We start from the raw sequence: 72089 nt of genomic DNA, 5'->3' as shown, positions 1-72089 counted from the left end.
GACCCCAGGAATGTGTCAATAAAGTTTTCCCTTCCTGGGACAATGAATTCACGGTGTTCTTATTTCAATTTCCAGGAGTGTAGAACACTCGCGAGTATGTTCACACCCATTTGCCACCAAACACTTCTGACAAGCATGTACTATTGCGATCCAGGGAGCTGGGTCGTGTTACGAACAGAAGGCCGAGCGCGGATGTGGGTGAGTGTTGCCGTTCACGCCCAGAAGCGGTAGTGACACAGTGATATCTGCAATAACATTTATTTATCATGCAGAGTTCGAGTATACAGAGTCATTAGTGTCTTCAGAGCGGCAGTCGGCGGCCGGCCGCAGATGCGTGTACCATGTAGAAGTTCTGTTGCTCTGTTGCCTCGTCAATGAGACGCGACGTCATGTCAGTGCCATGTACTGGTGGCAGCGGGAGGACATAGGAGCGTGAAATTCCCCAGCGCAGTCCAGCTTCAACCTCAGAGCGCTTGAAGACAGCCCGTCGTTCGCTCAGATGGAAACTGCTGACGGTGGTCCAGGATGTCTGTTATCGTGAAGACTAGACCTTGGTCATCCACCAGGAATGGACCACGAATTGGCCGGAAACCCGTGCAAAAGCGCCATGCCTGGTCGCCATGGCGATGGAAGCCTGCAGATCATCCGTCATAACCCGCAGCATAGGAGAGATAGCCGCACGCCAGTCTTCTCGTACATGATGACCCAGCAGACAGCAATGGGAGACCATGGCTGTAGTATGCATCAGAATGGCTGCGTCTCGGTGTTGAAGTCAGCACGCATGTAGCTGGCTGCCGCCACTAATAAGCGTCTCAAGGTTCCACTGAAACTCAGGTTTTAGCGACATGGACTGAATGGCAACACGACTGAATTTGTCTATGAGCTCAGAGAGTTTCGTTATTTAAAGGATCTAGCATGTGGTGGCACTGGGTATATGAGCGTATTCCCCCCCCCCCTCCCCCTCATAGTAGACCCATCAGCGTCCTTGCCTCACTTTGGTAATTCAATAATTCTTCTTGATCGCCGAGCTCGGTTCTTTCTGCCTATGTTTGACTTTGTAGAGGCTCTCACGTGTTGAAGTTACGCAGTGTTACCTCACACTGCTTTATAATGTTGCATGGCACCGTTTCGTTTCTGTCTGTCTTGATTTGAGGTTGTGTAACAACGCTCGCCTCTTGGCCTGACATCTGTTAGAGTGTAAGTAGGTTTACTTCATATTCCCATTGGCACACTAGCCTACAGCTAACCGTCTCCTTTCTCAGCTCTGCTGGTAGAACTTGGGAAAAATTTAAGGATGTAGAATAAAATTTTTCTGTTGCACAACGGTGTATAAACACTGTTCACTCTAGTCCTAATGTAACAAAAGTCGCAGAGTTTAGGTGGCGCCATCTTATTCATGAGGAATGATATTTTCCTGGAAAACATCAGCGTTTTTGCACAGTGGCACATTTATTATTTTAATAATTATTTTATCTTTTGTCTTCGTTAAATTCAAAACATTTCGCAAAACGGACTACTTACTTTGTCAGGAGCGCGAATACAAACTTTGTGCGAAAAGAACGAGAGTAAAGGCTATTTATTTATTTGATTCCATGTATAGGAGGCAGTGTAATAAGGACTACCGCTAAACGATCATGGAATGGTTCCATTCACAAGGAATCACCACTCATGTGAAGAGATATATCCGACTGGGAGTCGAGGCGATAATTCCTGTTTCGTAGAATGCAGTCGGCCGCTGATGGATTCACAACCACACCTATTCTTGCACTTCCTTGTCCGAATGAAACCGACGCCCACTCGTGTCTTTCTTCAGGTCGCCAGAGATGTGAAAAACATGCAATGAAAGATCCGAGATGTATGGAGGATGTTGTTGCGTTTCCCAACCGAGTCACCGAAGTGAAGCCTTCATCCGATTGTCAGTGTGGAGGTGAGAATCATCGTGCAACAGAATGATTCAGTCTGACAGCATTCCTGGGCTTTCTAATTTTGTAGTGTGGCACAGTCTCTGCAAAGCGTCTTCATAGCACTGCACATTCATTGTGGTTCAATGCTCGCCGAACTCGATGTGCGAGGGCCCCTGCAGTCGAAAAAGGCGGTCTTAGTGGCCTTATGGGTACTTGCACGAATGACTTTGGATATCTTTGGCCATGGAGCTGAGGGATATATCCACTGTTGGCTTTTCCGTTTGCTCTCGGCCTGTTGGAATGCTGTGGGACGGAATCATCCTGTAGAGCCGTAACGCCCCCCACAACATTGCCAATTGGACGAGGAAGATTTGGTTGGGAACCACTGCAACACCCTTTATACAGTCCGTCTCATTCACCATGTGTTTTTCCCACATTTTGCGACCTGAAGAAAAACATGCGTGGAAGTCGATTTCAGTCGGACGAGGAAGAACCAGAGTGAGTGGAGTTGTTGATTCGTCAGCAGCTGAATGCGCGCTGCGAAACAGGAGTTCATCTTCTTGACTCCTAATGGGATAAATGTCTTCATGCATGTGGTGATTACTTCTGAATGGAACCATTCCACATTGTAGTGGGTGTTCGGTTTTTATCTGATTGTCCCTCATATGTTCAGCAAAAAGTCACGAAAATATTGAACGGGAAGTGCGATGATTTCTGTACCTGTAAGTAGAGGGACAACGCCGACGTCATGCTGCATTGCTGCCAAATTTAACCAAGAAGGCGGATCCAAGATGACAGCCATAGATGTGGCAACATCGCAGTGACATCAACATGGGAAGTTCAAATTTTGGCAGAAAAATAGGTTATCTGAGATACCTCCACTAATCTAACACCCTCCCCTCCCCACCCCTCCCCCATCAGGAAAGTAGCGCAAAAAGAACTCAGTTTGGGCTCGGCTGCCAGATAGGATGGATGTATCTTTATTTTGTAACTTTGTTTATTTAAACAATTTGAGTTGTCATAGACAGTAGCTTCATCCAGTGTGCTCATCATTAGGTCTGGAGTCCAACTGACCTAGTTCTCTACACCAACACCAACCTCTTTATCTCAGTGTAGCACTTTCGACCTATGTCCTCAATTATTTGCTGCATATATTCCAATCTCTGTCTTCCTCTACAGGTTTTGCCCTCTACAGCTCCCTCTAGTACCATGGAAGTCATTCCCTCATGTCTTAACAGGTCATCCTGTCCCTTCTTCTTATCAGTGTTTTCCACATGTTCCTTTCCTCTCTGATTCTGCGCAGAACGTCCTCATTCCTTACCTTATCAGTCCACCTAACTTTCAACATTCGTCTGTAGCACCACATGTCAAATGCTTCGATTCTCTTCTGTTTCGGTTTTCCCACAGTCCATGTTTCAGTACCATACAATGCTGTACTCCAGACGTACATTCTCATAAATTTCTTCCTCAATTTAAGACCGATATTTGATGTTAGTAGACTCCTCTTGGCCAGGAATGCTCTTTTTGCCATTGCTAGTCTGCTTTTGATATCTTTCTTGCTCTGTCCGTCATTGGTTATTTTACTGTCTAGGTAGCAGAATTCCTTAACTATCCATCCTGATGTTAACTTTCTCTCTGTTCTGATTTCTACTACATCTCATTACCTTCATCTTCCTTCGATTTACTCTCAATCCATACTCTGTACTCATTAGACTGTTCATTCCGTTCAGCACATCATGTAACTCTTTTTCACTTTCACTCAAGATAGCAGTGTCATCGACGAATCGTATCATTGAAATCCATACACCCTGAATTTTACTTCCACTCCTAAACCTTTTTTTTATTTCCGTCATTGCTTCCTCGATGTACAGATCGAACAGTAGGGTGAAAGGCCACATCCTTGTCTTACAACCTTTTCAATACGAGGCTGTTGTACATATTGTATATGACCCGTCTCTCTCTACAGCTTACCCCTACTTTTTTCAGAGTTTCGAATATCTTTCATCATTTGACATTGTCAAACGCTTTTTTCCAGGTCGACAAATGCTATGAACGTATCTTACAGACGAGAAAGATGGTTGGAATTTTCCGTAGATTTTCGATGTCCTAAAGATGCTCTGAAGTCACAATGACTGATGAGGGACAGCATCGCGCCAGCCTTAACCAGAAGAGGATGCTCTGCTTAGAAGTGTCTCTGAATACTCAAACGTAGAAGACATCACAGACTCTCAGACGTCACTGAAACTTTCTGTAGATTCTTTGCCCCCCTCTTGTTCGCACCAGTCAGTAGGGGCTCCTGTGCCCCACACAACAGATGTCTTGTGACTCTGTACATCAGGCAATTTCTTGTGAATGGAGCATTCTGACTGGTCGTTAACTGAGTTTACCCGCCAAACTGCTGTTGCTGTTGTTGTGGGAGCACTGCTCGCCATTTTCTGCAGACAGATAAATTACGATAGTTTCAGCGGCAAAACTATTTTGTACAGATCGAAAAAATAAAACAAAAACACATACAGCAATCATATTGCACTGATAGTTAAACCCTGCAAAAGTGGTATACACATCATAAAATACAGAAACTATCGCCAAAGACACTTCCTCAATTAGACTGCTCTGCTACTGTTCAGGAAAGCTTGAATTTTTCAGTGTGAATCCGATCTCCAGCCGGGAAATATCACCAATACCATACCAATGTGGTAAAAACAATTTCTATCCTGGACCATACAAAATCATCACTTCTACATCCTGCATGTAGCTATCGACCATCGGCCACCAGACACTCGTGCATATACTGCGAAGACAGGCAGATCCCCCCACCACCACAAAAAAGCACATGCACCTTTCGTAGTCCTCACAGCACTAGATATTTCCCGCGAGGTCGGTCGATCATTCACTGCCCCTGATGTGCGATCAGAGTGGCCTCAGTGGACTGTGGTCACTCTCTGAACTGGTGTGCAAAGGCTGGGGTGGTTCCCCTCAGCACAAAGGCGTTACTGTTTCTGGCGCCGACCTGCTTGCTAGGTTGCTGCCATGCTTTATACAGCAACCTCCATACACAAGGATTCCAAGAACATATATATTTCCACATAGTTCGCCAGAATATCACACCATTTACATGATAGGTTTCGATATCAAGCACACAGCAGTATTGCTTGCGTAGTAGTATCGCTTGCACAGTATAATTCTGAAGATAAACAGTGGAAATGATGTCTCTAGAAACCCGCAACTTTAGCGAGGTACAGCAAGGTGGAACGTGCTGTGAACCACTGAGCAACTAGAAACTTATCTCGTCTGCAAAGATCTTTACGTGAAAATTCAAATATAGAGGAAATTGGTAATTTGATTCGTATTTTTTAACGGATACCGATGATATAAAAGATTCCAAAACATTGTTCTACTTCACAAAGTCAACTAAGGTGTTTCTTATGTGTAGAGAATCAGTAAACGTATCTTCCACCTGTCTTTCACAATTTAGATGCATACAACACACATCACAATCGATGTACTCTGAATCAAATAATGACAGGGAATGTGTAGAAGCGGTCAACTGAACAATCTGCATGGGAGACAGAGGGAATAATTGTCCGGCGAAAACACACGCCCATGTTGAATCTTCTCAAATTTGCGTGGGGAACACATGCAATCACGAAGACTACCCAACACATAACGAGGTTTAGTTCGCTATTCACTCGCCTAGAGGGAGACACAGTTAGGTCAGCTACATTCCTGTAGCTCAGCAAGCTTCTCCAGTTACTGTGTTATAGGTGAGGGAGGATTATTGTTGACTGAGAATGGTCACATACAGTAGATGCTGTGCTATGCGACGAATCAGTTTTAAAAGATGCAACGCTATACTGATGTCATAAAAAATGTACAGAATCCTATGACCAATACAGTGGCTTTTCAGATCTATCGTTTTACCCTTTCTGGTAGAAATGTCGTCCGCGATTTGGAATCAAGTCTTTCCATTCAACCACATATCTGCACTGGATCCTATGGAGATGTCTTTTAATGATTACAGCCACTAGTGAATCATATTCATGGCACTCTCGTATCTTGAAACCAGTCACCTTTCTCGACCCTATCTGCTAAAGCGAAACTCCAATCTGGATTTAGACAGTGCCTATGCATCTTGTAACTGTTCTTCAGTCTTTACACCTTTCTCCATGTGATCACTCCAATGTAAGTCGGAACTCAGCAAAAGTTAGAGAGCGCTTTATCTACCACCTTCTGCAATCCGTGTAGAGACAGGGCGAACTGAGTTAATGCGACAAGATCGTGTTTTGACCACTTGGTGGAAAATGGGAACATGTTGTCGTAGCTCCACCAAACGTGTACAATGCATATGGTCAGTGCCAGATGGAACTTTCTCCTGCAACACGAGGTAGTAGTAGAAAAAGACAGTGAGAAGCCGTACAGGAACTGGGAGAAGGATGAGAATTTTGCTACTGCTTTGTGGTAGGTCTCCAAACTACATACAAGTACTGCAGTCCAAAGGGGACCTGCATCTTTCAGGGAGCATTCACGCCTGTCATCCAAACATTCTTTGTATTATCCTTGTTTTGGACCATCCAACAGAGAATAAAAAAGTACGAAATATAAAAACTCCACTAACGAGGTCTGCTAGAGAACTCGATAAGATATTACCGTGTCCCTGTCTTCCTATATATACATCAAAAACAAATACCGTCTGCATGCTGTCTTCTAGCATATGCTCCAACCCCATTAAATAAATACGTGTTGATCCACTCAATGATCAAAGTCGCTTCTACAGATCAGTGTAATGTGTTATCGGCTGTACTGTAGGAGGACCATATCTCACAGATATGCTTCCTGTGTCCCTGTGTAATAAATTGCTTTTTTTGCTGTAATAAGTTCAATCTTTGTACCCCGCCATACATTTTGTTTTCTTCCGCCACGACTCTGAGGTCTGTGTCAGGTTCTAAACTGACATTAACATGTTTTGATCCATTAGCTCTGACTGTAAGCTGGACATTGCACGGTGTAAATTATGTTACTGCTGCTCCCACAACAAACAAACACACACACACACACACACACACACACACACAACAAGAGACAGTCATAGCATATGGAAACTGGAAGGGTTGCGACGATGTGGAGCGTTTCCAAGAGCTGCCCGAAAGTGAATGACTACTTCTACTTTCAGACTCATGTTTCACAGTGGCGGGATAGCTGATGGCTCGGCGCTGCATTTCGAATGATTCCAGATTCCTCAAATTGCAGTCATGTACGCGATCACTGTTTTAGTGCTAGCCATTCCCGGAAGGTGCTGCCCCTCCACCAAGACTCATCCTCCATCTCAAACAAGCGAAGTCAGGCAATTATTATGTGGTAATCAACAGTGCACCAGTGGACGTATGGGATAGAAAAGACACCATCGATGTACTCTAACAAGCATCACAGTTTATAGTGTGATCAATTTCAGAAATTTTTCCAAGATAGCGTCCTACATATTTCTAGTACTTCAATCATTTACAATTACGACTGCCCATCTTTCCCAATGTGGATGGGAGTTACAGAGCATTCTCGCATTTTTAGGATAAAGTTAGAGACTGAAAGAGATCTTCGCACTGTCTTTGACCAACCCTCCCTGCAACACTGTCACTGATTTAATCTGCAGCTGACCAGAAGTGACCGCTACATTCCATGACTTGTGAAGGAGCACAGCGAGCCTAGTCCGTAACTGCTGTTCTGCACCAATCTTACTCACTGCACACATCCAAGAGCACGAAACTCTCCAGATGCGCATAAGTCGAGGAGGTTAGCACTCTTTATCGGTGTATTGTAGATACAAAAGTGTTGTGTTGATAGAGTAGATGGTTAAGAAGAGGAAGAAATGTATGGTTTTTACGCATTATGGAGCTCTGGACGGACGGAGTTTGAAGCATTTTACGTAAATCAATTGCGCTATCAATCTTTAAGTATCGTTCTAGTGTCTGGGGTCAGTACGGAGAAGGTATTGGCAAGACAGACATAAACACATGCATTTCTAAGGCTGCACGGTTCTGCACTTAAAACACACTACAATGTTAGAGCGGTGTGGTTTCCGACCTATTAGTCATGTGGAATGCAACTATTAATATTCCAATGTAAGAAATTTTTTTCCAGAGCATGACATACATTCTCCTTGCGAGTTTCTCTACGATAAACTATGGTGATAAACCGCAAAATGAAACAACTACAGCCTTAAAGATGGTTCAAATGGCTCTAAGCACTATGGGACTTAACATCTGAGGTCATCAGGACATAGAACTACTTAAACCTAACTAACCTAAGGACATCACACACATCCATTCCCGAGGCGGGATTCGAACCTGCGACCATGGCAGCAGCGAGGTTCCAGACTGAAGCGCCTAGAACCGCTCGGTCACAGCGGCCGGCTATCCTTAAAGACATAGAGTCTTTGTGATACATGCACAACAGAGCTTTCCACAGGTGTACAGAACCCACTGTTCACATCCGATCATGCTTCAGAAATTATATTGTGCTCGCATCAGTCCTATAAAATGATCGTTGGGAAAGAGACATACGCATATATACCACAGAAGCTCTAACATGGCATTGGGATAGAATGTGTTACAAATGCGGAAGAAGTATCTAACGACGGAATGAAGGAGTTGCAAATACTGGCTTCATACCACGTTCGTTAGCTGACTCACAATCTAAATTCGGTGATTTTATTAGGAACTTACACCGCCGGCGACTTTATGTACTACGAAAAAGAAAAGTAGAAACATCTGAAGATTCCGGTCACCATTCAGCCGCAAAAACATCATCAGATGTACAGGCAGAGCCTAGCACTTCGTCCAAAACTTCCACAATAAAGTAAATCGACTGATTGCTTTAACTGACAATTATTTGGAGACATTAGTGTCAGGAAATATTAGTGAAGATATAAAACACAAGCTTCTCACAGCTCCAAGGAAATCTGAAAAAGGTTATATCTTTCCTACTTCCGAGTACAACAAGAGAGGAAGTGTTGAACGCAGCAAGTGCACGATAATCACTTTGAACAGTATCCATGGCTCGTGTTCTCACAAGTTAAAAAGGGACTTCTTTGCATTAACTATTTAATTTTTTTGAATAATAAAATGGTTGGAGGAAAGAAATCCATTATCGCCAAGAAACTCGTGACTGAACCACTAACAAAGTTTACCAAATTTACTGGTAAAGATTGTAACCTTGTGACCCAATCTCAGCTCAAGTATCACGTTGAAGTGTCAAGAAATGAAAAATTATTTTTGGCGATACGAGACAACCGCGAACTTGAGGTCATAAATCAATTGTCCGCGTCTTGTACCTACAATAAAAACAATCATATTTCATGGAAAGCAAAATATTCCTCTGCGGGGGCATAGAGATATGTGAGTCTATTAGAAAACGAAAATTAAAGTGAAAGTATAGTGAGTAACGAGGGAAACTTCAGAGCTCTTCTACGATTTAGAACTGATCCTGGAGACTTGCAACTAAAACCACCTTGAGACCACTAAAGCGAACACCACTTACGTAAGTAAAACAACGTGTAACGAACTTATTTCATGCTGTGAAACAGTGATGTTATAGAGAATACAGGAAGAAATCAAAGATTCTCGTTATTACAGCATAATCGTCGATGAGACTACGGACATAGCGCACATCGCCCAGCTGAATTTAGCTGCAAGATATGTTGATGGTGACAGCAAATTAACGAAAGATTTTTGGGTTTCTTTGACATCCATAAAGACAATGATTGTAGTGGAAACATTGACGATGAACCTCAAGAGAGTCAAGATGAAGAACGTAGCGTTACTGGTGAAGTATTAGGTACTACGATTCTAAGGAGAATGGAAAGCCTTTCTCTGTCACTGGAGAACTGTGTGGGTATAGGCTGTGATGGTTGCTCAGTTAATATGTCAGAATTGAAAGTAGCTGTCGCTACAATAAAAACTCACCGTGTCGAAATCATCAGCTCAACCTCGGTGTCTCTCACAGTTGCAAAGTTACAAGTGTGAGAAACTCACTTGGTACTATTAAAGAAGTAGTATCGTTCTTTACAGCGTCTAGTAAGCGGTTCGCAACATTGAAGAGCCACCTAAAACACTCGCTGCAGTCACATTGTCAAACGAGATGGGTCGAGTGACATGATGCTGACATTCAGTTCGCAGTCGATCTCGGAAGTTTCCAAAGTTCTTAAAGAAATACAGTGTTGGAGGTATAGAACAACGCCAAAGCCAATATTTTCCTTTGAGCTTTCTCTAAATGCGAATTTATTATCACACTGTTTACACAGAATGACATTATGAGCATTACATATCCAGTCAGCAAAATCTTACAGGACCCTAGCTTGGACGTCGCGATGGCAAAAGCAAAATTATATTCGACGCTCAAGGTGTACGACGGCATGAGAGCTAATACTGATAGCCACTTTGCTCCTATTTTTGAAGAGGTGAAGGCAGTTGGAAGAGTTAGACGTGGAGATGAGTGTTCCTCGTCTTACAGGCAGACAAAGACATAGGGAAAACTGCGATCATAATGATGATGCTATTACATATTGGAAAAGAACTGTTTTTATTCCAACACTGGATCATGTTAGGGCTGACGTGAGAGAACGTTTTGCTGAAGAAAATATTTATCATTTAAAATTCAACATACTTTTGCCCTCACAACTACTGACGGTAATGAATAAAAATTGGAAATTTGTGGTAAGGACTATGGGACCAAACTGCTGAGGTCATCGGTCCCTCGGCTTACAATAACTTACTCTAAGGACAACATATACCCGTGCCCGAGGGAGGAATCGAACCTCTGACGGGGGGCAGGGGGGAGAGGGGGGGGAGCCGCGCGAACCGTGACAAGACGCCTTAAACCTCACGGCCTCCCAGGGCGGCGACGGTAATAATCTGGCACATAAATTGGATCAGTGTTTAACTGAACTACCGTTCGTTGAAGAAGAATCACTCTTTGTGATTAAAAGGAGACTAATGGGAGAGATTCTTCAATACAAGCAAACGAGCATAAACGTCCTTTAATGATCGTTATTCTGTTATGCAAGCGTTGTCTGTTTGTCCTAGATCTGACAATCCTACTTTGAACACGCTGTACAAAATATTTTTTTGTCTACCTGCATCTATTGATACAGTTGAGAGAAGTTTTTCAACATTGCGGCGCACAAGGACATGGCTGAGGTCGACAATGAAGGAGGCTCGACCTAATGGCTCAGCCCTGTTGAACACTTACCCTGACATTGATTGTCCTGTTGACAATGTAATTAACCAATTCGCCCGGAAGAATAGGCGCATAGTTTTCATAATTTAAGGAAGAGAACCACGACTGTAATTTTTTTATAGCATAGGATGGCAGTGTCTTGTATATGTGTATAATCAGTTTAAATAAAACTTTCTTAAACTTTGCATGCGACTTGATTATCTTTTATTGCGGTAAACGTAAAGATAGCTCAAGATATCTTAAGTGCTCCCTCCTTGGCGTTTTTCTGTATACGCTACTGGTGAATACGGGGTACATATAATTTACACAGGGCAAGAAGGGACCTGTTTTATATGTACTGAGAGTGGACACCTCTGTACAAATTGCCCATGTCGTTCAAAAATGGCTCTGAACACTATGGGACTCAACTGCTGACATCATCAGTCCCCTAGAACTTAGAACTACTTAAACCTAACTAACCTAAAGACATCACACACATCCATGCCCGAGGCAGGATTCGAACCTGCGACCGTAGCGGTCTCGCGGCTCCAGACTGTAGCGCCTAGAACCGCACGGCCACTCCGGCCGGTGCCCATGTCGTGTATGGTCTTAAAATTCATTAACGAAGTTAGCCTTTTACAAGCTAACTTTAGCGGATCTGGTTACCCAAGTGACAGTCATATTGCCTAATCATGTTTCTGTAGGGCAAGGCGAGCGATTGCGTGATGGTCCTAGCACATTTCCGCCATTAGCCTCGCGTCGGGACTTTGCCACTATAGCTTCGGCGCCGCCACCATCTTCACTTCAAAACAAGCGTAAACGTACACAAGATGGTGAGGAGTCAGACGATTCCCCTTCACTTCTTTACTATACTGAAAAAATTATGGTGGAGAATGCCTCTCCCCTCCGTCAGTTTAGACCTGATGATAACATCTCGGTGGCTATTAAAGATTCAAGAGCGTCCAGATTCCCGTGACCGAGATCTTCTCTTCGGAATCGCATGAGGACAGACCTGTTCCGGAACTCTACGGACTTGCCAGACACCCCTGAATGTGTAACGTATTCCCACCCTTCTTCTGCGCTTCCGTATGGGGAAAGCATGCCACAAGCCGCTGCTAATCGAATCCCGATCGACTCAATTATGCAAAGAAGACGTACCGTCAATTTCCGATTCCGTTTTTTCCCAGGAGGCGCACCACGCAACTGTACCTGATACTGAATTTCCGCAGGACCACCCTCCCCGCTACGTTACGCCAAGCGGCAGTCGCCTTCCCACACAACCGCAACAAACAACGTATTCAACCTCAGCGCGCGGCACCGCAAAAAAAGAAAAAAAAACAGGAAGAGGATGGAAGATAGAGATCCACCTCTTTACATTTAGATCCAACCGCTGACTCGAAAAAAATGGTTCAAATGGCTCTGAGCACTATGGGACTTAACATCGGAGGTCATCAGTCCCCTAGAACTTAGAACTACTTAAACCTAACTAACCTAAGGACACCACACACATTCATGCCCGAGGCAGGATTCGAACCTGCGACCGTAGCGGTCGCGCGGTTCCAGACTGAAGCGCCTAGAACCGCTCGGCCACACCGGCCGGCTCGTTGACTCGGCCTTGGACTGATAACGGTCATTTTTAAGTAATCAGCTGCATAGTTTTGGTAATCGATAGATGTGGGCCTACACCTTTCTTACCTTGACTATGAACGGTATTAGTTCCGAGCTTAGACTTGCGGCGTTGCGACAATTTATTTACGATTCAGGTGCAGGCGAGATATTTTTGCAAGAAGTGTTACTGAGTACAGAGTTATTTTGCAGAAGGGAAATAACAGTGACTGTTTTCGAAGTTCTTGATAACGGCCGAGAACTGGGCTGCAGTTTGTGTGACCTTATTTTGACTGTTCTTTATGTCCCTTCAGAACTGGGTCGTGCCACAGATAGTGCATGTTTTCATAAGGAAGATATAGTTTATTTATTTCGTAAAACTTCGCAGAAATTTCTGTTAAGCGGAGATTTTAATTTGCTTTTCGTCCTCGAGATCAGATCCCTAATTTTGGTTTCAGCACGGAAGTAGACGATTTGGTGCGTTCTTCGAAAATACGAGATGCGTGGATTTGTCAATATCCTACTCTCGTCAGGTAACGCATTTTACAGCTACTTTCTGCAGCCGACTCGACCGCTTTTATCTTTCTGACTCTTTATACCGACAGCTGTTAGCGATAGGCGTGATACCCGCTTGTTTCACTGATCACTGTGCCATAGCTGTAACTCCATCGGCTCCCGTGGATGTTGAACACATCCCTCTTAAAGGATCCTTCCCTCGAGATTATCGTTCGAGAGGTTGGGACCGTTGCTTGCGTTTGGAGGACCGTTATCCATCTTTTATGGAATGGTGGTCGGGGCATGCCAAACCATTCCTCCGGGAAGCGTTAAAACGTTACGGCGCTGAGACGGCGAGAAATCTCCGTCGGACCCAGGAATTTTATTATTCCATCTTGCGTCAACTTTGACGGTGCCAGACAAGCTCCCTTACGGATTATGAATGTCCATCATGTTAGGCGAAACCAGTTAGAGAGGCAATAACTGGAAGGACTCAAGGTACGATCAAAATCCCACTCCTTCCTACAGGATGAACTGACCTCTTTACATCACCTTATCCGGTTGCAGACGCGGCGCAAACGATCATGTATCACGCCCCTTACTCACACCGATGGTCACATCATGACATCCCAATGTGACATTTCCGCAGCGATCTATAATTACTCTACCGGACTTTGTGATGAACCTGCTACTGATGCGATTGTCCCTGATGGGTTTACTCCTCTCCTCGATTGCGTGGTTACTCTCGTATTAAATGATGACTTTTTAAGTGACTTTACTTGCAGTGATATCGAATTATTGTTGATTCACCATCTTAAAAACTTCTGGACTCGACGCTATTCCTACGGAACTTTATATACATTTTTGGTCTCTTATATGTGATAACATTACATCACTGGTAAATAAGGTGATCCGGGGTGTTTGATTCCTGATTCCTTTGAGATTGGTAAAATCGTTCTAATTCCGAAGACGTCCAGACGTTGATCAATTCTGCCCGATCACGCAACTTAATTTCGATTACAATACTGTCAACTAAATTTCGATTACAAAACTGTCGCCCGGGAGGTAAATAGCCGTTTGTCGATACTGCTAGAGAAAATTCTTGCTATCCACTAGTGATGATATATCGTAGCAAATTATTACGAGTTGTCACCTTGCACTGAAAACGTAGCTTGCCGTGGAGCCGGGAGGAGAGGAGATGTTGGTTCTCACGCTCGCACAGCTCACGTCGGCTACTGGGCCGGGCGAGCCGTTTACTTGCTTAACGCTGCGTGCAATACGTTACACATACACTCTATGAATCTGAAGAAGTACTGTTAAATATTAATCCATCTTTTTCATACTTAGTGTACCACATTCTATGAATAACAGAACCATATTGCTGAAATTTCAAATCAATAACTTCACTACCTTCGCAGATATAAATTTTTACCTAAAACGCATAATAAACGTGCTGGCATTGTGAAACCAGTTTGGGAACTGTAATGTATTCATCTATAGAATGAGTTGAAACTATAACCAAGAGGACAGGTTCATATAAGCTAATTTTCTGGGTTTTCTTCAGTTCCGTTGCCGCGGATTTCTGACGTAATTAACAGTACAATGGAAAATTACTATTTCATTGTGTTTTCTTTGTGTGTTTTGGAGAGACTGTGAGAGTGAATGGAGGACACAAGTAAAGTGAGACTGTGATATTTTATAAAAACTATATATATATAAGCGTGAGAAAGTTGTGTAATATGTGAATATGTGACGTATGTCCGAGTGAGTTAGATTTTGTAAAGGGCAGCCAGAAGGGGCATTGAGTATTAAATGTATCAGTAATTTATTTTGTGGAAAGGAATAGCATTTTGTTTTCAATAAATTTTATCTAGTTTCGGAATTACGAAATTTCTAGTCTAAATTACGTGTGGTAATTTTATTGACTGACATTAGTAATAACGCCAGTATAAAAGTGCTCGAGATAATCTGATTGGCTGCTTAACATACTAGCCAATAGGAATTCAGCATTTCCCGCGCGTTTTCCTTTAAGACAATAAAACAGCTCCTTTAAGACAACAAAACAGCTCACAGAAAAGTTTAGACATTTTTAACACGAGTCATGCAAAACTCCGAACGCCCGCTAGTTTAACCTACTTTCAGCTATTGCCGATTGACTGGAGTTCTGTGGGCTTTGTGTGGTAGGTATTTATCTGACTCTTCATCTACGATGCTTTTATCGGCTAAACCAGTATCTACCATCGTAGAGTGAAGGGGCAGACAACTGAAACCTATCCAGGTAGGAGGACTGATTGTTTGAAGGATAGCGAGGGAGCAACCCTCCCAGCTACACTGCGTGCTTGTTCGCTCGATTGAATTCTATCGTCGAATGCCGCGACGTTGTCTCGATTGCTGCAGCGATTTCTGTCTCTTGAGCCTTGCTTTTTATTGATTTTAATAAGGTATTTGATCGGGTCAGTCACGGTTTCTTGATGCAGATTCCCAAAGCAACCGGTTTCAATCATACTGCTTTTCAGGTATTATCCAGTATTTTTAGTGGTATTCAAGTATTTGTGGTAGTGAATGGACGGGGCTTACTGCACGGGAGGCCCCCTCTCCAAGTCGTTTTTTGTCTTGTACTTAGAACCCCTGCTTCGCTGTATTGCTGTTCAGTGGCTGGAAGATATTGGAAGAAAGTTTCTCGGTACAAGCGTATGCAGATGATGTTACGGTGTTGCTACGTCATGTCGATGAAATAGTGTTGCTCCTATTGCTCCCTCTCTGGGCCCCGCATTAATGAACGGAAATGTATCCTAGTATCACTGCAGTGTTTTCAACACGTTATCTTTCCTTGGGCAAAATCGCCACAAATCGTTGAGAATTCCTTAGATCGCCACCCGATGACAATGGCTGCACTGAAATGGCGGGAGGTGACGAATCGAATTCAAGCGGCAATTCGTTAACAGACACCCCTCCTTCAGTCTTCTTCACAAAGTGCGAATCTCAGAATCCTACATTTTCAGCAAAGTGTACTATGTTGCATAAATATTCCTGCCGTCACGATGACGGCGAGCAAATTAATGCAGATGTCCGGTTGTTTCTTTTGGAAAAAATCATATTTTTAGACTTTAGATATGAAGTGGTTGCAAGTACCCGTCCGCTTGGAAGGTTGAGACTCCCCAAAACATAAAAAAATTAAAAATTAAATAGAATAAAATACACAAAGTGAAATAAAAAACCACCCTATTACCATGTCCATGTGAGGGACAAGTACACTGACAGGCGGGTGGAGGCCTCGGGTTTCGACCTCTGCCCATCTTGTTTCCATCCTGCCTGAAGCTAACTGTTCAAATGGCTCTGAGCACTATGGGACTTAATTGCTGAGGTCATCAGTCCCCTAGAACTTAGAACTACTTAAACCTAACTAACCTAAGGACATCGCACACATCCATGCCCGAGGCAGGATTCGAACCTGAGACCGTAGCGGTCGCGCGGTTTCAGACTGTCCAGACTGCAGCGCCTAGACCCGCTCGGCCACTCCGGCCGGCAAGCTAAGTGTATCCGTTCACTACTGTAGATAAAAAAAAGTAGAAAAAAATAGTAGGGCGATAGTTTGCGATACAGAAAAAGGAGGTTAAGGCGACTGCTCACGTCATGTGGAAGATCCGGGTTCGAGTCGCGGCCTGGCACAAATTTTCATTGTCACTAATGCATAAAAGTTTAGCCATATTTGCGAATATGAATCTCGTATCTCCGAGATTTCGTAGGTGGAGTTCGGTTTTACCCTATGTATATTTTTACGATAGTGGTCAAAGCGTTCTACAGCGACCGCTACAGGAATAGCTCTGGTTTTTGCACCTCATTGGCGACTTATTCAAATTTTGTTTTAATCATGGAGTTAGCTATCGCAAAATTTATTCAAAATTTGTTTTAACTATGGGGTTAGTTCTTTCAAAATTTTTGAGACACTGTCGTTTCTAGCGATAACCTGCAAAAAGGTAACATGATTTCGATGCAAATCCTACTCAGGATTCATAAACGCTTTCAAAGATTGACGTACTGCCATTTTATAGTATTGAATATGGTACGCTCTGCTAGGAGTAGCTGAAAAAAGGATTTTCATGTAGAAGTAGGAGACCTAACGAGATCCATTACGGACCTCAGCGTGTATAAGACTGGCGAAAGGAACTGTTTTGAGTTTAAAAGAACTTCCACGGCACTGGTCTAAACTGTTGTAAGGAAGCTACAGAAAACGTAAATCACCATTAAGGCAGGGAGAATTAAAACTATGTCCAAAGGATAGAGTCTTAAAATTTTCTTCTTTTAGTTCTCCGAATGAAACAGCCTGTCTTGATACCATCACCTTCGTCAAAAGTGTCGTCTTCTCTGTCACAATTTTCAATTTTTCATTGTGTATGCGGAGTACATACACTATTGCAGAAGTTTGTATCCTGCCGTTTATTCTCCTCTGACCACGCTGGGACTTCCTAGGTGTTTTCTCACACGAAACAAATGGTTCAAATGGCTCTGAGCACTATGGGACTCAACTGTTGTGGTCATCAGTCCCCTAGAACTTAGAACTACTTAAACCTAACTAACCTAAGGACATCACATACACCCATGCCCGAGGCAGGATTCGAACCTGCGACCAGGGCAACAGCGCGGCTCCGGACTGGAGCGCCTAGAACTCACACGAAACAGATGCTATCGGCCACCTTACGTATTCACGCTCTGCTGCTGGCCTTTCGAGATGTGGTCTGATTCCTGTCGACGGCATTAAAATAAGTAGCAAGGTGCAGAAACGAAAACGCAATGAGATGCCTAACCAGATAATTAATTTTCACCTGCTTTCTACTCTGTGGCTTGTGCCTTTGTAGATTAGACCATTTAAAAACAAACTGTATTCAGAATGATGTTGCAGATTCGGATGGAGCTATTCCGACGACATTTATTTCTTTAAACATGCCTTAAATTTTATGCGGAAAGCAGGTAGCCTCTGATAACAGAGTGTATTATAGTTACTCTTTAAGAACTTAGTATATGACGCAGGTTTAACAAAGAACACGACCATGACTAGTCTGTACTGAAATATCTCTTCCTTTTCAACTCTAACGCTCGAAACATAAGAATGGTGCAAGACACATAATGAATCCCGATACTACCGCATATGTTAACTCTTCTGAGGGCGTTTCCAAATATAAAATTATAGTGTTCTGAATCCTGAATTCGTGCCAGCACACACTGATTTCGCAACTTTTGGTAAAGTCGGTGGTCATTTAATGTTACACATTATATCGATATAATACCGTACCGAAGTGGAAATTACTTCATTTTGCTCGGATAAGTACTGGATATAAATGCAAGTTTTTGAGGTTCAAAACATTTCTAGATGCTGATGTGGACTTGGACCATAATTTATTCGTTAGGAGATACAGTCTGCAGATGAACGACTTTCTAAAAGAGAAAAATTTAATTGAAATATTGTTGAGGGCTTCAGAAAGGCCTTAGGCAACGAGTAATTGAAACTGAGGGAAAGAATACAATAGAAGAGGTATGGGTAGCTTTAAAAGAGGAAACAGTTAAGGAAGCAGAGGAAAAAATAAATGAAAAGGACATCCTCAGAAGAAATTGTCGGATAATACACGAATATTAAATTTGATTGACGAAAAGGGAAAATATAAAATGCAGCAAACAAATGGGCAAAACTGAGTACGGGCTCTTAAAAAATGAGATAGAGCTGAAGGGCAAAGTGCTAAAATTGCAATAGCTGGAGATGAAATGATGCTGTACAAGTATGCTTAACTGTAGGAAAGAGAGATGAACACGAAGGAACACTACAGAAACATTAGGCGAAAAGAGAATCATCTGTACGAACATCAAAAGCTAAGATGGCATCATAATTACTAAGACCCTTAGGTGAACTATCCGTGACAAAACTGTTCCAGCTGGTATGTAGCATTTCAGAGTATTTTCAAGAATATTACCGTAAAAATCAGAAAATGTACCTTGCATTTTAATTTCCAACGTTATCTTAAAATAAGTTCTCTCACGCTTGTATACAGTGCTTCAAGTGATTTCCTCTTTGTTGGAGGCACTGCTGGAAATCTGCGGCTTAATCTAAAACAAAATTTGTCGCAATTTCGTTTGAATCTCTTCTATGCAGTCAACAGCCGCCCTTACAACTTCGATTACATATTCGGCAACAGGAAGAAATTACTAAGAGTTAGATCATCCGAATAGGATGGATGGTGAATAGTTGAAATGTCTGTTGTAAGAAATCCGTCACAAGACGAAAATGTGTGCGGGAACATTATCATGATGCAGCAAACAGTCTTTGTTTTCCCATATCTCAGGCCGTTCGCGTCTAACATCTTCTCTCAATCTCCTCAGATCATCTCAGTAGCACTTATCTGTAACTGTTTGATCATATGGAAGAAATTCCTTATGGGATACTCCATGAAAGTAAAAAAAATCATTGGCACTTACTTCATATTACTGCAAACCTGGCGCATTCTTTTGAGTCACGGAGGGGATGATGTCTTCCACTGCAAAGATTTCTGTTCCTTTCTTTTGGGAGTCATAACCATACAACCATGATTTATCGGCAGTTTTAGCTCTGCACAGGAAATATGAATCATCTAAAACTCTTGTTTACAGTTCAGTTCGCATCTGAACCTGATGGCCACGTTGGTTGGCATTCAAAAGAAACAGAACGAACTTTGGTGCAATTCGTCTCATGTCAAATTCATCAGCCAGAATGCGTTGAAATGTACCGTATTCCAGCGATCTCAGAAATATCACGAATTGTCTGTCTACGGTCTTTGTGGATTATTTCACTCACTTTCATGATTGTTGCTGGAGTTGCGTATGAGGACGATCGACCCCACTGTCTGTCATCCTCCACTGGCTACTGATCATCTTTAAATTGCCTAAACCACTCAAATGTTCTTGCTTGGCTCAAAGATTGCTCACCAAAAGTCTCCCTCTGGTTAGGGACATACGAGCAGAGTATTTCCGCAATGGAAGACACACTGCTGTGGGACCAAGAACCAATAGCCCATGCGACAAGCTGTGGAACAATAAGTGGAAGCAAAATACCGTGTCATATTTTGTGCCCCTAAAAATTGTTTTATGTAAATGAAACAAAGCTACAGCTATCTCTATAGTTAGGTTCTCAGTAAAGTTTATGCTTTTTGCATAAAAAATTAAAGACCGCTATTTTTGTATTCACTTATGTTCTTCGCTAAGCAATCTTTACCATTCGATATTTGATAAACTTTACCATAAAAAAACAGATTCTTTCACATCTTCTAGTCTCACATTGCAACTCGGTAATGAAGTCCCTCTTTGTCGCTATTATTCACTGTTACCGGGATACTTCGAAATTAGTTAAAGCATTGCACACATTTTAAAGAGTTTACTGTGAAAAATATAGTCACTGACCAGTTTATGTTTGGTGCATTTTAAGACATGAATTGCTGTGTACGAGATGTAGTAAACATTTTGAAATTGCTTTTGAAGCTGTAATAAGAGGTCATACATAAAATACACTGCCTGACAAAAATGAAGCATTCGTGAGGGTGGAGGAAACGATAGGAAGCTTCACGGGCTAAGAGCGCTTATGGTGTTATTTCAGCGACTACAAAATCGAGTCAAATTTTACAAAGAATTTGGCAGTATGAGCTCACTTATCAGTATGACGTTGCATCCCTTCTGGCCTGGAAGCACCCTCTGATTTGGTTACAAGGATGTCATAAAGCCATTGTATCATCTCATGAGGAAGTTGGCGCACAATTATTGTAACTGACTGTGATACTTGCATTGGGCGGAGCTGACATCTTTGTTGGTCCCACATATGTTCTATCACGGACTGATCTGGGAATCTTGCTGACAAGAGGAGTACCTCAACCTCATGTAGAAAGTTCATAGAGACTCAAGTAATGTATGGACGAGCATTGGGCTGTTGAAAAATGGCACCACGATACTGTTACGTGACAGGTAACATATGAGGATCCAGGATGTCCGTGATGAACATTTATGCTGTCAATGTTCCCTGACTTACTACCAGTCGTGATCTGAAGTCATTCTCGATGGTTCTCCATACCAAGACGACAGGAGTAACACCACTGTGTCGCTCCAAAATATTAGAAGAACGGTACCTCTCCCCAGATCGCTGTCATACTTGCCACCGATGGTCATACAGGGTTGTACAGACCACGATTGATCGCCGGAAACAATACGCTGCCATTAATTCGCATTCCATGCTTCCCATGCACAGCACCACTTCAAACGCAGCTCAAAATCAAATGGCTCCAAGCACTATGGGACTTAATATCTGAGGTCATCAGTCTCCTAGACTTAGAACTAATCAAACCTAACTAACCTAAGGACATCACACACATCCATGCCCGAGGCACGATTCGAACCTTCGACCGTAGCAGCCGCGTTGTTCCGGACTGAAGCGCCTAGAACCGCTCGGCCACAGCGGCCGGCTTCAAACGCAGCCATGTGTGTTGTGGTGTTAACAACAGCTATAAATGGGCCATAATTTCATTGTCCAACTGCTGCTGGTTTCAGTCCAATGACACGGGATGACAAAGAACGTAGCAAGAGTTCATTACTTGTTCTCGGATGGTAGGCGAAAATGTGAAGGGGCTACACTGTGATTGGTGCACAACATGGCGATCCTGTCTTCTAGTGGTCAGAGGTGCTCGACCGCAACATGCCTTCTCTCAGGTTCTCATGCTGTCTAACATCGGGCCATTATCACATCCGAATGCCCGCAACTACGAATATTGCACGACTCGATCAGACAGCCATATGGAACTCCACAAAGAGATTCATTTAAATCTCTGTCAGATGCTGATAACGATGTCTCACACGAGGACCCGGCATCTCCACGTCCTTCACTATGACCACATAGTATCTGACGCTGTGAAGTCTCATATATTTAATAGGCCTGGTAACAGCACTAAACACGAGCAACACTAATTTCCATCTGTCACATAGGACTGTTACTTTAATCATTTACATATCTATGAAATCCGACCATTTCTTCTTGGCGCTTCATTATTTTGTCAGGCAGTGTGTATTGGCAACTGGTTGCCAGGGGCCAAGACACGTCACATCCGAGGCTATGGCCGCGCGCAGTTTGGAGTTATGCCTCGTATTTCTTTGTTATATTTTGTTTATGAAGTCAGCTGCAGTCACACTTTATGTTAACACTGCATCAAAATTGTTTTAATGTTTTTCTTAGTTTTAAAACTAGAGGGACAACCGCAGAGCACATGGCAGAGTTAGCTCTTTACTGTAACTTGTATTCTGTATAATTATGCACGTGAGAGATGGTCTTCAACATGAAAATACATTTACTGTGAAAGAATTTGAGTCTGGCACAAACTGTGATGAAAGGAGAAGAAATGTGTCAGCAATAAGTAACGGAGATGCTAAATTTTTCTAATTGAGGCTGGTCAGTTGCGTTGGAACAACAGCAAAGAAATGGAATGGTACGTAAAGCAGAATATCAGTGGTCGGATGTATTTCTCTCTACACATACATTTTCGTTACTTTGATTTTTCTATCTTGATAGTTATTTTCCGTAGCTGTTCCTATCAATTCGCCTGAAATACTGATGATTGTTTGGGCGCAATATTCAGATTCTCCGAAATTTTGGGAGCGCCTCATATGAGACAGGTGAAATACTATTTGCCTTCAAGAAGGATGTAATAATGCATGGAATTAAAAATAAAACTTAAAATACACTGATTCAAATAAACTACATCCTTCTACGTTTATGATAACGGCTATTACAGTTATTAAAAGCAAGCAAATTTATTGTCGTTACTTCGTTTTTCCAGTAGTTTGCTGCGTACCATTTTTTAAGATATTCGTTATGGTTGCAGCTCTTGTTGCTATTGCAACTTTCCCCGCTTCCCCAGGCGGTTTCGGTTTCTTCAAGAACCAAAAGTCTGTCGAGAAGTCTTCTGAACTTTGGGGGAAGTTTTGTCAGTTCCGAACGCAGGTTTACCAGATATAGCTGAATCATGAGACCCCGAACATTTTCACAATCAGTTGGAAATGTGATTGTATGACCTTGTACTTCTTTGCCTGTTGAAGATGTGCCGAGAAACATTTAATGAACTTACAAATTGTTTATTTTCTTCATTACTGGCCAGGTGTTTCGTCGTGCAGATGTTTTGCAACTGCCTTTCAGCCAACAACAGAAGGACGAGCGGGCGCTCCTTCGCGGGGTGCTACTTAACTCGGTAGTCATGCAAGACAGAGGTTTACATAACGCGAAAATGTGCCACGGCGCGTCTTGCGCTGGCTGCTGGCAGATACTGCAAGCGACAGCTTTTGCAATTATCAGAGGCGCTCGTATCTCCAGGGAACGTGCGTTGTGCTGCTTCCTATGAAAATATGACAACGGTACCAGGACAGAGGAGATTACACGAAGCGTGAATAATCAAATTAAATTACAAAAGGTCGTTGAGAAATTATTACGAAAACGATAATATTGTTTTTTATAATTGGTAATTAGTGACAGGAATTCCTTAGTCATAGGGCAGATAAGATGCTTATAAATCGCAGTACATTTATTGCGTTTTATGTCTCCTTAGGAGGGACTACAAATGTGCTAATCCAGTTCAATAAAGTACTCGTAAAATAATCATGTGTATTGCTTCAGCAACCTGTTCATTATCACGTCATTTTGTAATAACCCATTTATATGCAAATGACCGATTGTTACTGCATTTTGTGAAACTACAGAAACTGCTGCAGCGTTCTCTTAGAGATGTTTGCTAGACAGTTTCTTGTCAGATTTCACGACTGGACGAGAACAGCCTCATTCAAGATATTTTAAGAAAGGCAGATCTCCTCTTGCTGGTGCACTGAACGTCGTTTTCCATTGACGAGCGGAAGGAAAGTAGTGTCGGGCTTGACTCCCTGATCTAATTTCCGCAGCAGACCGGAAATGCCAAAAGTGAAATAAGAAAGTCCGCTACTCATATCTTGTAACAAGTCAGAAACGATATTAAAATCATTGCACTTTCGTTGTCCATTGCGTAGATGTTCGATTTGAAGAAGGAAGTGACAACACCTTCAGATGACCTTTGTGTTGACAATTATTAAAAGCATCGTGGCGAAGAATGTGCGGGTTTACACTGAACTCGTATAATGCAATAAATTACCTTCAGCGTTTTCCATTAGCATTTATGTTCAATAAAAAGTGTGCAGCGAAGTTACAAACGCAGAAATTACTCGTTGGTAATCTCTTCCTCTACAAATACACTACAACAAAAAAGCGGAGAGAGAGAGAGAGAGAGAGAGAGAGAGAGAGAGAGAGAGAGAGGCGGATGGGTAGGTGCTGAAGAGGAAGGGGAGGAGGTGCAGACAACATGGAAAAGGCGAAATGCTTAGTCTATTCCTATGATATTATTATACAATTTATTTCCAATTAATGAGTGAGTCATCACTAAGTGTAAAATATTTCTGGTTTTTATCAACATAATGTATTATCGGGGACAGTTTCTTGCTAAAGCTTGCTATTCGAACATTATTTTTCGACCTGCAACACTTGCTGCTTGAAGGAAGTATATTTCTCCGCTATAGCGTTTTACAACCAAATAAAATCGAGATTTTGAATGACTAGGCGCTGATTAAGATCGGGAGAAACCGTTCCTCTTAAATACGGTACAAACGTCATGACTGTCTTACCATATATGTTCCGTACGGAGAATAGAGGGGTAGACGGTCCATTGTCTTACTTCTACCGACAAGAACAAATTTGTGTCCTTATTCAAGGGCACACAGTGAGTAATGTGGATAAAAGAAGTCAAAGATCCACGTAAGCTTTATATTATTTAAATAATATACTTTATTGATGAAATTTTCTCGGGTTATAAGCCAACTCACGGCATAGCTAAACACCATGGCCGCGCGGAATTAGCCGAGCGGTCTGAGGTGCTGTAGTCATGGACTGTGCGGCTGGTCCCGGCGGAGGTTCGACTCCTCCCTCGGGCATGGGTGTGTGTTTGTCCTTAGGACAGTTTAGGTTAAGTAGTGTGTAAGCTTAGGGACTGATGACCTTAGCAGTTAAGTCCCATAAGATTTCACACACATTTGAACATTTTTTAAACACCATGCAGAGCTACTACAATCTCTTGTGGGTCAGTGTACTCACCACATCAAGTACTAGACCGAGTTTGTGAAAGTGCTTCAAGAGATACGTCTGGACAAAGGTGACCTCCTAGACAGCTTCAATGTCACGTCTCTATTCGCACGGGTACCACTGGAAGATTCTACGTCATTACCAGACAGTCACTTCGATAGCAACACTGCTATTTTCTCTCACGACTCGGCTTTGCCGGAGCACCTTTCACCAACGAAATTCACCTTCACTCCCATATAAGATGCTTTATTCACCTTTAATGACCAACCTCAATCTAATGGTGATTTTCAGCTGTATTTAGCAACATAACTGCACTTCTGGCAGAATACGCAAACAGCATACATTTCATCATATAGACATGTAAATACTAAGTTTTTACTGTGTTGTTTTGTTGTTTCTCTTTTGGGTTACTCACGGCTGTAAGCATTAGGGGTGTGACTTCCTCTGTAGGTATTTCTTCTCGTCCATACACTCATATTTGTCCGTCATTATATTACTCGCATTGCGTACACTTGAAAATGATAAGTTGAACTGGCTAACAGTGGTGGATACTGCATCTGATTCAAATAATATACAACTTCAATGGAATCATTATAGTTTTCACTGAATGACCTTGACAGTGGCGAGATGTAATCATAGTCAAATGATGTTATCACTTCACAAGTGAAGAAAAGAAGGAAGAGAAGTTAGCGGTCCGAAGTCTAGTCGGTCTCGAGGTTATTGTAGACTGTACACTAGATCAGATGGAAAAGGATGTGGAAAAGAAGCATTCATAGCGTGTAGAAGGAGGCATGGGAAATCTAAACCATGATGAGCAGGTGGAGATTTGAATCTTCTTCATCCGAAATCGGTCAGTCCTATCTGTTACTTCCGGAAATTGGTCAGTCCATCTTAGTCCAGGGGTACTACCACTGCTACTGTTTATTTGTTGATGCTCCTCTTCGAATAATGGAAAAAATGGAGTTTCTTTATAGGCGTCTGTGGAGTAGGTTTGAATTTGGAAGTGGTCATAGGATAACGATTCATAAAAAAAATTAGGAGTGATATTTAAAGACAGCTAGGTAATGAAGTTTGCAATAACGTGGCACACTTTTCCAGTAGTACCTGTGTTACACATAGGGAAACAATAAGCAGGCTTGGTTGTCTTCAGTCGACTAAAATATACGCTGAACGATAACTGACTCGCGTGCTACACCTAGTAAGTGTTTATATTGGCCGTTACTTCACAGCACACTAAATAAATCTTAGTTTCATTACTCACATTGAACTGTCCTAGTCTATCCAGGCATTTCTGGCTCCAGTAATGTATGTGCATAATCCAAGTCCGTCCAAGAATTTCTGGGTTTGGTAATGTATGTGCATAACAATCACATTAAAAATAATTATAATTGTAGTATGTGCAGTCTGCTGGCGCATAGCGTCACATAGTTTCTATAGTTCAGAAGAAAACATCAAACCTGACATCTCCTTTTGTTTGTTCATGGATGATAGTGGTGGGGGAGATCGAAGTCGCAAATTGTGCTGAACGCACTTGCCGCCGGCATGTTTGGAAGTATCCTGGATTTGATTGAGCACATTATTTGTGCCAGCCGCAGGGACAATCGAATTCTCCACTTCGTAATGCAGTGTCTTAACCAATGCGAGGTTACATCACCTTTGACAGCTCTAGACATGGAGAAGTAAGGTAACTATTGTTTAGTGCATTTCAAATGTTTTAATTGACCGTAATTATTCGTCGTCATCTCTTACTTATCTTTGGGACGACCTTAAATACACTGACACAAATGGAAAGTGTTATTCCATCTAGGAGATTTGAGGAGATATTCGTCACTTAACGGTATGAAAAGATTAAACTTTTATTTATTATGGAACTGATACCCATCATCATCCCCATGGGTACGAATACAACCTTGTGTTCGTTGGTGCCATGGAGACAAACAGCCTCCAAATATTATCTCGAGGAATTTCTGGCTTTGCCTGGAACACATCCTATTCACTTCATGAAGATTGCTCACTGGAGGCTGGTATGAGAGATTACGTCTTCCTGTCGCTTCCCAGACATGTTCTATGGCTGACACGTAAGGGATCAGACAGGCCTGTTAAGGACCCATACTTTCCTCATTTGTGATGTGAACCGCTGTGTGGTCTCGCATTATCCTGCTGGAGTAAGCCATACGGTATCATGATCATGAAGAGTCTGACAACATGGTTTATTGTTACTGACACTATTATAGAGAATTCCTTTAACAATCGCCAAACCAGTCCTGTTGTTGTATCTAATAGCTTCCAACACCGATTCCAAGAGTTGGAGAGGTATAGGTCTCGAGAATCGCTACTTCCCGTCCATTAGATGGTCTGCGGACACGTGGGAATTAATCTGACCACCAAAAAGAGAAAAGAGACTCATCTCTCTTCACCGTAGAATCACTCAATTTCCCAGTTCGCTCTAACTGTGCCAGGATTCTGCAGTAAACGACGCATCGAGACTACAGATTTCCAATTATCTGTTCTTTACCATTCTTGATGAGACTCTCCTTGTAGCGTCTGCCTGGATTCCAGCTATTATCATCTGTGTATTTTTCGCAGCCAATCGAAACACCCTGCGATTTTTTTCATGGTGTAGTCCTTCTGGGAGGACCTGCGTCTACTCTTCTCGCCAAGGTGTTATTCTTGATGAATCTCGTCACCAATCATTCTACAGTCATTGCAGTACAGCTAACTGTCTGTGTGGACTGTTGGTTTGACGCTCTCATGTCCCCCACGCCAATGACTCGACCTTTCACAGGGTCCTGTAGATAGCGATAGGCAGTTCGTGCACATCCTCTGGGCTTGCTATGCTCTGACCCCCCACTTAAAAAGTTCCAGAAACGTTAGACACACCCTATAACCATCATGCGCATACCCCATTCTTCATCTGTAAAAGCGGTTTTTTTCTGTACTGAAAACATATTAACATAAGGACGAAACTTTAATCACCGTAGCCCAAATACTGGAGTACCTATTTGACTGCGTGCGGTCAAGGTATTAATTGTGTAACACTTCCTATTTCCGTCAGAGTAAGTCATGTAATCCGCGGAGAGAAGCATCTTACAAACTTAAAGACTTCGTTCGAAAGCCCCACCACTTCCTCTTCATCAACTGCAGCAGATAACCGTGATTCCTATTCGAGACGCTCTAGCGAATTGCGGAAGCAACCGACTTTATAGCCCGCCGTTCGAAGTGGAGGCAGTGCAGACGTGAAAGGGAACAAGCGACGTAGTCGCAGCCGCGGCGTGATTTGTATGTGGCTGAAGAGACGGTGTGGTCGGTCGCGAGGTCCGGAGGAGCGGTGGTGCAGTCAGGAAGGGGTGTCGCGGGCCACGGCGGGCGGCGGGAGAGAAAGTGAAGCGCCAGCCGGCAGCCGGCAGCCGGAGAGGCGCTTTTTCCCGGGATCGGGGTCAGCGGTGCCGTGCTTTATAAGAGCCGCGGCCGGCGCGCCCGCGCACTCAGCTCGAGTACTCCCTCACTCGCCGCGCCTCTGACTGCTCCGTCGGCGCAGACACCAAGCAGGTGAGCTTGCCGGACTGCGGCCGCCGCCCCCTCTCTGCGTCTAACTAGCGTACCACAGTGGGAGCTGTCACTCTCAGTGCTACTGCAGATTCAGTGCTTTACACGGCGAAGCGATAAGGATGGAAAAACATTTCAATTTTGTCTTGGTAGATGTTACGCATCAACTGGTGTTACAGTTCAATGTTTGTTTGTATATAAGTACGTTCTACATTTAAAACTGCAATTATAGTAATAATATGACTAGTTCAATCAACTTTTCAAATGTTTCATCGCAGTAGTTGTCACCTGTAGCTTCGATACTGTATGAGTTATTGATAAGGTCGTTTGTACGTATAATACAGATTTGACCCACCTGTGACTTAGTTGTATTCTTGTTGTTGAAGACGAATGTCCTAAATCAGTTCAAAAAATTTCTGCCGTACAAGTCTTCGAGACAGCTGCGAATTTATGATTTCATATGTGTCATGTTTCTTGAACAGAGACTATAAAATGAATATCAAGTTTAGATTACTAAAGCGTCGTAAAATTTACGACTGCACTTGGTATCAATTCGCAGTTCCCTTCAATCTGGTTTGTCAGTATAGGCTCTAAAACAAGACGTTTTATACTTATTTTGTATGTGACCTGCGACTGGCGACCTTAGCATTGTAATTAACTAGCGCAAATTATTACTTCCTTTGAATAAGATACGCAGTAGTAAAATTTACGATGGTTTAGTAACAATGCAACACTTTACCCCTTTTATTCTGGGGTTAACGAAACTAAAACAAGGGTAATGCAGTGTAATCGAGTGAAATCGAGGGATGCGGAAAGGACTAGGTAAGGAAATGAGACACTAAAGGTAGTAGATGAGTAAGGTTATTTGGACAGCATAATAAATTACGACAGCTGACGTTGAAGCGGTATTAATTGCAAAGTGGCTGTAAGAAGAAAATCGAATCTAGTGAAGAAGAATAAGTTAACATCAAATACAAATTTAAATGTCCGAAAGCCGTTTCCGAAGATATTTGCCTGGAGTGTAGCCATGCAAAGAAGTGAAACGTGGACGATAAACAATTCCAATAAGAGAAGAATAGGATCTTTTGAAACGTGGTGCTACAGAAGAATGCCGACGATTATATGGTAAATCGGATTACTCCTGAATGGTTATGAATTGAACTGTGGTAAAAATAACTTCAGTAAGTAGGTTTAAATGGATGTAGGTTGCAATACTGACGGGGAGGTAAGAGGTTCGCACAGGATAGACTAGCGGGCAGAGCTGCATCAAACCGGTCTTAGAACTGAAAACGACGACGAGGACAAGATGTTTCCCTATCTGATGGTAAATGACGCTTTTCCGTGCTTGTCCCTGGACTGAAAATACTACTGTCTTGCACAATATTTCACTGACTGATGAAGCTGTCTTCATCAGCTGTTGTGAGCGACTGTTATACATGCGCACTGTCTACAGTCCGACCAGACTGTGAGCAGTGTTGGCAACTGTATACCTTTACAGTATGATGTGTGGAATAATACTAGAACAGTCTAGGTAACTTACAGGAAACGTAGACTCACCCAACCAAAATGAGCAAGCGAATCAGCTGTCAATGAATACAATCTAGAGTAGATTCGTACTGTTTGAGAAAACAGCACAGTCAAGCTTGTATTTCGATTAATAAATGTCAATGAAACTTCACGTGCACTATTCACATTTTTACACAGAAATGTGCGCCTGAATCTTTTTTCGCACAATTTGTTTGCAAAGATAGGTTCAGAAAAAATTGATGCCAAATAAATTTTATTGAATTTAGTATGAGATTGCAATTGCCAGCATTCAGAGAAGCATTTAGGAATTCCTGGTACCCGCGCAGGGATGATAAAAACGAAGTACATGCGCTGACCACAATACTCATTATTGAAGAAAGCATTCGATACAAAAGTAATTGGGGATCAGCCTAGTGGATGTCTACCAGCTCGGTATGGACGTGGTTCAACAGAGTATTTCATATATCTAAAATGATGTAAAGAAACCATGTGGGCTTTCGAGGATACGTAAGCCTATTAGGGATGAAAAAGAGGAGGCAATATTATAAGTTTCCAGCCGCAAGTTTAATTTGATTCTTCGGACTTCCCTTCGTTACAGATGAATGTGTTCAAATCAGCACATGTGTCCGCAGAAGAACTCTTCACTTTTCTTTCATTTAATGTGAAATATCAAGAAGCAATGAGACGAAATACTCTCTTTTATTAGACATTAACTACAGTTTGACGCGTAGTATGAAAACTGCTGGACGAAAGCGTTTTATTGCGGTAATCCTCGTATAATGTCACAATTGAGAAGCACGTTCGTCGTCTGGCGTATTTTCGTTTCCTCACAGGGGCAATAGCCAAAGCTAAAGTAAGTAATCCGGAGCCCCCTTCTCCCCCCCCCCAAAAAAAAGAATCATAGCATTACTGTAAACGACACACGTCTAAGCACTGCTGGAAAGTAATGGACAAACGGGATAATAGTTATAGTTTTACGTTCCGTCGACGACGAGCGGAAGTTTGGGTTGGTCAACAAGGTGTAATGAAATCTACGGGTTTCTTTAGAAAGGAATCGTCCCGGTATTCGTCTCAAACGATTAAGGTAACCCACGAAAAATCTACAGCATGACTCGTGGACAGAAACTGGAACCCTGCTTCCCTCGAATGCGAGTCCAGTGGCTTAATTGCTGCACTACTTCGCTCGTTGCGTCGTCTGGAAAGGGAGACGAAGGAAGGCAGAAGTTTATCCCCTTTCAACATCAAGGTAGTATGTTTGGCAGGAATTGCCTGTGGGTTTCTTGAAGGAATGATCACGACTTTCACATGAAATGATTTAAGAAAATCAGAAATCAGGACTGATGGATGGTAACTTGCACCTCGCTGTTCTCCAATACAAAGCCAGTTCGTCAACTTCCTCTTTTTCTATGACGATTAAATAATTTAAACCCCATCAATCCTCCATAGTAGGTCAGTTTGTTTTACCAAGGGTACAATATCTGGTAGGTACTTACTAAAATGTTGTTTCAGGGGTTCTTGATATATTTTCGTAATATGTGACTATGCAGTTATCACCTGCATGCAGCCTTAAGTTTCTGTGATTACCTATTTGGATTGTAAGGGTATAAAACGAAACGATTTGCAGCCCTCCCATTACTTTCACTCAAACATATAACAATGTATTATGTATGAGACCTATATTTATGGAAGTGAAACTTGAACCATTATGGTAGCACACATAGAAGCTAGCCCAAGCGCTACAGCATAGCTAGTCGCCGAGTCAGCACATAATATAATGCGTCAGTGTGTGCTTCCTGGGTAGCAGAATTTTTTCACTCCATCTACTTCGTCGTCATCAATTTCGATGTTACATTTATCGTTAATTTTATTTCTGATACTCTTCATTGCTTTCGCCTCTCTTCGGTTTAGCTTCAATCCATATCCTGTACACATCGAACTATTCATTCCAACCCCCGGTCCTATAAGTTTTCTGCACTTTCACCGGGGATAGTGATGCGATCAACGAATCTTATCATTAGATGAGTAAGAGAAACAAAGGCCTCTACGCTACCGGTCAACTGAAAGTCTTATGAAGTGTTTTAATCTTTTTAATCAAATCTGCAATGACAATTCTTGACTAACTTGCAACCTTTCCTGAGAATGTCACTCTTCTCCATTAAATTATATGTTAATTATGTCGTTTCGAAATACGAAAGAAATCTATAAACGATTAAATTGAGTCAACAGTCTCTTAGAGAATATTTGACTAACATGCTCAACATGGACTTTTCTTCCCCCTTTCTTTTCCCTCTTCTTTCTTCCAGGTTATATTATCTTTTTATTGAAGTCACTATATCTGACCACATATTCTTTTTTCTCTTTATGGTTTGATTACTATAGTTTCCTAGAAAACGAATAATGATTGAGCACAGGACACAGCAATGACAATATTATCAAATATATCCAAATACTGTTTCATGAGATTTCAAAGTGCCAGGTTTCAGATGCTATGAGTCGACGAACAGTATCTTCTATTGATTACCCGCGGTACTGTGTAGCGAGAGAGAGAGAGAGAGAGAGAGAGAGAGAGAGAGAAATCAGTATTGAGCGAACAGAAATAATCCCTTTCTTCACCGCTGGTATAGCTCAAACATAGAGTTACACTCTACCAAAATTATAGTTCGGTCATACTGCTACGATACGTAAATGACGTAGTAAATGATAGGAATGCCGGTAGTATTGACAGCATTGGTAGGGAAATACGTATAAATGAAAGCGTGAGAGAGAAACTGCGCGCCTACGACTTCTCTTTGTTCTTCCTTCGCTCATTTGTTTATTTGTTTGCGTTGCACATGATTAGAACTGCACATCGGTCACTGCTAGCCCACTGTGTATTCTACATCCTCATAAAATATAAATTGCATTATATAAGTACTAAAAATTAGTTTGTCGCGTAAATTCTGTACTTTTATGTAATCAAACTACAACTACAGTTCAACTACAGTTCACCTGCACAAATATAAAAACCTATAAAATTATTGTTGTTTTTGTACTCAACTGAACGTTCATCATCATGATCAACGAGAAGAGTTTCCTGTATTTTTGAGAAGTTCAAAATGGTTCAAATGGCTCTGAGCACTATGGGACTTAACTGCTATGGTCATCAGTCCCCTAGAACTTAGAACTACTTAAACCTGTCTAACCTAAGAACATCACACACATCCATGCCCGAGGCAGGATTCAGACCTGCGACCGTAGCGGTCGCGCAGCTCCGGACTGTAGCGCCTAGAACCGCTCGGCCACTACGGCCGGCCTTTGATAAGTGCGACAGTTGTTCATGAATACTGGAAATGTTTTACATAACCTCGACAAAGCATTGAAGCTATTTTCGATATATTTTTGTTTCGCGGTTTTTAATTTTGTATCTTTTTCCGAGAAAATTGCATTTTCTAATTATATATGATAAATCTGTATTTTTTCTTACTTTTACTACATCCCGCTGTTTGACGTCACAAATCCATAATTTTCGAATAAAACCTGAATTAAATACAAATTCTGCTATACTTACGCAGCTCTTCATATACCCTCTCTTAGTTACTAGACGGTTCACCGTTTCCGGCTTCTGGGGAAATGTAGCAAGACACTGACCGCATACGCACACAAAAGGAACAAAATTAGGTAACGTCACAATGGATGTGCAACACACCTAACGAACAGGTAACGCGATTTCTGATCTTAACTGACCATAGGCACTAGGAAAACTACCGTAGTCTACGCTCACTTTTGGCAGCCTACGGCAATTTTACAACTCTGTTGAAACACCATATAGGCGAGTGGTCCAGGCACCCCATAATTCATAAAGATATGTAATTGATTTTGCTTTGATAATCTCTTTTCCAGGAGTGTAGTACTAACAGATAGAAAAAATTCTATGTTTACCACTAACTGAATCGTCATTAATATCTTCTCGGTGTCTTTCCGCGCATTGGTTCGGTGTGCATTGCTGAATCCTAACAGTAGTAGTATCAATCAGCACCCGAAGTAGTACAGCGGAATTAAAAGATTAGGTGTATGTTCAGGAAAAGCTTCCAACAGATGTTGTTTGAGCTCACTGTTATGTGAGACCTTAATGTTACATTGAACATCATTGTCACTGGGTACTGTATTTTACGTGGGCGTACCGCCAACATAATCCATACACAGGGACATATTAAGTTTCCTAGTTTATTTAAGATGCAGGAGGATTTCATAGAAAAGTGTCTCTGATTCGACAGAATTTATGGAATTACAATCGGAGTCACTGCAAAATTATTCTCTCTCACTTAGCCTACTGTCTGTAATCGGAGATGACAGACCACGCAATCAATAAAGTTCCAAAACAATGCCAGATCGTAGCCATATGCTGTTGTGTTTGCAGGCGCGTACCGCCAAAAGTCGCATAGACATACAGCGTACGGCTTGGTAAGACCAAGAACTTCGCACTTAGATGCTGACTTGTGAAGGCGGATTAGACACGGTTCACGTCAGTCTCAGGCATGAGTGTAGGTTTCAAAGTGACCTCATTGTGTGTGCCAAGTCATGTGGTTGGACGGCCACCCCTCATTACAGATGTTCGACGTCGTAGGCTGGGCAGACCAGTGTGTCTGAACGTACAGTGCACCGAACACTCCTAACGATGGGCCTCTGCAGTCGACGACTCACGCATTTGCCAATGTTAACACCACTACATCGGCAACTACGACTGAAACTGGCAGACTGAAATGGGCACTTGATCATCGGCATTAGACGATGGCGCAGTGGCAGAGCGTTGCATGGTCTGATGAATACCGATACCTTCTTCATCATGCCGATGGGAGGGAGTGAATCCGTCGTCTTCCGGGAGAACAGCTCCTTGATACCTGTACTGCGGAGCGGAGACAAGCAGGTGGCGGATGCATTAAGCTCTGGGGAACATACACGTGGGCATCCATGGGTGCGATGGAGTTCGTGCAAGGCACCACGACGGCCAGGAAGTATAGTATACTGGTTGCGGGCAACTTACGCCCCCTAATGACGATCATGTTTCCCGACAGCAGTGGCATTTTTCAACAAGATAATGCGCCACGTCACAAGGCAAGGAGTGTGATGGAGTGGTTAGAGGAACACAGTGACAAATTCCAGTTGGTCTGCTGTCCCCACAACTCGCCAGATCTGAACCAGATCGAACACATCTGGGATGTCATTGAGCGTGGCGTCAGCGTTCATCGGCCCCCACGCCGGAGTTTGTGGAAATAAGGTGGCCTGTGCGTGTAGATGTGGTGCCAACTCCCGCCAGCGACCTATCAAGGCCTCATTGCTTCCATGCCACGACGCTGTTATCCGTGCGAAAGGTGGGCATACCGTCTATTAGGTAGGTGCTTATAATTTCTCGTTGATCAGTGTAATGGCTCCGTTATTTAATGAAAGATGACGTCATTACTATAAGAACCTTCAACTTGCGAAAGAAAAAAGGCTCCATTAGTATTCTATATCTCGCAACATTCAAACCCTTAAAAATATTGGCGTATGTAATAAATGAAGAGTTTTCTCATTTTAGGCATGTCGCAAGCGAGGTGACACTGGTATTACCGGCATTACCATTCATATCCCCACTACGTATCCTTGCCTTTTCCGATTCATCCCTCATCTCTTTCGTGGTCGCACAACGACTGTTTCACCCAGGTTAATATTCAAGAGCGAACTTCAGTGGATGACGGACTTGAGTCTCATATTTAAGAGAAAACACAGTGACAAAGAATGGACATTTCTGAAAACTCGCTAAAAGACAATTTAACTAGAAAACTTCTATTGCTATCGTATCGGCCGTTGAAATTATTGTCGCTGAAGATAATGTTCCTCTGCTACTACGGGCTTTCATTCGACTGGCGTGCGTGTTTGTGTTGCAATGCACATGTTCAGCAGGAAGTAAAAACCTGAGACAGAATGGGCGGTGCATCTGGAAGCGATTATGCAACGGTAATTATGCTGCCCACTCCCTGCAGCGCTACTTTCACTGTAGCTGAGTTCTGCGAAGCAGCACGCAACCAGCCGGTAAGAGGTGGCCCGGTCCTGACGCTTGTTTCATTGATTATCACCACATTTCTGCAATAACAAAGTTTTTAATCATGGTCGACTGAGTAATAAATTTCTTTCATTGTCAACAAATAACCGTCTATGGTACATAATGAAGCATGTGTCTTCCAAAAATTCCACGGAGAGAAAAAGCCAGTATTTGCACATTTCAGTAGTATGCAATACATTGAAAGGATTTTTATAAAGTATTTATTTATTTAAAGTGAACCGCTCAGTTGCATCGAGCCATCTCTTACATCGGACCGGGGTTTCACACACACAGTATCTTATTATGTATCTAATAAATAACAATTTTGATATGACAAATAGTGTTAAAATTATTTGGGAGTCCTTAGTAATAATGTAAGTAAATAATGCCGACTATGAATTAATACAGTTAATACTGGCAGCACTTCCACAACCGCCGCTGCGGCTTCCACTAATAGTGATAATAGTAATAATAATAGTAATATCTGTAGAGATGTTTTGGATTTAACTCAGGACACTCGCGCACAGTTTGATGATCTACAACTATTCAGCGCCACGTCTCTTGCATTTTTCAGACTAATGTAGGCTATAAAACTACGAGCATGTTGTCATAGCATGTGAGCTTTCACGGCACGGTATGTTACGCTACCGAACTACGCAACTGTTATCTCAGTTAACGCCACCTCATGACAAGAGGTCAGCAAAGTCGAATACGGTGGGCGTCTATAATAATTCAAATCTTTTCTTCACTGAAGTTTTAGAAAAAATCCTGGTGAACAAAAATTACAAGTTGAATAATGACTTTTGTGCAACTCGTATTGTTTCTCAGGTATAAGACGTACATCCTTGTCAGCATCAGCACAGTGCAACTATTACTAACAAAGTGTCAACAGAGCTTATAATCCTTTTCGCGCGTTTTGCTGGAGAGCTAATGTGTACCCTTAACCTAACAAGGGACGAAGTTTTCCGCAAGACCAGTTGAAGCTACTAGTGACAGTACAACCCTGCAATGTACGCGTTTAAATGAACATTGCTGGCTGAGAGCGATCGTTTGATCGCCACAATGGGAAGGATTTCTTCCTTCGTCGTATTAGCAGCCTACCTTTACGAAATATGAGTTTTCCTTCAGGTATATTTATTTAGTGTGGATGCCCATGTTGAATGCAAACACTGCTGTTTTTACGTTGTTAATAAGAGGAAGAGAAAACGTCTTTCCCTTGAATATCACCAAGGAGCTCACGACCTTACTATTTCCATCCGACTAGTGAATTATCATCAGGAACACCACAGGCCTGCACTACAAGACACAATGCGGAGAGGCAGTAGATTCAAGCCATGTTAAGAGTGCAGTACAGTCTTGAGGAACTATACGCCTTCACATCTTCTTCCCTTGTGGTCAAAACGACTCCGACGAAAGTTGCTCCCATCAGTGTAGACTAGCGAGAATCAGCAATTGAGACCTGTATTTCTTTGCCTGTTTGTGCACTCACTGCACACTGAGTTCCTAGAGAACAAGCACCAGAAGGTAATTTGGCTTTACTCCCCCGTCACAGGCGAAAGAAGTGGAGGGGATTTCAAATCCCGCTTTTTAAAACCAGATTTAGATTTCTAATTGGAAGTAGCAGTACCAGAAGGAGAATAAAAACATCATCAACAACAGCAACAACAACAACAACAAGTAGAAAGGAGAGGAGGAAGAAAAGTGGCGGTTTGGCGTGTCGAGGTCATTTGATGGGGCGCTAATCCGGTTGCGAGGAAGGTGGCGTCGGCTGTGAAAACTATCCCACAATTTCCCTGAAATGTTTTAGGGGAACCACGGCAAAGCTAAACCTGAATACTCCGCTTCTTTCAGAAACGAGTCTAGTGTATTGATTATTGATTTCTTCCAACGTTTTCAATAGTTTCAGGTGAAACGTGGAATGGTATCTAAAGATCCAATGGCTGCCTTCTCACTGTGTACTCATGACTGAATGTGATTTTTGATGACGAATGAAGACTTTATTACTACTCCAGAGCAATACAACGTCATTCGTTTTAGCAGAAACCAATCTGGGTGCGCCTAACTCGGACGTTGAGCTCTCCCACGCATGCATTTTTGTTGACGTTCGCCTCTGCCATCAATAGGGATTTTCTTCCATTAGTCAACCCGCGATATGCTTTCTTTAGAAATACTGAGCACATTTGCATAAGTCTCGGTGATTATCTCTATTTACAGTTATGATAAATCCTTACTCTCGCATGATATAAAATGACAAAATGTATTTAACCTGTCAGCACCCTTGTAGACCTACTCTGGAAGTGCTCAACATGTGACATATGAGGAGGTGGACATAATAACGAGACTCAGCAATGCGGAAGTTTGCCAGCATATCTTTGCAAAGGTGGAGTTCAAACTATGTCACGTGGAAACTAGACCGATCAGTGAGCAAAGCGTGGACCGCTATATTATAAACTAAGATGTTGAAAATCGATATGTTCGTCCAGAGTAACGCGCAGCGCGCTAGTCTGCCACACAGAAAACTGAGCCTGACTCGGATCGAATCCGCACCGCGGAGTAACCACCGCGGCTTGTGCACAGGAGAGTCTGAGTGTGGTATTTACGAGGTTTCTCAAGCTCGCTTAGGCGAATTCTGGACTGGTCCCCAATTTCCGCCTCAGAGATTACGATACACAAACAGTTAAAATACGATAACATACACAGAACAATGTTTATCCAATTCACAGGCAGGTGGCGCACACAAGTTCCCTCTGTAGTGTGACAAACGACTGTGGAGGCAGAAATGCAACAGCCGGCAAAGTTAGGTAAACTAAATTTGCCAAATATGAGTACAACGGACCGTGTACTAGATGGGATTAACGCTGAGAATATGATGTTAAAAATTCTTGTGTTTTGGTGTACGACATCATTCTTACCCGACTGTATCGTTGCTGATCTCTTCTTCCAGAAACTGGAGCATAGTAAAAAGTGTCCCGGGCCTGCTGACAATCACGTTATAAATTTATTGTGTAACAAGGGCTTGAGCAGAGCTGGAAGTGATAGAAGTGTCCAAGCGCTTAGAAAACATAGAGTATTCGGCGCAGGTCGGGCGAGGCATGAGGCATCTGTGTTACCATAGTTTCCAGGCAGCGTTAAGCGGATACAGTACAGAACAGTAATCCGAGGGTCGAGGGGTAGATCATAATTGATGATTTACACGTCCTGGGGTCATATTCATCTCAGAAATAGGGGATGCAATAATTTTATCAGTATCTGCAAAGAGAAACTATTGTCCGTCTATAGCTGCCGAAGTATGTTCGAAGGTAAAAATTAAACTGACGGAATAACTCATATACCATTTGATTACTATCCCTTGTCGTAAAGTTATGTGGACAGTCCTCGTGTACGCCGTAAGTAGAGTCCTTTCTTGGAAATAGATTTTCGTTCTCAAATTTTCCTTTGCCGTTCCTTTTCATACCTATTATGAAAATGTTAACAAATATAACATATTGAATATTATGTAAGTTTATTTGCAGTGTAAGCAACGCAAAAATTGAAAATAAAAATGTTCCCCAGAGTGATTAGACCCTTTGACCCTTCTATACTCTTTCCACTGCGCTAACCGCTGATGGAAACTACGCTAACATAAATCATTCAAGCTTCACCTCACTCCCGCGAAAAATGCTATTTTTTTGGAAACACCAGGCCATCTACAGCTCCTACTTCTGACACTTTCATTTATGGCCAAACCTTGCATATGCCTTAAATCTGGGCGAAATCGGTGATCACGCTAGGCGCGTCCTCGTTGTAAGATCGACTGTTAAAATTTCGCAAATTTAAGAAAACATTTCCCATTTTTATCACGGTAAATATTCATGATAGGCTATTCAATGGCATTTCTGTGATTTAGGTACCAGTACATATCAGTTAACGGCGTTAAACGCGGGGAATACTTTTCTTAAGTTCGGAAACTTTGACAGTGCGATTTAATACGCAGCGAGTTCCCGGAAGAAGGCTCCAGCAAAAAAGCCGTATCAGAAGATTCTTGCAAAAATTATGCAGTACCAGAACCCAGCAGCTCTTAACTTTACCGACAATGATCGCCAAAGCCTGTACTCTTATGTTTTTATTAAACTGCTTCCTAAGCACCAAGAGCCATATGCGTGATAGTGTGACAGCCCATTCAGCGAGTTCTGCTGTTGCCCATGTTGTACACAGGAATGACAAAAGTCCTGGGATACCTCTTAATAGCGTGTCATATCTCCTTTTGCCCGTCTCAGTGCAGCAACACGGCATGGAATGGACTAAAAAAAGTCGTCTGAAGTTCCCTGCAAAAATGCTCAGCCATGTTGCCTCTATGCCGACCATAATTGCGAAAGTATTGTGGGTGCAGGATTTTGTGCACGAATTTTCTCGATTATGTCGCAAAATTTTCGATGGGTGGCCAAATCTTTCTCTCCAACTGTCCAGAACGCTCTTTAAACAAAACGCGAACAGTTGTGGCCCAGTGACTTGGCGCATTGTCATCCAAAACAATTCCATCGTTGCTTGCGATCAAGAAGTTCATGAATGGCTGCGGATGGTCCCCAAGTAGCCGAAGATAATCATTTTCAGTCAATGATAGATTCAGTTGTACCAGCGCGCCCAATCCATTCCATGTAAACATAGTCTACACCATGTGATTTCGTAGACTTTCCCGGCCTAATAACTTCTGATATTCTTCACGAGTTTGCAGCCGGAGCAGGTCTTCGTCTGGACGAGGACATGAGCCGGCTGCAAACCCGTGAAGAATATCATAGTCTACACCATTATGGAGCCACCACCAGCTTGCACAGTGCCTCTGTAACAACTTGGATCCATGGCTACGTGGGGTTTGCGCCACACTCGGACTCAACCAGCTGAAGTCGGGACCCTCTGACCGGGCCACGGTTCTGCAGTCGTCTAGAGGCCAACCGATAAGATCACTAGTTCAGGAGAGGCGCCAGAGGCGATGTCGTGCTGTTAGCAAAGGCACTCGCATCGATCGCCCGGTGACGTGGTCCATTAACGTCACATTTCGCCGCACTGTCCTAACGGATACGTTCGTGGTACGTCGCACATGAAGTTCGGCGGTTATTTCACGGAGTGTTTCTTGTCTGTTGGCACTAACAACTCTGGGCAAACCCCCTGATCTCGGCCGTTAAGTGAAGACCATCGGCCACTGCGATGTCTGTGGTGAGAGGTAATGCCTGAAATTTGGTATTCTCGGCAAACTCTTGACACTGTGAACCACGAAATACTGAATTCCCTAACGATTTTCGAAATGAAATGGTCTCTGCGTCTGGCTGAAACTATCATTCCGCGTTCAAAGTCTGATAATTCCTGTCGTGCGGTCATAATCATGTTTGGCTCAAATGGCTCTGAGCACTATGGCACTTAACTTCTGAGGTCATCAGCCCCTAGAACTTAGAACTACTTAAACCTAAGTAACCTAAGGACATCACACACATCCATGCCCGAGGCAGGATTCGAACCTGCGACCGTGCGATCGCGCGGTTCCAGACTGTAGCGCCTAGAACCGCTCGGGAACCACGGCCGGCCCCATAATCATGTCGGAAACCTTTTCACATGAATCGTCTGGGAACAAATGACAAATCCGCCAATGTACTGCCCTTTATACCTCGTGTACGCGATACTACCATCATCTGTATATGTGCATATCGCTACCCCACGACCTTTGTCACCTCAGTGTACACTACATCTACATCTACATTTATACTCCGCAAGCCACCCAACGGTGTGTGGCGGAGAGCAGTTTACGTGCCACTGTCATTACCTCCCTTTCCGGTTCCGTTCGCGTATGGTTCGCGGGAAGAGCGACTGCCGGAAAGCCTCGGTGCGCGCTCGAATCTCTCTAATTTTACACTCGTGCTCTCCTCGGGAGGTATAAGTAGGGGGAAGCAATATATTCGATACCGCACCCAAAAACGCACCCTCTCGAAACCTGGACAGCAAGCTACACCGCGATGCAGAGCCGCTCTCTTGCAGAGTCTGCCGCTGGAGTTAGCTAAACTTCTCCGTAACGCTATCACGCTTACCAAATAACCCTGTGACGAAACGCGCCGCTCTTCTTTGGATCTTCTCTATCTTCTCCGTCAACCCGACTCTGTTCATTAGTTGTACGAGTATCTTAGAAGCCGCAGTAATGCGACTGGTTCGTATAGAAACGTGTTCTTATTTGCAGAACGATGAAGGCGACGTTAGCTCTGGCGCTGCTGCTGGCCGCCGCCGCGTGCGGCTCGCCGCAGCACCCGCCGCAGCAGTACCGCCAGCCGTCGCCGCAGCAACAGCCGCAGCAGCAGCCCCAGCAACAGCAGCAGCTGCAGGGGGCCCCCGACGGGTCGAGTGCGCAGGGCAGGGAAGGCTCCGTATTTACCAACGAGGCCATCCGCCAGGCACAGGACACCTATCTCATCCCCAAGGATGCCACTATACAGAAAGTACAAGAAGGTATCGAGCTGGCAGCCTACGAGCACATCCCCGGCGATCAGCGCATCAACCTCTTCGAGATCCTGGGAGCGCACGTGCCCCCAGAGGTAGTCAATAACTTGCAGGCGCAGGTCGATCAAATTGGCAAGCAATAAGCTTCTTCGTCAGAGAACATACTGTTCTTTATTTATTAGTACTTCGGTATCTCACCAGACTGTCGAGAGAAAATGCATAAAGGACCCTGCACGTTTTCACCAAAAAACATTGTATGCTGTGAGTGGACACGAAGACGTTGTGTGAATCTCCTTCGAATCGAGAACTACTCTTCAAGCATACACCACGATTTCATTTACCCTAAAATGAATCTCACTGCTGATTTACAGGACTCACTCCCCTTTGTCATATTTCCAGGTATCCCCTTTCAAAATCCGTACACAGGCGACAAATACGACTGAAACAATGTCTTTAGAAATTCAAAGAAAAACATGATTTGTCAGTCTTCCAGAATTTTACAAGCATCTGAATACAAAATCACTGGGGAAATTTTTAGTAGAAGCTAGTTCATAAGCACAATTCTCTGTTTCAAAATGTACATCTCGGCGAAGAGTTCATCGTCATTTAAAAAATATGTACTGCTTTTTTATAATTTGAAATACATTTTTATACAAAAATATAGTGTCTGCCGAATTGTATTTTCCACTTGAACTCCTCACCTCCAGTAAACGGCCTTCGGGATGACGAGTAGCCAGAAAGAGAAAGTGAGACCTCAACTGGCTGCCCGGCGGGTTTCCTGGCCGTGTGAAAGTGAAAGTGAAGGGTCCGAAGGTCACAGCCCAGCCGTCGGATGCTGCGCACTCCCACCAGTCGAGCACAAACGCAGTATGTGGGACACCAGCAAACGGATATTCATCTCAGCTGCTACACACATACACTAGGAGTTGTTCGAATTGTGAACTGACGACAAAGAAACTCGGCGCTTGTAATAAACGCAGCGTCTAAGTATTTCGCCGCTCAACGACTCAGATGTGCACCAGCTCATCAAGAGCATGCTTCAAGCAAATAAAAGAGCAGCATACGTCAGGATGCATCTAGTACTTAGTAAACACCTCCACTTGATCTCGATTCACTGTCATCAGTTCTTTAAAAGCGATGGAACCCAAAGGGAAATTATGAGCGTCTTCCAAAACACATGATGCCTCATTAATTTTTTTACGAGAACACCGGCACATCATCTTAGTCTAATTATTGGAACTAAATTAATCACTCGGTCGACATCACCGACAAACCGCCTCAGATTTTACGTATAATGTGGAAAATGTCTCAACATACTTGACTTATGAAATTTCGCTGATTAAAAGTATATGGGATAACCTCACTCATCAGCTCACTTATCCGTACTCCCCAGAGGTAAGCGAAATACAGAAACGGATCATAACAAGATAGCAAATAATCCATTATAATCCATCATTCATCATCAGTCCATCATAAACTCATCTACGTTTACATTTATACTCAACAAGGCACCCTGAGGCGTATGGCGGAGGATACTTTTTGTGCCACTGTCACTTTCCCCCTTTTCTGTTCCATTCTCGTGTGGTTCGCTGGAAGAATGATTGGTGCTAAGCCTCTGTGTGGGCTTGAATCTTTATTATTTTATATTGAGGGTCTTTTAGTGAGATACATGTAGGAGGAGGCAACGTATTTGTTGGCTCTTCGAGGAACGTGCGCTCTAGGAAATTTAACAGTAAACCTCGTCGTGATTCACAACCCCTCTCTTGCAGCGCCTGCCCCTGGAGTTGGCTGAGTATTTCCGTCGCGCTTTCACGCTTACTAAATGAAGCAGTAACGAAACGTGGTGTTCTTCTTTGGATCTTCTATATTTCCACTATCAGTCCTATCAGACATGTATCCCATACTGACGGCCAACATTCAAGTATTGTTCGAACGAGTGTTTTGCAAGTGACTTCCTATGTTGGCGCACTACATTTGCTGACGATTCTTCCAATGAATCTGTCTGGGATGTGCCTTACTTGCGATTAATTTTATGCTGCTCCATTTCAAATCGCTCTGTACGCATACTTCTAGATATTTCACGGGAGTATCTGTCCCCAATCATTGTTCTGCATTTGTGTAATCATACAATAATGGGTCTTTCTGCCTATGTATTCACAAAACATCTCTGTTCCTTATGTTGACGGGCAATTGCCGCTCCCTGCACCAAGTGCCGATACTCTTTCTGAAGTTCGTTACAATTTTCTAGCGCCGTGACTTCTCTGTATACAACACCATCATCCGCGAAAAGACTCACGGGATTTCCGACGTTATCTGCTAGGTGATTTAATCACTCTGTAAAAAAAAAAAAAATCGTCCTACAGCCCTCCCAGGGGCAAGGCCGAAGTTATTTTTATATCTGAAGATTTCTCTCTGTCCAGAACGACATGGTGTGTTCTGTTTACTAGAAACTTTTTAATCCATTCACACAGCTGCTATCATATTCCTCACGCTCGTATTTTGTTCACTAGACGGTAGTGCGAAACAGTACCGGAAGTTAAGGAACACAAGATCTACCTGGGCGCCTGTGTCTACTGCTTTCTGGGTCTCGTGGACGAACAGAGTGAACTGGGTTCCGTTGTAAAATGTAAACTTTCACAGGCGGAAAAGTCACAGTTAATAACATGTTCCGGATTATTACGTCGTGGTCGAATCGATTTCACTTTAAAACCCAGCGTTTCGTCCCCATGTGCAGAGAACTTTTCAAGGGGGATCGTAGCTACCTTGAATGTCCGATTCATGCCCTGACTCTCTACTGACTGCAGCAAAATTCCGCTTCCCCGCGGCGTGTGAGCCGTAATGTGAATCGGACATACAATGTAGCTTCGATCCCCCTTGAAAACAGCCTCCGCAGTTGGGGACGAAATGAATTTTAAGGTAAAATCCATTTGACCACGGCATAATAGCCCGGAACATTTTGGCTTCACACGATCGTTGATTCCGGAATCCATGTTGGTTCCTACGGAGATTTTTCGGCCTCCATAAGTGTCATAATACGTGCGCGAAAGACATTCAGGAACTCCACTATTCAGGAACTCCACAGCTGACCGAGGTCTGACTTCCGTGCGTCTGTTCGATGATCCTTTTTAAAAGCAGGAATGATCTGTCTTTTTTCCAATCGTCAGGAACACATCGCTCCTCAAAGACCCACAATACACTGCTCCTAGAAGAGGGGCAATTTCTTCCGCATACTCTGTGTAGAATCGTACTGGTATCCCGTCACGTCCGGTAGTTTTAAAGTCGTCCCTGGATTACGGCTTGGAGTGAAAATGTTACAGAAACTTGGGAATGACGTCGTAAGATACCTGTATTTCTCCAGAATGTAATTTTTTTGGTATCAAACTGTAATTCTCAGCATGACACATTATTGAACGTATTAACAACTGTCAAGGGTGGTAAGCATTTACCGGGTCCAATGACAGTGTCTTGAACCCAACATCCCGAATCTCTAGCGAATTTGCTGGCTTTTCCAGTGGAATATTTACCTGCACTTCATTATGCATAGATTATGAGGGTGTGAAATGCAGTATCAGCCATTACCTGTTCATTGTAAGCATCTGTCCGCTGTTCAAGAAGAAATACCCTGTAAGTTGCAGATGAAGTGCAAATTGGGACTGGAAAAGGTAAGGGCAGGAAGCCGGTACTGATCTTTCAAAGGAACGATCTCGGCATTCTCCTTATTAAAAAAAGTACAAAACTATGGAATAACTAAACCTGGCTGCCCAGAGGAAGATTTGAAATCGGCATGTTTCTTCTAATTTGCTGTTCTTTTGTGCGATCGTACGGCTCGATTCTGCATATGAAACAACAGGTTCCACGTAAGTCCATGAAGAATGTATGCATGTTCAATTTCGTTCTGACGATTAATGGAATGACATACGTCATCCACGTATTTGAACAATGAAAGACGAACTGCAGAGGCTGAAAATTATGTAATGTAAAATTACTAAATTCCGTCCAAAGGCCCTTCAAGCACACTGTTATCGAACGACCGCTGTGTCCTCCTCTACTAAAGGCGTCTTGGATGCAGTACGGAGGGACGTGGGGTCAGCACACTGCTCTCCCGTCCGTTGCAGTTTTCGTGACCCGGAGCCGCTACTACTCGGTAAGTATCCTCTTAATTGGCACTACGAGGACGAGTGGACCCCGCTTCAGTCGTCCCAACAAGGAGAAATCCCTGGAAATACCGGGAATCGAACCCGGGTCAGTCATGCTGGCCACTCAGCTACGGAAGCAGAATCTCATGAAGACGAGGAAAATACCTTAACAGAAGCACGACAGAAGCAGTTTGTCGAATGTCATTATGTGGGTTTGGCGTTATTGATACATCCAGTTTCGCTCAGACAACATGGAGTGCTTCAATAGTTGCCGATGATCTCGACAGCAAAAATTAAAAATACTAGTACAGATTTCTTTGTTCACTGTCAGCGTATCAGTTGGGTACAATATGACTGTTTGCATATCTCTATATGTTTAATTTTGAAAATCTAAGAGGAGATCCATTTTTAGATATAACAGTTACGGTTATGAAAAACGAAGTGGCGACAATACGTATAAATAGGCTTTGGAAGAAATAGGCATCCGAAACAGCTGCGTACGCAAAGAAAGTAATGTTCTCTGTGTTTCGATTATCAGGTAAAGAGTCATCGACAAGAAGAGACAAAAATTCATATGGTCTTGAACAATTAGTGGGAGTTAGTTTGCCTCGTTGAGCTGTTTCGCTTGTTTCACTTCATGTTAGGCTTTCAAAGGAACTCTCTCTCATAGAGTCCTGTAAAATAGAAAACTTTCGGTCATGAAATGCAGTATTAAAAGCCAACTGGTTATCTTTTCGTTTATGAACCGCAGAAGGTTTGTAGACAGAGCATACTGAAGTAGATAAAATGCTGGCATGAGATATGTATATAATAGCGTTCAACATGGAACTGATTACAATTTATACAGAACATTACACAAATAACATTGCATGTAGTCTAAAGAAAGAGCGTAAATTTATTTGTCATGAATGAACAGTTCACTGATAGTGTCATAATGTTACCGGTAATACCAATAATGTCCCTTACGATAACTCACAGAGGAATATTTTTCCATCTATATCGAATAACAACGAGACACTAACCAGCCGATCGGGAGGAGAAGTCTTTCGAAATATTTAAAGCACTTCTTGTTTATCTCTTAGTAAAATATTCATTGTATAATGCAGTTTCGATCCAACGAGAGTACTGTAATAACTGTTATTTAATATTCGATGAAAAAGTTCCCACGCATTTTGGAAATATAAACTGTTTGGTACTACGACAGTATTGAGATGATGTGAAAGGAGAAATTACGTAAAAAACGAAATACAGCTGAGGATCCGTTCATCATAGCGGTAGATTACTTCAATTTACACTCAAGAAACTCAATTCACCTAGCTGTCTTACTCCATTTGAGCCACTCATACTCTTCTATTATTCGTGATGAGATTAGAAATGGCTCTGAGCACTATGGGACTTAACATCTGTGGTCATCAGTCCCCTAGAACTTAGAACTACTTAAACCTAACTAACCTAAGGACATCACACTCATCCATGCCCGAGGCAGGATTCGAACCTGCGACCGTAGCAGTCCCGCGGTTCCGGACTGAGCGCCTAGAACCGCTAGACCACCGCGGCCGGCGATGAGATTAGAGAAAGTTATCAGTTTGTTAATAGTTTGCATCTCTACCAGTAAACGTCCGATTCTTTAAAGAATCGAATTCCCATGTAGAAACCAGTTTCAAACGTCTGAGTTCTTTACAAATGAGTTAAAGTGTCATATATATGACGTTCAGCATGTAAGCGAGAAAAAGTTTAGAAATGGTTCAAAATTGCGGTTAAAGTATGTTGGAAGTAATTAAGCGATCTCATTATCAGTTATTGGATGAGTATAGTGTGGATAATTTGAGCTCTGTTTTAAACAAAAGCTAATTTTTCACGCATCTAATTGTTTATGATGCTATATCTGCTGATCTATGTGTCGTACAATGAAATAATGTTGCTGGCACGTTCAGACATATATGTGGATAGTATCTGCCAAATATGCTGCGAAGAGAGTTAATAGTAAAGAAATAATAATCTAAAGAGTCTTGCTCGATGCTGAAGTTTTTCTGCATAAACAGCGAAACTGTAGTAAGCGAAAAACTTTCTTCCTTTCATCATTTTGCGTGGGGAGTGGTGTCGGGGAGAAAACATTTCTAAAAAGTTTGAAATTATGAGTAAAGTTTATTGGAAATCTCTAAGTGCTCTCATTCGCCAATACTAGATGAATAATTCTGGACAATTTGCGCACCGTGATTTACGTTACCTCCACACATAATACACATTTCCTAACCGTAATACCTGACTGGTCGTGTTAAACCTTTAACATAATATTATAGCTCTTAATGTGTAGATTATAACAGTATTTACGTAATTTCGAATTTCTCAATTTGGTCAGCAGCTGTATGAAATATTGAAAATCAAACTTTTGATTCCCTTAACTAGCCGCCTGCAGCTGGGACCACGTGACTGTGCCCAAGATTAGTCACTTAGTTGTATAGAGACAGAATTTAAAAATAACTTTGGATGTGTACACGTCAACATTGCTTATCGGGCGACGAAAGAACACTGCAATTTTAAGAGTCATCACCACGTGATGCTAATGACATGATGTTTAGAAAGTGAGACGATGCTTGCTGTAACGATAATTTTCGCTTTTAATATCAAGACCTCGTGATGAGCTCGTACAGTAACAGACTTCTTTAAAGAAGTATCCTTACAATGTAAGAAACGTAAAATTTGAACAAAATCGCTAATTTACGTTGCTTTCTAATTTATTGCAGTATGTATACAAAGGAAATAAACTATTCAATTGGTGTTTTTGTCTCGATACCAATATTTATTCTTCTAGAGATCAACGTTTCGTTAACAGTGAGATCACTTCACACAATGAGATTGCTGAATACTAGTATATATTCTGGAAGAAGGGGTACGCTGGTAGTAATTGCACGGCTGAGTGCGAAGTAAACATTGCTGAGCTGTAGACTCCGATTACGTTCGGCAGAGGACGAGCTGTGCTAAAATCTCCCGATCGAGCATAGCCCTGGCGGCGACGCAAGGCGTCTGACACACCGCTGGCCAACGCAGGTCCCTCAGGCTCATGGCACGCGCCACTTTCTCGGCAGCCGCCTAACCTTTCCCTGGCACGTAGCACACGCAACTTACCAGTCGCTGCACTTTCTCCAACTACGTCAGGAACATCGCGGCAGCTCTACTCTCACAGTGACACGCCGATAGACTTCTAAACTGGGCAAGCAGCTGTCTCACTTTTTGATCGCTGACAGTGTAGCAGCGCTTTTAGTGCAGTTTTACTGAGACAGTTGTCTGCCACAACTAATTGTATTTGTTACCGTCGTGGTCATCGTCGACGACGTGAATGGGGGTCGAAGTAACGGGCAGCTGTCACATTCTTGTGTATTTTTCACACCGAATATTGCACCCACCTAGCGACAGCAAAGGCGAGAAGTAAATGGTGGTGGCGTAAAGCGCCTGATCACCAGTCTTGGCGACAGTGTCCTGGTTTTAATTCCAAAACCCTCCTTATTGTCTCATGAAGAGAGGGCTAGTGACACTATCGGTAACGAACCGCCCGTCACACAGGGGCGTTGAGCTCGGCGGCCCCCTTGGTGCTTGTATGCTCGCATTGTGTTTATCCTCTCCCTTCTCTCATCATCTCCAACTCTAATATGACACCACAAAGCAACTAACCCACTGAAGTCACTAGCACTTACCAGGTACAGTAAACACACACAGCTCTCACACGTCACGAAGGAAAGATGCCTGCGCGCGCAAATGATAGGAAAAACCTTTCCAAAGAAGCGGCTGAAGCTGCCCTTCGGGATCTCCCAGCCAATCATGTCCCAACTTTACTTTTTATTAACAGAGTGTTTATCTGTCTGTCTCTCTCTCTCTCTCTTAATATCCTAGCGCTTTCGAAAACTTCCGATTAAAATGACCTCAAAATAGCATATAACGCTACTCCATGCGTGTTATTATTTGTGCTTTTTATTTTGTACATTAGCTGGCTCATCCAACTCTAATTCTATCATCTTCAAAATTTCTATTCTAAACAAGCAAAGCCAATACTATGTTTTGTTTTCCTCTTTCCGTTTGGCCGATGTTGCGAGTTCTAGACAATCCAACTGGCCAGAGAAATTCGACTCTTCAACCGAAAGTCGTGAGCTGTTAGCAGATTGTCTTGTTATACATGTATATATATGCGAGGGTTTGAACTTAAATAGTGGCAACTATTTATTCACAACCGATACAAAAGGGTTACATGTTTGCACCTGTTCAAATAATTTACGGGTTTGCTGCCGAGTGACGTCGTCGACCACCGCCGATATTTCGGCAGGAGCACACCCTGCCATTCTCAAGGCAAACTGCAAGGAGGAAGCAATGTGCAAGGGAGTTTAATACATCGGTTCACAGAGGAGAAACAAGGAAGGTACCACACACAGAACAAGTAACCGCAAGGTCAACACACAACCAAAGATAACCAACATCAGAAATATCGATAGTGACTATTGATCAACATGTGAGGTAGCCCTAATTCTGTTCCTCTGTTTTTTGATGAGAGACAGAGCCGGACTCCAAGCAGCAATTAGACAAAATCCACCATCTCTGTTTATAAGTTTGCTCGATAGTTTGATTTCAACAGCTTCCTTAATGACACTATCCCAATAGTTGGACGTGCAAGGCAGAGTCTCCGTGTTGTTGTATTCCATAGGATGACCGGTGTCAAGGCAATGTTCTGCAGTAGCGGATTTGCTCGGCTGCTGTAAGCGTGTGTGACGCTTATGTTCAATACACCAGTCTTCCACAGTCCTGATTGTCTGACCAATATATGTCTATCGTATTCCTTGCAGCTGTGACATGTCATGGCACAGTTTGTGACTCAAGATATTGTTTATACAATAAGAACAACGATATATGGTAGCAAATTATTTAGTTAATTGCCCGCATCTCGTGGTCGTGCGGTAGCGTTCTCGCTTCCCACGCTCGGGTTCCCGGGTTCGATTCCCGGCGGGGTCAGGGATTTTCTCTGCCTTGTGATGGCTGGGTGTTGTGTGCTGTCCTTAGGTTAGTTAGGTTTAAGTAGTTCTAAGTTCTAGGGGACTGATGACCATAGATGTTAAGTCCCATAGTGCTCAGAGCCATTTGAACCATTTAGTTAATGACTTCATGGTTCAATATACGGTCTTCTTTATATATACATTTTTATGCAACTTTTCCATGAAAGTCTTACTAGATGTAAATGTTCCTTTTTTTCAGATGATATTGCACTTTTTTACAGTGTCTGCTGCGAAAGAAATATATACACTGAAGCGCCAAAGAATCTGATATAGGTGTGCGTATTCAAATACGTAAATAGGCTGAGTCTTCGTTGGTCCCGTTCATGCAAGATCTTCGGCACTTCAGTGTATGTATGTATGTATGTAAGTATAATTATAGATCTTTTTGAAGACTATGTAAATTTATTTTAATACTTAGTCTATATTCGGAGAATGTCTAGCAACTCCATTGACATCACTGACATACACACACTTTCGACACGTTACCAAGTCTGACAACAGCTCAAGAAAACGGGTCACGAGGATGAAGAGTATTCTCTAAATGGTGATTATTTATTAAAATTAATTTACAGTGGGCTTTTAAAAAGTTACAGACTGGACTGAAAAGCCACGCAACTCGCTATTAGCCCATAAATACAAGTTGCACTGACCAAAAGAATATACAAATAGCGCACTTTTTGGTCGCAATAACATAACAAGGACAGTGCCCTTTGTCCAGTTTTCATTTGACAGAGCTCATATATTTTCTCATGCAGGAGGTGGTATAAATAGCCATACAAGAGTGTTGGTTGCACTGGACAAATTTTGTATATTTTTCACTTGAAGTGTGGTCTATAACATCAAACCTTTTTCAGACATCATTCTTCCTCTAATGGAGGATATTCGCAACTGTATACACTATATCACTTAATTTTCGTCTTACACTCTCCACTGGCTCACAAAACCATATGATCCCGACAACTGATCATTTCGCCCTGTCTGGCTATTTTACAACAGCATGATCATTCAGTCAGCTTCTGTATGAAGTTACGGCTAGCCTCACTCCAGCATGCTTCAGTACAGAGAACCAGCCACCGTTCGCGGACTCGTGATACCCGTGGAAGGAAGCTGGTTAGCACTGATGTAACAGTGGTGCCTTGATTTATAGTGTTTCCAACCTCCAACGTTATATGCGTACTTGCTCCGTTTCTGATCTTTAGTCTCCTAGTGTTTTCATTGTTTTCGCCGGAAATTGCATTGCTCATCAGTTTATAAAAACGTTCTCAAAATCACACATAATTCCAATCATTTTTCTGTATTTATATAAAAATAATTCTTCAACCAGCGTGACTAGTCAAATTTAATGGTTTTGCCGAAAACTGTATTGCTCATCAGTTTATAAAAGTCTTTCTCACAATCGTGTATCATGGTCGATCGTTTTTTTGTATTTCTATAAATATAATTCTTCATCTAGGATGCCTGTTCACATTTGGTGGTATGAGTGATTTTAATTTGTTCTATTTCAAATCACGCGCTATTTGGACATGCCAGATCTACCTCTAAAACACAGCTTTCATCAGAATCGTCTGTTTCATTTGAGAGAGCCAATCTGCCAGTTCCATTACCCGTTAGTCATCGAAAACCTGCAGCAGGAGCAGGAAGTTGATATTTCATGGTGATCCAGTATGAATAGTTCTCGTCTAGATATATGATTTAACTTGAAACGACAAAATTTTTATTGGGAATTTCACGCATTCATGGGGTAATTGTTTTGGTATGCCTATAGACTCGTCGGCAAAGTCCCACACGAACCTCACGCTCATAAATTAACAGCATGTCTACATCGGTCAAAAGTCTGAGTTCAATACATCTGCTAATGAGCTTGGTGTCCCACACTAACCCAGGTGCGGAGTAGTAAAATACGGATCCAGCTTGTATGTTGGCTTGCACACACTTCAAAACTGCTCAAACGTGTCCATATATAGCCCTACATAATGCCATAATCTAGAGCTTTCGCTGACTTTCTCCATCGAAACTAGATATTCATATGGCAGGCCCCTTTCTTCTTCAACAACTGAAACTTAGAATCATCCTGACATGGGGGTAGGGTGAGATACATATTCTTCTCACATATGATCTCACTAAGTTTCCAAAGTGATGCAAAAATTGTAATGAGTCCACAGAGTGTAGCATTAGAATCTTTGTGGTTCTCTTCGAAAATTAAATATATTTTTCTGTGCCCTCAGCTAGGACAAGAACCTGGTCATTTCACAAATCAAAACAAACCAATTGCTCAGAAAGAAAATGAACACCATATCTGCTTAAATTGTGGAAAAAAGGTATGTGATGTGGCAGCTGATATCTCAGTTTGCATGATACCTCTGTATTCTTCAGTAAACTTACTGTTGATGCGAGATGGAAAGCCCACTGGCCTCGACCACTTCCCTCCTCTCTGGAGATACTTTGGGAACCCGCGCTCCTACCTCAGGGTGCTTCACTATGCTCTGTTCTCTCGCCAGTCCTGACCCAGATTCGCTAATGTCCAGCAGGGACATCCTTGTGGGCTTTGCACCTCGAGGAGTCTCGTAATACTTTTGTCGGAGACTTGGCTCAGATCAAATATTCCCAGAAGTGCAGTAAATCTGAGACATAAGAGATGTAACAGATGAGGGGGTGGAGTAGGGGCGTACATATGCTCTGATTTATCACCTACTGTGCTACACACAAGAAACAGTAATGAAGACAAATAAGTGGAAAATGTGTTCACAGAGATCAAATTGCTTAACAGAAAGTGTCCGATACATTTTCTCTATAAACCTACTAATGTAGGTGGGTTTTCCTACTTTAAAGCTGCTCTTTGAAGACTTGAATCGACATAGCCCTTCCAGTGTGAAATTTAAGCGGATATGTTCTTCTTCAAACATGTGGCTACTTCAGCTTGCCCCTACCCATCATATGAAAAGCAGTCACAATCTCACAGATACGAAGATACGAGAGCAATTCGGTCCTCTGAAATATCTGCACCTGGCATGTTTTTTCCATGGCATTATTTTCATGACATACTCAATTGAATGTCCCAGAAAGAAACCGCTGCTGACTACATAGCGAGTCTTCAAACTCATTAATTTACCTGAACTTGCAACTTACGCGCAAGAAATAGTTTGGGGAACGCCTTCTATTCCCTTCTCGGACGTAAACGAAAACTCGACAGATTTACTAACAAGCGTACTCAACTATAGGACAAGTAAGTTCCTCTAAAGACCGGGAAGGAAGAAGGAAACCTGCACTTTGGCTAACTGAAGAAATCAGACAGCTCGTGGACCCCAGAGGCTCTGCATATCTAGCATAGGAACTGCGCCCCACTTCTGGAAACTATGTTGCTTACAAACAGAAGCGGAACAGAGTCAGTTAAACTACGAGAAATGTAAAACTCAGGCAAGTCCATACATTAACCGACAACAGAAATAGATCAGCTATCCTATAGAAAAACTTGCATCGTCTTGGTATACGCAAAGTAAAAGCTACAGTCGATCCAGCTATGAGCTGAACCGGTATTTCACATTACCTACATTCATAACTGAGTCACAAACGAAACACAGACTCATTGACTATTTCATGCGGATAAATGACTGCAGCCACGAAAAATTCTCTTTAAAGCCTGTTACTTGCAGCAGCATCAAAAAAACTATTTTACATATCAGAGCAGCATCTATTGGACACATCACAGCTCAAATGATGAAGCTTATTACTGACTCATTAGTTCCCCTATGACAGATATCTAAAACTACTCCTTAACGACACGTTTTTTTCCCAGAGGCATGGAAACAGGGTCTAGTTAAGCCACTACCTAAAAAGAACGTTGCCATAGTCCCCAATGAGTACTGACCTATTAGCATTCCTCATGCACTGTCCAGGGCCTTGTAATATATAGCCAACAAACAACCTGCTAGATCAATACAAATCAGATTTCCGTAAACATCGCAGCACCACTTCTGCGTAATAGAGTAACTGAACACCTGGACTTGCCATGGATGCGTAAGAAGCGACTGTTACGTGTTCATACTTCAGCGAAGCCTTTGACACCGTCGACCGTTTACTTGACAAACTTAGCAGCCTACATTTCTCACCAAGTACAGGACAATGGTTTCTCTCAATACCAGACATCTCGCCAGCAATGCGTCATGTTATGCACCGTAAAGCCACAATGGAGGCAGGTAGTATAAAGTGTCCCTCAGGGCTTCGGTATTAGAATCTCGCAGCGCGAAGTAGCCGCGCGTTTAGAGCCGCCATGTCACGGATTGCGCAGCCCCTCCCGCCGGAGGTTCGAGTCCTCCCTCGGGCATCGGAGTGTGTGTCGTTCTTAGCATAAGTTATTATGTTAGATTCAGTAGTGTGTAAGTCTACGGAACGATGACCTCAGCAGTTTGGTCCCATAGGTATTCACACACATTTGAACATTTTATTAGGTCCCATACGCTTTTCATTGTATGCGAATGATATGTCATCGGTTTTGTCCTGCTGCAGATACCACTTGTAAGCTGATGACCTCCAGTTGTATCTAAGTGCAGAACTAATAATCCTGAATACAGCTATCGTAAATCTCAATACCAACCTATGGACACTATCAAAATGGGTGCTGGATATAGGTTAAAAGTTGAACCGATCCAAAACCCAAGCAGTACTGGCTGATGATTCAAGGCTCATCAGCCCGAATTATCGGGAATCCCTACCATCATTAAGTCCTAAACGGGACAAATATCAACTTCTCTCCTTCAGCAAAGAGTCTAGGAGTAATAATAGATGATAATCTAAATTGGACTGACCATGTAATTGCAAAGTGCAAGAAAACATCAGCATCTGCCCATGAACTATAAAAATGTAAAAAGCTTTCCTAATTGACCTGAGAATGAAACTTGAACAAACACTTATGCTTCTAACTATTGATTACAGCGATGTTACCCTGCAAGGCCTTTCTCAGGAAAGTTTATGGCGTAGAGATGGATCGTTCGTGAACTAACGGGTCCAAAGGAACGGTTTTCCAAGATGAACGGAATGAGCGAGGAACGAATTCTAAGGAACGGTCTTTCACCACTTCGGTCGCGGCTTTCTACTTACAGTTCCCGGGAACGAGGAAGAGTCAGTCTCGTTCCCTCAACGGCACGTCGGCCGGTCTCGTTCCAGCCTCGATCCCGTAACCGTCTCTGGCTCGGTCTCCGTCTCCCTCGGCCGACTCGTCCTTCTTCGCGCGGCCACTCGTCTCAGTTCCACTGCCGACTGCTCCTAGTTAGTTTCGTATCGAGTTGTTTGTTGTTCGTTTAGTTTCCTTCTCACGCCCATTCTAGCTCAGTTTCAAAACTTTTTTTAACTCTGGACTTGTGGTTCTTTTCATATTCTATTCAGCGTCCACGACCGGTAATTAAAATGTATTTTATAATTACTTAAATTACGTAAAAGTTACGTTGCATGTAATACATAGATCTTTTCAGGTAACAAAAGGGCACATCAACTTACTTTACTATTTCGACCAACAGCAGAAGACATACGTATAAAAAGACAAGTTTTTTTTTGTTATTACACATGCAAAGGAAGTCGGAACAGAATACACGAGGGGCCTTTTCCGTCTTTTTTTGATCCAAGGTAAAACAGCATGTTCATTGTTATGGAAGGCAGATCGATTTACAACCGAATGAAGCCCGCGCTCAATAATCGAGTGTCTGGTCTCATATTTCGTAAAGAGAATATGATAACTTCTACAACATTATTTCAATGGTACAGGGTGGCGCACGAAAAATCGGCCCCGAGTACTAGACTGCTCACTGTCGCCCACCAATCATCATAGATTGTTTCGAAGTTGTTGTTTGCATTAGCTTATTTGTTATTTCTTTACTGCCTAATTATTACATGTTTATATATCTGCTCGTAGAGGTCAACAAATCGTAAGTAGTTGGCGAGCAGTGTGTACTCGGGAGCGGTTTTTCGTGCTCCACCTTATATTATTTCGCTGCGATCATCCACATAACGCTACAATTGGCTAAACGAGAGTTTTGCAGAATCACGAAAATTACATCTACAAGTGTGTGAGAATTCTGTTATGAATAAAAACTCTGTACTCCAGGTGTGAGGCAAGTGCCCCTCTTGGGGCCTTCAACCTTCAGTCACCTATGCTACTAATTTTAAGTTTTTCATAAGAATCATATACCATACACAAATGAACGGTGAACGAGTAAAAATGAACGGTTCCCAAAAAAGAGCGATCACCAGTGAACTAGTTCCCAAGGATGAGCGAGTTTGTTCATTTCTATCATGGCGCCTAGAACAAGTTATGAATGCTTATGTTCGTTATACATTATGTGATCAAAAGTATCCGGACACCTCTAGAAACATAAGTTTTTCATATTAGGTGCATTGTGCCGCCAACTACTGCCAGGTACTCCATATCAGCGACCTCAGTAGTCATTTAACTTCGTGAGAGAGCAGAATGAGGCGCTTCGCGAACTCACGGACTTTGAACGTGGTCAGGTGACGGGTGTCACATGCGTCATACGTCTGTACGCGAGATTTCCACACACCTAAATATCCCTACGTCCAGTGTTTCCGATGTGATAGTGAAGTGGAAACGTGAAGGGACACGACAGCACAAAAGCGTACAGGCCGACCTCGTCTGTTGACTGACAGAGATCGCCGACAGTTGAAGACGGTCGTAACGTGTAATTGGCAGACATCTATCCAGACCATCATACAGGAATTCCAAAGTGCAGCAGGATCCACTGCAAGTACTATGACAGTTAGGCGGGAAGTGAGAAAACTTGGATTTCACGGTCGAGCGGTTGCTCATAAGCAACACATCACATCGGTAAATGCCAAACGATGCCTCGCTTGGTGTAAGGAGCGTAAACATCGACGATTGAGCAGTGGAAAAAAATTGTGTGGAGTGACGAATCACGGTACACAATGTGGCGATCCGTTGGCACGGTGTGGGTATAGAGAATGTCCGGTGATCGTCATCTGCCAGAGTGTGTAGCGCCAACAGTAAAATTCGGAGGCGGTGGTGCTATGGTGTGGTAGCGTTTTTCAAGGAGGAGCATGCACCGCTTGTTTTGCGTGGCACTATCACAGCACAGGCCTACATTGATGTTTTAAGCACCTTCTTGCTTGCCACTGTTGAAGAGCAAATCGGGTATGGCGATTGCATCTTTCAACACGATCGAGCACCTGTTCATAAAGCACGGCCTATGGCGGAGTGGTTACACGACAATAAAATCCCTGTAATGGAATGGCCTGTACTGAGTCCTGACCTGAATCCTATAGAACACCTTCGGGATGTTTTGGAATGCCATCTTCGTGCCAGGCCTCACCGACCGACGTCGATACCTCTCCTCAGTGCAGCACTCCGTGAAGGATGGGCTGCCTTTCCCCAAGAAACCTTCCAGCAATTGAGCCTGCGAGAGTGGAACCTATCATCAAGGCTAAGGTTGGGCCAACACCATACTGAATTCCAGCATTACCGATGGAGGGCGCCACGAACTTGTAAGTGATTTTCAGCAAGGTGTCCGGATACTTTTGATCACATAGTGTATCTTTGATATTCGACTCTTTGATCAAATTTCGCCGTCATATGTACAGCTATCCTGGCTGTGTGTAGACAGGCGCAGAGATTTCCATGCTCTCTGTCTTATTCAATATCTTATCAATGTACCGGTCTCCCAATCTCTCCTTCACCTTAACGCTGTTTTCTGAACAACTATGGCAGATACACCTGGCCATAATCAGATCGGGTTAAATAAATAAATAAAATAAACAGATGCTAAATATATGTATGTGCTGTCTGTCTGCCAGGAGTTCAGTATCTCTAAATTAGGTGAGCATGCAAGGCTATATATGGACACAGATGAATGCGTCCTTGCACACATGTTTGAACAGCTCCTGGGAGTATGCATGGAAACATATAGGCTGGATCCTGTATTCTAGTACACTATCAACCTCATAAACACAGATGTCTAACTTGAACTTTCGACTGATGAAGACATGGTGAGGTTTTCTGAGTATCGTATGCGTTTTGTGGGGAACGTTGCCAATGTGTATATAGGCAGATCAAGGCAAGTAGCCCACGACTGCACGAAATGTCCAATAAAACGCCTACCGATTCAATTTATATAATGTACCTGGATGTGAACAATTTATACTGTTTCACCATGCAACAACATCTACCTGTTAGACCAGACCAGTGATGAAATTGGCAGATTGAGTTTCTCAGATGAAATGGAAAATTCTAATTTAGGCTGTGTTTTAGAGACAGATCTGGCATATCTTAATAGTTTGTATGACATGCACAGTGATCTCCGTTATGTCCAGAGCACTAAATTCCACGAAACAGTTCCCTCCAAAGTAGCTGACAACACCGTGAGATAAAAATAGGCATATACGTCATTATGGAAACCTCAGACAGTAAGTTTGCGGATGGTACTGATTCAAATCCCTTATATTATTAAATTTTAGCAGTCACACTGTTTTAAGGAATACATTGACATAAATACAGGAAAATGATCATCCATTACATGTAACTTTGAGAAAGACTTTGAAAAGTCAATGAACAATGTAATTTTCGGCAAAATAATGGAAAAAATTAGGAAACAGAACAATATTTATCTAGACAACCATTGGGTTAGGCGGTATGGAGCAAATGATTATACTTTCAAGCCAAATTTTAAGCTGGCTACCACCTTCAACGATGAATCTGCGATTCTGCCGATGGCAAAGGTTTCAATACAGTGCATGAAACCTGTTTATGTCTGTGAATATGGAACTTATCGAAACTCGACATGTTGTTTCTTTGTATGGATATTAGCAGCCTCATTTTTTGGGTGAAGAAATGTGATTCCTATGAAGTAATTAGGTGCCATCCTGATACATTTGACATGTTCGGTTATGTGACCGGTAATCCTTACTGTATAAAGCGGCCTAACAATGAGGTTATCAGCTTAATGAGTGATGAGGTCAATGGGTCACAATTGTGGAGTTTATATGTCTCAGATCAAAAATGTACACATACTACAATGAGTCAGGCGCCCCAAAGATGCTAAGGCTGTGTGGTGTACTGCCACAAGAACTCTTATGGTTGACAGTCATCTGGTGTTCCTTGCTGATGATGCAGGGATGATGCTCCCCATGTGGTGCATCAGATGCCTGTTCAACGTAGAGGGCATGTGGTCTGTACTGTGGAGCAGCTGAAGGTCAGTCCGTTGTGCCATGACTACAAGTGGGTCATTTGTGAGAATGGTTTTGAGTCCCTATTGCAGTTGCATTATTTGTGTGGAATAGTATATAAGTTTGCGTGAATTGTACCTACTGTATGTGCATGTGACAACTGCATATACCATACAGTTTTATCGTTTTACTGCTATTAACCATTTACGTCAACACATTTTCAGAGTGTCGTATATCCAGAATGTAACTCAAAGGGGTTTATACAGTCTGAACTTTATTAACTGTAAGAAAAATGGAAACTATGAATTGTTAAGTGACATAGCTGGTCGCAGCGTAGTGATGCTGTTTTACTGTTGAAGATGTTCAAAATGCTCCCCATCAACAATACAACGTTTGCAGTGCTGCAGAACAGATCGACACTCACATGTGTTATGGTTTCCATTGGAATAGATTCACAGGAAGACACAATCACCACTGTCATGTCGGCCTGCGTACGTAGCTTTGTGGCGCAGACAGTGTCCTTCAGAGTTTTCCATAAAAAGAAGTTTAATGGCATTGTATGAGGAGACCTGAATGGAAACTCATCACTTCCATGTCATCCTATCCACTTTTCAACAATGTTTAATCCAGAGATTGCCGCATGGCATGATGGTAATCTGATGGTGCATCATCCTTCAATAAAGAACTGCCCTATGAATCATGTGACAGACATATCACACCACAGTGATAACCCTGGAACAGCTCATTCTTCTGTAACATGGAGATTGGCTTTTGTCCAGTACACACAGTTACGGTTATTGATAGCTCCATTCAGTTTAAACGCCACCTCGCCACCTCATCAGGCGACACAATGACATCACTCAACTGTTCATTATTGCAAATCCATTCTCTAAATTCGACATGCCTATCCGAACTGCCTCATTTATCATGGAAAGCAATCTGGGGATGTAGGGTTTACAGTTTACTTGCTTTAAAATGCGGTGAACACTTGATTTACTTACACCTGATTCACGTGCAGTTTGCCATATGGACATCTTGTGAAAAGCTTGTACCAATGCATTCAGCCCTCTTTCGTCCGCTACTGATTTCTTCCTGACACAAAGTCTCTTGTTTAGAAGATTCACACTTCTTTCCCTCACAGATTTGTCACTTAATTTTGTTTCGGTTACACATGACGGTGGCGCAGTATTGAACTCTGCCTGCCATCATCTCTATACTCCTTTCATTTTGTCACATTTTCAGTAACACTTTAAGACCCACTTTCTGTTCTCCAAGGATAAGTTTCCAGTCATATTGTTATTTATGTGTAGTTACTAAAAGCTGAAAATAGACGAAAGAAGAACAAATGAATGACAACGCACACTAGTCACAAGAGCACCATATGATCACAACCAAATCAGTTTATCATTAATACCTCCTCAGTTATTAAAGGTAAAACAATGTAAAGCCCTTTGTGGGACACCTTGTATTTTTCCCTACGTAAAGCCTCATAACTGAACGGTATAGTTTTGACACATAAAAGAGCAAAAACAATAGTAAAAAATGTGCAATAACAACTGTAATAAAGTGCAACAAATAAGTGCAATTTACTATAAAATAGTAAAAAGAAATCTTCTAAGTCTTTCATGGGAAACTTTTATCAGAATGTGTCTATACAAACATGGTATATGAACATCCAGTCAATGAACTAAATAATTTGTTACCATTTATAATTACCACAATAACTTAAAAGTTAGTGTTATTATAATCTGCAGCAATTAAAATGTATATTCTCCATGCAGTAGGAGTGTTGGCAAACAAGTTAAAACATGTAGCAGTTTGCTTAATGTGGCTTGCTAACGAACAACTGCAAATATGCACTAATTCAGCACCCATATCTGGCATTGTTTTAAAATATAGCACATTCAGGCCAATTGCGTTTTTCGAATTTCCCAGTATTTTTATGTAGGACAATGGCTTATAACGTTATGGAGGAGTAATTCCTTTGTCTGTGTCGTGGTGTGCTAAACAGCTCACCCCTATAGGACTCTGTAATAATAAATCATGGTACTAGGAGCAGGTGTTATAAATCAAGCTCTATTGCATCGTCCATGGCTCGCAGGGGAGGAGGGAGAGGAAAGGAGAGGAGACATAGAGAAGGAGGTAATAATCATTCTTTTGTTTGCCCTAGATGCAGTCATATTGTGACTCACAAGGAGAAGGGGATGGGATGATTAATCTTTCCTTTGTTCTGAATGACACATAGGGTTATTTTGGACAATGTTTTTGTCTGTGTTGGAATATACCTAGCCCCACTACTGATACATGGTCAAAGAGCTGTTGTTATGAATAGGAGTACTAGATCTTTTTAAGGATAAATAGAAGTAAATGATGCCCCTGTCTAAACAGTATCTCGATCGATCCAGAAACTACTCTGGATACATTACAAATGTTAGATGTCAAACCGCCAAAAAGCCATCTTATTAGAGGTCAGAAAGGAAAAGTCAAATTAACAACACTGTAATATACTCCGCTCTGCAAAGCTTGAGTATGAGCTAGAAAGAGCAACACAACATATCAACTATTTGGTGGAAATGAAAGGAAAAGTACTCGGTAGAAATGTACGAAAGTGCAGGAGCGTGCTGTCAGAAGTTTCCCCATGCCGTCAGAAGTCTCCCAGTCGTTCACAGAAAGCTGGACGGCACATCATGTGAGTTCAGCGTGCCTATAGGGTCAAATGGAGCTGGCCTCACAACTCAAGCCAGATGAAGGAATCAGGAAAGACAGTGCGTGTTAATCAGCCAGCCATTCTTTACAACATGGCATGGAGATATCGTTAGGATGATTCTCATAGGGACGAATCACCAGAAAACTGGAAGAAGGATGAAGTGTGACGAGTGTAGCCCAGGATTTTGGTATTGCTCACATCATTGTTTTACGTGTATGGGAAATGTTCTGGACCACTGGCACTGTTGCCAAAAGGAGAGGAGGTGATCAACCATGACTAACTACAGCAACAGATTGTGCAACAGGCAAGAAGATGGAAGATATCCATGTCAAATAGCAAGTGCAATTGCAACGACATTTAACAGGACCGCAATAGCACACAGCCTAACATTCCTCAATGGCACAGCGATGCTTGGGACTGGTCTCTTTGCCCAACGACCAGTACTACATGCTCTGTTGACATCTTCGCCAGAATTTCCGAGCGCCAAGAGCACAGGGACTGGACCAATGAGCACAGGGCCATGTTACCTTCTTGGAGGAGATCAGGTTCTGGACATGCCATCATATAGCAAAGGGTGAGAACATATAACGCACCCAGGACACAGTACACTCACCAATCCACATTATTGTGACACTGTACTCCTTTCCCTTCTTTTCAGGGGTGTCTTCAGGCCTGACTTTATTTTTATGAATAACAATGTGCAACCGACTCTGAGGGCGCAGGTGGAGAGGCTCTTGGAATGAGAGGACATTCGGCAAATGGCTCTGATTGCCCATTACGTCAACTTAAATATCATCTGAAGATTAGATGGGTAGATCACATAACTAATGAGGAGGTATTGAATAGAACTGGGGAGAAGAGGAGTTTGTGGCACAACTTGACTAGAAGAAGGGATCGGTTGGTAGGACATGTTCTGAGGCATCAAGGGATCACCAATTTAGTACTGGAGGGCAGCGTGGAGGGTAAAAATCGTAGAGGGAGACCAAGAGATGAATACACTAAGCAGATTCAGAAGGATGTAGGCTGGAGTAGGTACTGGGAGATGAAGAAGCTTGCACAGGATAGAGTAGCATGGAAAGCTGCACCAAACCAGTCTCAGGACTGAAGACCACAACAACAACAATTATCATCTAGCATGCGTGCGATGTGTTGGGGGACGTATTGCAGCGCGTCCACTTACACCATCCAACCGTGCTGGTGGAGGAATGGAACGCCCCACTCCAAGAATATTTTAACAAATTGTGTCCAGAATGGGAGCACGTTGCACAGCAAGCAATGGGCGTCCATAGTTATCACACATTCTAGTAAGACGCATGCCCTGCCTTTTGCAACGTTCAGGGGACCATCATAAATCACGGTGACTTCAGTGTAATTATTATGTCTGAATGAAAGTGTTATTTCTGTTTGTCTCATTTGGCATTTATTTCAGGTGTCTTCTGTACAATACCTTAATAGTTCTGTCTGTGCATGGCACAAGTTTCATCGAGCTATGTCACTTGACAGTGACACATCATGCAAAAGTTACTTTCATCCTATATATATCATCAAAATATGCCATCAGTAGTAAATCATCATGTCGAAAGAGAAAAAGCACAAGCTGGGGATATGGACTTATAGTTTTAAAACCAATCATCAAGGCATTCGTGTTAAGCAGTATAGTGGGAGCATAGTAAATTTAAATCTCGTTTGTCGTAAGGCCATTTGATTGTATGTCAAACGAGGAAAGAAGCTTAAAAGAATGACTTAAACATGACAAACTCACTGACATGATTAGCGTTAAACAAACAGACTGGTATTTACAAAAAAATCGTTCTTGGTACACAGCGATCGCGTAGCGGTGTAACTGAAGGTCTACAGAAGTGATTTTATGTGGTGAGTAGTTGCACAAAAATCATAGATGAAATCGGTAATATTCTCACAAACATCTAAATTCCTAAGGGTCGACTGACTGGAAATCCCTCAAGAGGGCTGAATCGCTTGATTAAATTTCTTTCAGTTGGCCTCTACTTGTGCGACTTGCATGTCCTTGACCTACCCCATTAAACCTACCTGACAAAGGGTACTTACAGTTTGACATGGGTCGTTCTTGGCATATCTCCACATCACTGAGAAGTGAAAGCTAGCAAAAAGGCAAACTAAAAATATCTGTAGTCTGACCAGGATTCTATTCTGCTACCTTAGGGATTCCAGTCATGCAATTTACCACTTTTTCCCCTTTCTTCTCTACCTGTTTCTTCGTCGTATTTCTTCTTCAGTTCTGTGTTGCTGTCACACTACATCTAACAAATTCAAAGGATGGCAACTCTCTTTACAGAGAGTGGCTATTACACTGACTTAACATGCTGAGCTATGTGCTAGTCCCATAGACCAAAAAGCCTGACATTCGCAAGGGTAACTGGAAATACATCGCCTCTTATTCATCACGTAGTTACAAGTGTAGAATATAGTACTGTAATCTACCTTAAGAGATCTTGGACTCTTATCATGTTGGCAAAATATGAGGGACAATCATTAAGTAATGCAACACTTTTTTTCTGAAAGTGGGTTGGTTTTATTCGGAATTCCAGTACACCATATTATTCCCCACTCTTTTCGCGACAAAACCCTATTTTTCAACACAATCTCCGTTCAATGTGACGGCCTTACACTAATGTACTGGGAGGACTTGTATGCCCACATAGCACAACTCTACTGGTCGACTTTGGAGCCAACATCTTGCTGCACCAATAACCTCCTACTCTTCTACATAATTCTTCCTGCAGAGTGCATCCTTCGGTGTGCCAAACAGATGGAAGTAGGAAGATGCTAGATCCAGGCTGTAGGGTGGAAGAGGAAGAACAGTTCAGTGAAATTTTGTGAGCTGCTCCTAGGTACACAGACTTGTGTGAGGCCTTGTCTTGTCATGGAGAAGGAGAAGTTTGTTTGCATTTTTGCGATGATGAACACAATGAAGTCGTTTCCCCAATTTCCTGTGGGTAGCACAATGCACTTCTGAGCTGATCATTGTGCTGTTAGGGGGGGGGGGGACATCAAATGCTTTGAGAGTCCTAGAAGACCATTGCCATGACTTTACTGGCTGTGGGTGTGGCTCTGAACTTTTTCTTGGAGGAGAGGTGGTGTGGTGATACTCCATGGACTGTTGTTCTGTATATGGATTGAAGCGATGAACCCATGTTTCATCAGAAGTGCAGCAAGTGGCTTTCTGGGGCAGCTTGCATTGTTGCCAAATTTATTCAAGATGGTGGATAGAAGATGCTGGCTGCAGATGGCAGTGTTGCACTGACTTCATGGTGGGAAATTCAAATTTTGACACAAAAACAGGACAGTTGAGCTACTTCCAATTACGAAAATCCCCTCACCTCTCCCCCACTCATATGACATCACCTGCACCCCTCTGCCCCCTAGAATTAGCAGGAAATTCAAACTTATCGGCAAGAAATATGTCAATTAGGCTACTTCCACTAAGGTAAGTCCCCCATTCCTACAACCTCACCAGTCCCCCTTCACCCTATTCCCCAGTTGTGATCTGGTGGGAAAAGACTCACCCTATGCTGAGATGCAGGAGAGGAATGACAAAAAGTGTTTATTAATTTATTTTGGTGGGAAAATTTGTTCTTGGTGGTGTTATCCTCCTAGAGGGTTGCCCTAAGCGCCCCACTGCCCTCTGCACCCACTTTCCACCAATCTCCACCCCCAGTTTTTCTGATCACACATGTGTATGTTCGCCTTGAAGTTTGAAGGTGGACTTTCCTAGTCTACAATACCGCCACAACAGTGTGCTCAAATTATCCCCTGAAAAGAATCTTCCTGCACCAAGCAGCTCCCTTATTTTCCCTCAATTTTCCTGCATTTTGGGGTTTTCCATCATGTTATAAGTATTTTCCTTCAATTTTCGTAATTTTATCCGCTTTATGTTTCTTCTGCTCATGTGATAATGACCACTTCTTGTCATGTATTCTAAAATTCCTTGAAAATATAGTACAGTTGTCAACACCTAGTAGAACTGCTGTATTTTTCTGTCTGTGTGTGTGCCTTTATAGGTTTCATGTGTGGGCTTGCTTATGAATTTCTTTATACTCTGCATGGTTGTTAATTTCCTCCTGTAAGGTAGTGTACTATTTTACACATTGTGATAGCTCTCTACCTAATCTTTGATAGTTGGGACTAGTCAGACTTCTATGGAACAGTGCTGACAGAACATGATGGGAATTTGAGAGAGTTAGTTGGTGCCTGTAACTTGGCTGGGGTATCAGTTCTGGCAAATGCTATTGTGCAAAAAAATACATAACATAAATAAAGGGTGTGAGGGCTTTTTAACTGTAATTAAGCCTTCTGTTTCTCAATGAATATGTGATAACGACGACGTGGAGGGAGGGTTTTGCTACTGGAAAGCTATGGTAGGCCATGGGAAACTACACCCAGATGGTATGCGTGTAGACACAGCATAATTTTTCGGACACTATACACCTATAAATGATAATTACGCTACTTGTCGGGAATGCCGGCCGGAGTGGCCGTGCGGTTCTAGGCGCTACAGTCTGGAGCCGAGCAACCGCTACGGTCGCAGGTTCGAATCCTGCCTCGGGCATGGCTGTGTGTGATGTCCTTAGGTTAGTTAGGCTTAATTAGTTCTAAGGTCTAGGCGACTGATGACCTCAGAAGTTAAGTCACATAGTGTTCAGAGCCATTTGAATCATTTTGTCGGGAATTTTATGCTGTTGGAACATATAGTTACGGTGATTAGTGTTCCAACACATCACCAGATGTGTTGGGAAGTGATCAGGCTGCTATTCATGTAAAAAATTACGAATGTCTAGCCTTGAGGGGAGGATGGATTTTATGTAGCGAATTGTGATTTCAACGCATTGGGGAATATATTCGACTATAATGGGTGATAGAATCATTTTGTAAACAGCTGCACAATATAGCAGTGCAAGGGTTCAACAGGATCTGCTATATTGTACAAACAGGGCAGGCAATATGGCTGTAACAAAATGGATACACAAGGCGTCCCCTCATCGGCTCCCCTAAGCAGAGCCTCACAAGTTTTTGGTCACACTATAGACTGCGATGTTCATTACAGTACACCAACCCAAATTGGTGATCTCTTTCCAACTATTTCGTTCAGAGGAGCGCTGTTCATTATCACACAGTGCCTGGCGCCTCCCCTTTACAACACTTGTTTGAGGGAGTCTTGGTAGGATGCAGCACCTTCTGGAAGTGCTGACTGAAAATACCTGCAGTCTATTCTTGAATCTCAATGGCTGGAAGATTGAAATGTCAAGTAATTTCCTAGCGGTGAGGAGAATGGACACACCAAGCCTATGTTAGTTTGAACATAGCACAATTTTTTTGGACGGTGTACGCATATAAAAGATAATTGCACTGCTTTTCTGAAATGTGTATGTGTTGGAGTGTAAAGCGACTGTGGTCAGAGTTCCGACATGTGCAGAGAAAATGATGTGGGCGGGATTATGTCTAGTCATAAGTGAAGTATAGAGTTGACGTGGAAAACTGCGATTTCAACGAATCGATACCCATAAAGAGTATGAGAGATTTTACGTGGAAAATTACGTGAAGTCATAAGAAGGATATAGATTTACATGGGAAACTGATATTTCCAGAGCCAAATCGTCAGGAGGAGATATTTCTGATATGTCGCTTTCGTTCATTATTACATGTCACCAGATTGGCGCTATGATCATAATATTTAATCGTAATTACACTGACAAATATGTAGCTGGTTTCCTAGAACGACTCTGCCTGGCGTCCGGGCATGTCGCAGAGGTAGCTGGTGACCGGTACGAACGCCCACTTCCGGCTTAAAGTGCGAGCCGCTGCTTAGCCTCTTGAGCTGAACAGGTGAGATATGATCGAGCAGTTGACCTAACCAAGCTGCCCTCTGGACGGGTGAATAGGGAACTAATACTCAGTATCTGTTGTGAGGCCTTCGCGATCGAGTGTGTTGCGTGTATTCTCCGATCTTTTGTGTAAATTTGAAAGTATTCCATATGGCGAGAGTTTTCTCTGGACAATTATTCTCCTCGATGTAAATTGATCAGTTGATTGCTTAGCGGTCGTGGTAACGGCCTCTCTGGCCTCTGGGCATCTGGTATGGCCAGCGTGTGACGAGGAAAGAGTGTTTCCAGGAACCAATGAGATTCAAACTTTGAACGAAAGTTCTAGAAACCCTTGCTCGACTGAGAAGTGGTGTGATCCATGACGTCACACTTCTTTGTTGGGGCAGGAGACTGTAGTGAGACACGTCATTATATGTCTCTCTCCCTTAGTGTCTTTTGTCCGGCAGCTCCGAGAGTTCCCAAAGAATATTGACCAATTGTGAGGTATACTACCATTCTAGACATTTCCTACCTTTATTTGGTTGAGAGAAAATCGATTGTGATGTGTTATTTGCATCGAGATGGTGAAACGCTGGTAGAAGAGACATTCAATGGTTCTCTAGACATGAGAAACACATAGGATTATGAGTATTAAAGACTTAGTTGACGTTATAAGGCACAAGGAGGATATAGAATCTGTTATATCATTGACATCAGTATTCGTTAAAAAAAAAGGAGTGGAACCACCAGTTTTCTCTATTTTAGAGTTTTCACGTAAAAATCTTTGCGTACGAGATAAGTTTCTAGTTATGTAATGGTTTGCAGAATGTCACATGTAATGACCTCTGTAAAGTTTTGGCTCTCTAGGGATATAATTTCCACTCTATACATACCGCTCTGTGGTTGATATAGAGAACAGTCACGTAAGTGGTATGATATTCTGGAAACCATGTGAAAATACATTAAATTCTGGAAGTTTTCATATTCCACTCGATAATTTCAGCATAAAAGTGTCACAGATCTCGTCGGTTGTTAGCGTGTAAAATCCGATATTGCAGCTCATATCGGATTCGAGATTGTTAAATTAATTCACGATTGACACATCAGGCCAGTGCATACAGAGGCACTTGCCTCGAAACCGTTTGTTAATGGTGGATGACCGATCAACCTCAAGGGGTATATCTAGCAATGTGACTGTATACAGCGCATGTGCTTCTGTTTTTGTGATCTCTTCGTCTTTCCGGCATATGTATGAGTGTCTGGTAGTGTACAGCTATATGCAGGATTTAGAAGTGATGATTTTGTAAGGGGTTGGATATGAATTGTGTTTACTACAGTGATATGGTATAGTGGCACAATCGTTTGTGGTGATACATCGTAGTTAGCGATAGGTATCAAGCCAAAATATTATAGCTTCCCTCGACAGTAGCAGAGCAGTGTCATTGACGAAGAGTCTTTGGCGATAGTTTCCGTACTTCATGATCTGTAGACCACTTTTGCTGGGTTTGACTGTCAGTGTAATATGACTGCTGTATGTTTTTCAATCAGTACAGAATAGTTTGCTGGTGAAATTCTCATAATTTGTCCATCTGTAGAAAGGGGCAGACAGTGCTCACACACTAGCGACAGTATTTAGGTGGATAAATCTCGTAAGAACAGATAAGAATGTTCCATTGACAGGAAGTTCCAAGATGTCAGAGTCACAAAACATCATTTGTGAGGGGCATAGAAGTCTCTATAGACTGGTTTGAACAAGACAAGGATAGAACAAGGTATCTACAGAAAGTTTTGTGACACCAGCAAGTCACGTGATGTCTTCTTCGTTCGATTGTTCAGAGATATGTCCAGATAGGCCAGCCTCCTTTGGTTCAGGCAGGTGGGATGCTGCCACCCACAGCCCACCTTCCACTGTGGCTTTAGAGCGTCTCCAGACCAGCAACTGTAGGACATCGAAAATTCACCGAAAATTCCAGCCTTTTTTCTAATGTGTAAGACAAATTCTAGGAGATTCTTTTAGACGCCCAATGTGTTGTGTACCTGTGTTTTTTTTGCGATCTGTTTTGGGTTTCGAAATTATCATGACCTTTTAGATGTGTAATTCTTCTGATCTTCCCATCTGTGCTTAAGAACCAGGATGGGTTTCTCATTCTAGAACTGTGCTTCGAAAAATGAGGAAAATAAAAAATAAGTGCTTTAACATCCCTGACTCCAGCCCACACAGTTGGCCGTGAGGTCTAA

The 72089-nt window shown here is 42.5% G+C and overlaps 1 protein-coding gene across 1 annotated transcript; it reads left to right on the top strand.

Annotated features, from left to right (window-relative positions):
- Nucleotides 1–28859: 28859 nt before the first annotated feature.
- On the top strand, nucleotides 28860–43610 carry LOC126175780 (hydroxysteroid dehydrogenase-like protein 2). Its single transcript, XM_049922756.1, has 2 exons — nucleotides 28860–28911; nucleotides 42693–43610. The coding sequence occupies exon 2, from the start codon at nucleotides 42697–42699 to the stop codon at nucleotides 43090–43092; it is 396 nt and encodes a 131-aa protein (XP_049778713.1). The 5' UTR covers nucleotides 28860–28911; nucleotides 42693–42696; the 3' UTR covers nucleotides 43093–43610.
- The last annotated feature ends 28479 nt before the right edge of the window (nucleotides 43611–72089 follow it).

The sequence above is a fragment of the Schistocerca cancellata genome, chromosome 1, assembly GCF_023864275.1.
Source record: "Schistocerca cancellata isolate TAMUIC-IGC-003103 chromosome 1, iqSchCanc2.1, whole genome shotgun sequence".
Taxonomy (NCBI): domain Eukaryota; kingdom Metazoa; phylum Arthropoda; class Insecta; order Orthoptera; family Acrididae; genus Schistocerca; species Schistocerca cancellata.
This window is presented reverse-complemented; position numbering and strand designations above follow the sequence as displayed.

What these genes read in the sequence shown, in the direction of transcription:
- LOC126175780 (XM_049922756.1), top strand. Translation starts at nt 42,697, where the DNA reads ATGAAGGCGACGTTAGCTCTGGCGCTGCTGCTGGCCGCCGCCGCGTGC.